This window comes from Scyliorhinus canicula, chromosome 9, assembly GCF_902713615.1.
Source record: "Scyliorhinus canicula chromosome 9, sScyCan1.1, whole genome shotgun sequence".
Lineage (NCBI taxonomy): Eukaryota > Metazoa > Chordata > Chondrichthyes > Carcharhiniformes > Scyliorhinidae > Scyliorhinus > Scyliorhinus canicula.
In genome coordinates, this window is record NC_052154.1 from 5,835,286 (window position 1) to 5,907,374 (window position 72,089).

Below are 72,089 nucleotides of genomic sequence, written 5' to 3' on the forward strand. Positions count from 1 at the left end.
TTCCACTCGAACCTTCCTGTGGAATTTGTATTTGGACAATGGACCTTTTTGCATTAGTTTTGTTAGCTCACATCAAAAACCTCCCCCCATAAAACCATCTCCCCTCTGACACTGCTTGGGTTTCAGTTGTAAACAGGCTTTTATCAAGGCCCCCTCGTCCGCCCCCCCGCTCTCAACCCGTTAAACTGTCACGAGTCAGCAAGCTGAGAATTACCTAAATTAGTTGGAATGCACAGAGCAGTTCAGGCATTTATTGTCTTCCATTGTCTGTGCAACAATTTATTGGCAGGAAGGGGTGAGTGTGGGACACACAGACGGAGGACACGAGGTCCTTAATGGGCAAGACATGGTTCCAGGTTTTAAAAGGGATTGTTAAAGTTTTGGCAGCTGACAGGAAGGCGTTCTGGGGAACACCAATATGCAGAGGGGGCACATTTAATCAGCTCATTCTAAAGGCAGTCGTAATGCTTGTTATTTGTGATCTTGGGGCAGAATGCATGCTTCCACTTGTGCGGGTAATATTTACTCCCATGGTCTTACTCGTGCTATGCCTGTTTGGTGACACACGTCTCTAACTCAGTTGTAGGTTCAAATTCTCACCGTGGACAGGCGGTGTGATGTGACGTGCCTCCCTGGGATAAAACAACAATCTTCCCCCTGAGGTGGGTATGGGATATTCTGAAACAGAGCAGGAGGATTTGCCCCTAGTGTCTGGGGCCAATATTCATCCTCAACCAATCCTGATAAACAGTAAGAAGTCTTACAGCACCAGGTTAAAGTCCAACAGGTTTGTTTCAAACACGAGCTTTCGGAGCGCAGCTCCTTCCTCAGGCGAAGAGGAAGACATGTTGTAAGACTTCTTACTGTGCTCACCCCAGTCCAACGCTGGCATCTCCACATCAATCCTGATAAAAGAAACAGGTTATTTGCTTGTAATCACGATACTGTTGGTGGGAGTTTGGGCAAATTGGCTGCTGCACTTGCCACATTATAACAGTGACTGCACAAGTAAATTATTGACTGGAAAACACTTTGGAATGTTACAAAAGATGCTAGGTCAATGCAAGTCATGGAATAGAATCCATGGAATCACTATAGTGCAGGAGGAGGAAATTCGGCCCATCGAGTCTGCACTGACCTACCGAAAGAGCACCCCATCTACGTTATGCCCCCTCCTTATCCCCGTCACCCCATAACCCCAACAAACCTTTTGGATGCTAAGGGGCAATCATAGAATATAACTTGGTTTATTGTGAAGAAACTTGCTTGGAAAAAAACTTTCTTGGAATTCCTACAGTGCAGAAGGAGGCCCTTTGGCCCATCAAGTCTGCACCGACCCTCTGAAACTACTCCCTACACCATCCCTGTAACCTAACCCAACCTTATGGGCACTCAGGGGCAAATCAGAATGTCCAATCCACCTAACCTGCACATCTTTGGACTGTGGCAGGAAACCAGAGCAGCCGCAGGAAACCCACTGTCTCGGTGGCTGAACCCAAGTATAATGTTACATGTATCCAGGGTAATACGCATGCACGCTAACCAAGGTTTAGATATGAATGCTAATATTGGTCATGTTTTCCTTCAATTAATTGAAGAACATGCAAACTCCACACAGACAATCGCCCGAGGCCGGAATTGAACCCGGGACCTTGGAGCTGTGAGGCAGCAGTGCTAACCACTGAGGTACTGTGCCACCCTTTCTTCTTTTTCAGCAGTTATTTTAATCCTGAATTCTATCTAAGAACACTCCTGGAATATGTGAGCACATAGACATCAGGCAAAGGCAGAACTGGCTATGACATCTCTACCCTTTGTACTGAAGATTATTTTGACTTCTATACCTGAAACCACTCTGATCTGTGAGTCCCAGCACTCCATCACGATTGAGAATGTTTTTATCCTTGGTGACCCAGGGAAGCTTTCAGGAATTGGGAAGGAGGCTCTGTTTGATAAGTCATAGAGGCTGCTTCAATTAATCCCACGTTCTCAGTTTTCAAAAATGTAAATGGATCTCTTAAACTCTGGTCAAACGAATGGTCAAACTACTTGAGTGGACAAAACAACTAGAGGGACCTTGGGGTGCATGTCTATAGATACCAGAAGGCAGCAAGACAGGAAATCAGCTGGTTAAGAAGGCATATTAGCCGACGCATAGAATAAAAAAGCAGGGAGGTTTTGATGGGGCTGCACAAAACGCTCATTGGATTGGATTTATTGTCATGTGTACCGAGGTACAGTGAAATGTATTGTTCTGCGCACAGTCCAGACAGATCGTTAAATAGATAAAAAACATAGGTGGTTCGATGGATGCACTATGTAAATACGTGGACACAGACAGCATACGGATTATGGTGCTACTCAGTAGAGAAGGGGCGCGATCCTTCGGACACACTGCGCCGGAAAAGCATCCTGCCGCGGTGCAGCGAGGCCGGTGAAAGGCGGGAGACCTCGCTCCTGGAATCTACCCGGCTGGCAACGCCTCGCGAGATTCAACGTAATCCCGCAAGACATTGCAAGGGGAATCCTGCCCACAATGGGCGGGATCACATTTTGGCAAATCTACATATTAGAGCGAGGCAGTGAGACTTACTCTAATGGGCAGCACGGTAGCATTGTGGATAGCACAATGGCTTCACAGCTCCAGGGTCCCAGGTTCGATTCCGGCCTCGGGTCACTGTCTGTGCGGAGTCTGCACATCCTCCCCGTGTCTGCGTGGGTTTCCTCCGGGTGCTCCGGTTTCCTCCCACAGTCACAAAGATGTGCAGGTTAGGTGGATTGGCCACGCTAAATTGCCCTTAGTGTCCAAAATTGCCCTTAGTGTTGGGTGGGGTTACTGGGTTATTGGGATAGGGTGGAGGTGTTGACCTTGGGTAGGGTGCTCTTTCCAAGAGCCGGTGCAGACTCGATGGGCCAAATGGCCTCCTTCTGCACTGTAAATTCTATGATAATTCTATGTGCAGATTCCTGAGGTACCTGAGGCTTTGGGATTCGATGTCTTCGCCTTGGGAACTTCAGCCGAGCGCCGTTTGGTACTCTCGCCACAAACGGGAACCAGACGCAACAGCACTTGTGGGGCTCCCCAAAGGGGATTGGAGGCCCCCAACCCCTGTCCTTTGGGTAGGGTGATGCCCTGGCACTGCTGGTGCCTCCTGGTGGCACTCAAGTGGACTTCTGCATGCACATGATCGGGCTTGAGTTGCCCACCGTGGGTGTTGGGGGTGTGAGTAGTGGCCAGGGGACCCTCCCATGTTGTGTTTGGGCTGGAGGGAGGTCGGGATTTTTTGGGGGGGGTCCTCGGAGATTGGGATTCCATTTAAAAACGGTGTCCCGATCTCTCGCTACAATGGACAGTTGCGGCGAAACACGCTCGCAAGGGAATTTTGTTTCCTTTTGGGAAGATCACGCCCAGGGTGTGTGGAGAGATCAGTTCAGTCCATAAGAGGGTCATTCAGGAGTCTGGTAACAGCGGGGAAGAAGTTGTTTTTGAACCTGTTAATGCGTGTTCTCAGACCTTTGTATCTTCTGCCCGATGGAAGAGATTGGAAGAGAGAATAACCTGGGTGTGGGGGGGGGGGGGGGGGTCTGTGACTATGCTGCCCGCTTTCCTAAGGCAGCAGGAGGTGTGGACAGAGTCAATGGATGGGGGGGGGGGCGGGTTTGTGTGATGGACTGGGCTGCGTTCACGACTCTCTGTAGTTTCTTACCGTCTTGGGCCGAGCAGTTGCCATACCAGGCTGTGATGCAGCCAGATAGGATGCTTTCTATGGTCCATCTGTAAAAGGTTGGTAAGAGTCAGTGTGGACATGCCAAATTTCCTTAGTTTTCTGAGGAAGTATAGGTGCTGTTGTGCTTTCTTGGTCGCAGCTTCTACATAGGTGGGCCAGGACAGATTGTTGGTGATGTGCACACCTCGGAATGTGAAGCTGTCAACCATCTCCACCTCGGCACCACTGATGCAGATAGGCGACAGCTGGAGAACTGTGTGCAATTCTGGTCGCCACACTATAGGAAGGATGTGATTGCACTGGAGAGGCTGTAGAGGAGATGTTGCCTGGAGCATTTCAGCTATGAAAAGAGGCTGGTTGGGTTGGGTTGGGGTTGTTTTCCTTAGAGCAGGGAAGGCTGAGGGGGGGGCTTTTTTGAGGTGTACAAAATTATGAGGGACATGGACAGGGCAGATGGGAAGGCATTTTTCCCCATTATGAAGGGGCAAATAACCAGGGGGGCAGAGATTTAAGGTAAGGGGCAGGAGATTTAGAGGGGATTTGAGGAAAAACTTTTTCCCCCATAGGATGGTGGGAATATGGAACTCACTGCCTGGAAGGGCGGTAGAGGCGAGAACCCTCACAATATTTAAGAAGGATTTACATGAGCCCTTGAAGGGCCATGACATGCAAGGCTACGGAGCAAGTGCTGGGAAATAGGATGAGAGTGGATAGGTGCTTGACAGCCACGTAGACATAGTGGGCCGAATGGTCTCTTTTTGTGTTCTAAAGCTGTGTGACTAACACGGAACATGAACGGCTAAGGCGGAAGGTGAAAACTGAATCAAACTCACAGCATTTTGAGTAATTCCTTTCTACACCCGATAATGGGGAAACTGGTAGCATTTCTGTTGACTGAAGCATGGTACAGGAATCTGAGCTCGAGTTGTTCGTAGTTAAGCTCCCATGACTGACATCTAAAGGGACAGTCAGTAAATCATAATTGGACATAAAAATTGTTGTCAATGAGACGTTCTTGCAGTGATCAAACAGCAGGCTGACACTTTCTTATTCAAGCTGAAGGATGAAGTACAGCCACTTGGGGTGATGTACTGAAGGGATGTTAGTGCCTCTGGAACAGTATCTCAGCAGGCGTTCAATACTCTCAACGGAGGTGGGGGATAAAAGATTCATTAAAGCAGAATAAAATTATGCGAATTAATGCTGATTATTTCAGATCAGTGAATTCTAACCCTATTTTTGATTCAGCTGTCTTGATCTCAGTCAGCATAAGTCATTCGCAAAGCCAAAAATACTTTGCAAAGAATGAAGGCCGTCATCAAGGCCTCATTAACTTGATGGCATTGTGTTAACAGGAAGCATTCTTAAGCTTGTCACGGTCCTACACCTTGCGCATTGAAGCTAATTCTATCACTGTGACCCCCACTGGGATCTCAGTATTGAATGTAAAATTTCCAATGGTGTGTTCCACAGAGACTGAAACAATAGTTAGATCCGATTGATTCCCGCTAAAACCCCTGAATGATGAAAATAGATCTTTACCCTATTTATGTCATGAAATATCTATTTTTTTGATTCATCAAAGTGAGAGATGCAAAAAATGGTGAATATCTTCAGCATTTTGCCTCCTTTTAATCGTGCTTAAGACCGTTCAGGTGAGGTCATGGGTTAGAGACAGCGACAAATTGCCTCTATCCAACAAACACTCCCAGGACACTTACAAAATCAGGTTAGATACAGAGTAAAGCTCCCACTGCACTGTCCCCATCAAACACTCCCAGGACAGGTACAGCACGGGGTTAGATACAGAGTAAAGCTCCCTCTACACTGTCCCCATCAAACACTCCCAGGACAGGTACAGCACGGGGTTAGATACAGAGTAAAGCTCCCTCTACACTGTCCCCATCAAACACTCCCAGGACAGGTACAGCACGGGGTTAGATACAGAGTAAAGCTCTCTCTACACTGTCCCCATCAAACACTCCCAGGACAGGTACAGCACGGGGTCAGATACAGAGTAAAGCTCCCTCTACACTGTCCCCATCTAACACTGTCAGGACAGCTACAGCACGGGGTTAGATACAGAATAAAACTCCCTCTGCACTGTCCCCATCAAACACTGCCAGGACAGGTATAGCACAGCGTTAGGTACAGAGTAAAGCTCCCTCGACACTGTCCCTATCAAACACTCCCAGGACAGGTACAGCACGGAGTTAGATACAGAGTAAAACACCCTCTACAGTCTCCCCATCAAACACTCCCAGGACAGGTACAGCACAGCGTTAGATACAGAGTAAAACACTCCCTACATTCTCCCCATCAAACACAATAGGAAGGGTCATAGGACTGCCTATTATTTTTATAAAACACAAAACACATTTGTTAAGCATGTAAAAATTGGATTATAATGCAATTCCCCTTAACTCCCTTTTTAGTTTATCAAAAGCGGATAGATTTAAAGATTACGATGGATTAGAAACATTTTAAGCTACAATGGTCTCATTAACACATAATGTCCCTTTTAAGCACACAAGATGACTGTGATCAATCACACACTCCGCTCTTGACCCAAGTTAATGTCTGTAGATTTCTCCACAGAATCTCCCCCCCCCAGATGATTGCCATATGTGAGTTTCCAAACTTCACTCCCAAAGGCACGCTTTGAAATCGTCTCATAATAATGCACTTTGTTTACTCTTCCTTGAATTCTTCTGAACAATACCTTGAACTCTGTTCACTTAACTCCAGACATCTTGCTCACTTCTCTTCATTTCTCTAGTTTCCTTCACTAGCTTCTCTGCACTTGTTTTGATACCTTTGCAACATGGTTTGGTTTTTTACTCAATCTCTCCTCATATGACAATCCTGCCATCCCTGGAATCAGTCTGGTAAACCTTCGCTGCCCTCCCTCGAGAGCAAGAACATTCTTCCTCAGAGAAGGAGACCAAAACTGCTCACAATACTCCAAGTGTGGCCTCATCATTTGATGACCATGTGATTTTCCAAGATGGCATACCCTCTAATTCTATCTTTTACTCTTGTTCTATGCTTCTAAAACTCCATTCTAACTCTTTGACATTATATTCTGCAGTCGCACCTTCCTTCCCTATGTACAGTATGCATTGTTTGTACAGCATACAAGAAACAATACTTTTCACTGTATACTAACACATGTGCCAATAATAAATCAAAATCAAATCAAAATCACCAAAGTCGATATAATTGCAGCAACGCATCCCTGCTTCTATACTCGAAACCTCTCGCAATGAAGGCCAACATACCATTAGCCGTCTTTACCGCCTGCTGCCCCTGCATGCTTACCTTCAGCGACTGGTGCACAAGGACACCCAGGTCCCGCTGCACACTCCCCTCTCCCATTTTACAACCATTCAGGTAGTAATCTGCCTTCCTGTTTTTGCTTCTAAAGTGAATAACCTCACACTTACCCATATTATACTGCATCTGTCATTGGTTTGACCACTCGCCCAACCTGTCCAGATCTTGCTGTAGGATCCCTGCATCCTCGTCACAATTCGCCCTCCGACTTAACTTGGTATCATCTGTAAACTTTGAGATGTTACATTTTGTTCCCTCATCCAAATCATTAATATATATTGTGAATAGTTGGGGTCCCAGCACCGATCACTGTTGGAGCCCTCTGGTTACCGCCTGCCAATTTGAAAAGGACCCATTAATCCCTATTCTTTGCTTCCTCTCTGCCAGCGTTTTCTATCCACCTCAATACATTACCCCAATCCAATGCGCTGTAATTATGCACGGGACTTTGTCAAATGCCTTCTGAAAGTCTAAATACACCACATCTACTGGCTCCCCCTTGTCGACTATACTGGTTACATCTTCAAAGAATTCCAACAGATTGTCAAGCATGATTTTCCCTTCATAAATCCATGTTGACTCTGACTGATCCTGCCACTGCTTTCTAAATGTTCCGCTATAAAGTCCTCAATAATGGATTCAAGTTTTTTCCCCACTACCAATGTTAGGCTTACTGGTCTATAATTTCCTGCTTTCTCTCTGCCTCCCTTTTTGAATATCGGAGTGATGTGAGCTACCCTCCAATCTGCAGGGACAGTTCCAGAGTCTATAGAATCCCGGAAGATGACCACCAATGCATCCACTATTTCCAGAGCCACCTCCTTAAGCACTCTGGGATGCAGATTCTCAGGCCCTGGGGATTTATCCACCTTCAATCCCATCAATTTTCCCAGCACCATTTCTCTACTAATGTTGATCTCCCTCATTCTTCCCTCTCACTAAACCTTTCATTCTCCAACATTTCTGGTATCAGGTTTGTGTCCTCTTTTGTGAAGACAGAACCAAAGTATGTATTTCTTTGTCCCTTATTATGCAATCCCCTGTTTCTGTCTGTACGGGGCCTATATTTCTCTTTATCAATCTCTTTCTCTTCACATATCTATAGAAACTCTTAGTGTCAGTTTTTATGTTCCCTGCAAGCTTCCTTTCGTACTTCTTAATCAATCCCTTCATCCTTCTTTGCTGAATTCTAAACTTCTCCCTATCCTCAGACCTATTATTTTTCTTGGCCAATCTGTATGCTTCTTCCTTGGATTGGATACTATTTCTAATTTCCTTTGTAAGCCATGGATTGGACCACTTACCCCCTTTGCTTTTGTGCCAGACAGGAATGAACAGTTGCTGTAGTTCCTCCATGCGTTCCTTAAATGTTTGTCATTGTGTATCCACTGTCATCCCTTTAAGTAACCCTCCCCAATCTATCAAGGCCAACTCACGCCTCATATCTTCATAGTTCCCTGTATTAAGATTCAGCACCCTCGTCTCCGAATCAACTACTTCACTTTCCATCTTCATAAAAAATTTGATTATGTTATGGTCGCTCATCCCCAAGGGGTCTCATACAGGCAGATTGGCAATGATTCCCTTCTCATTACACAGTGCCAAGTCTAAGGTGGCCTGCTCTCTAGTTGGTTCCTCCACATATTGGTCAAGAAAACCATCCCGTATACACTCCAGGGATTCCCCCTCTACGGCATTGTGGCTAATTTGATTTGCCCAATCTCTGTGAAGATTAAAATCAGCCATGATCACCGATATTCCCTCATTACATGCATCTCTAATTTTGTGTTTAATGCCACTCTCAACCTCACCAGTGTAGTTTGGGGTTCTATATATGACACCCACTAATGTTTTTTGCCCCTTGGTATTTCTCAACTCTACCCATACAGATTCCACATTGTCAGAGCTAATATCCTTTCCCACTACTGTGATAATTTCCTCTTTCACCAACAGTGCCACGCCACCACCTTTTCTTTTATGCCTGTCCTTCCTAAATACTGAGAACCCTGGGACATTCAGTTCTCATCCCTGTTCACCCTGCAGCCATGTCTCCATAATCCCAATGATATCATACCCATTTATATCTATCTGCGCGATTAGTTCATCCACTTTATTGCAAATGCTCCATGCATTAAGGCACAGAGCCTTTAAGTTTGTCTTTTTCACAATGTTTGTCTTGCTCCCATTATTTTTCTCTATTGCCCTGTTTGAATTTTGCCCTTGGTTTCTCCACCTATCACTTTTCTTAGTCACCTTTCTACCTTTTGTCTTTGTCCCTGCTCCCTCTTTCTCTGACTCTTTGCAGAGGTTCCCATCCCCGTGGCATATTAGTTTAAACCCTCCCCAACTGCTCTAGCAAATAGCCCCCCTAGGACATCAGTTCCAGTCCTGCCCAGGTGTAACCTGTCCAGTTTGTACAGGTCCCACCCCCCCCAGAACCGGTCCCAATGCCCCAGGAATCTGAAATCCTCCCCCTGACACCATCTCTTCAGCCACGTATTCATCCTATATATCCTGTCATTTCTACTCTGACGAGCACATGGCACCAGTAGTAATCCTGAGACTCCGATTTCTTAACTTCCTTCCTAACTTCCTGGATTCTGGGACAGAAGAGAAAGAGCTGCTTTCTCTCTCAGTATAAATCTCCACCTGCAATCAAATTTGCTAAATTAAAACTTAAAAGCTTCTCTAACTTACAAGGCCTCAGTTGCTAAGCAACTCCCACATGCTAATGCCTTTTATTTATTCTTCATGCTGCAGCCTCTCTAAGCACAGTAGAAACACATTTGGAACAAAGCCAATCCCCAAGCATGCAAACACCTTTGTCCGGCATGAATTTTACTGTAGATTTTACCTTTCCAGGCACAGAACATTCCCAGGACAGGTTCAGCTCAGGGTTAGATACAGAGTAAAGCTCCCTCTACATGTCCCCATCAAACACTCCCAGGACAGGTACAGCACGGGGTTAGATACAGAGTAAAGCTCCCTCTGCACTGTCCCCATCAAACACTCCCAGGACAGGTACAGCACGGGGTTAGATACAGAGTAAAGCTCCCTCTTCCCTGTCCCCATCAAACACTCCCAGGACAGGTACAGCACGGGGTTAGATACAGAGTAAAGCTTCCTCTACATTGTCCCCATCAAACACTCCCAGGACAGGTACAGCACGGGGTTAGATACAGAGTAAAGCTCCCTCTACATTATCCCCATCAAACACTCCCATGACAGGTACAGCACGGGGTTAGATACAGAGTAAAGCTCTCTCTACACTGTCCCCCATCAAACACTCCCAGGACAGGGACAGCACAGTGTTAGATACAGAGTAAAGCTCCCTCTACACTATCCCCATCAAACACTCCCAGGACAGGTACAGCATGGGGTTAGATACAGAGTAAAGCTCCCTCTACACTGTCCCGATCAAACACTCCCAGGACAGGTACAGCACGGGGTTAGATACAGAGTAAAGTGTACAACTCTGGTTGTCACACTACCAGAAGGATGTGGAGGATTTGGAAAGGGTACAGAAGAGGTTTAGCAGGATGTTTCCGGGTCTGGAGGTTTAGCTACGACAGGTTGAATAAGCTTGGATTGTTGTCACTGGAATGACGGAGGTTGAGGGGCGACTTTATGGAAGTTTACAAATTTATGAGTGGCATGTACAGTCACGTGTGGTCAGGTCACTGTCATGTGTGGGTTGATCAATGTCACATGTGGGTAGGTCAATGCCACATGTGGGTAAGTTACTGTCACCTGTGAGTAGGCCAATGTCATGTGTGATTAGGCAAGGGCAGCACGGTGGCCTAGTGGTTAGCACAATCGCCTCACGGCGCTGAGGTCCCAGGTTCGATCCCGGCTCTGGGTCACTGTCCGTGTGGAGTTTGCACATTCTCCCCGTGTCTGCGTGGGTTTCACCCCCACAACCCAAAAATGTGCAGAGTAGGTGGATTGGCCACGCTAAATTGCCCTTTAATTGGAAAAAATAATTGGCTAATCTAAATTAAAAAAAAAAAATGTGTGGTTAGGCCATTATCACCTGTGGGTAGGTCACTGTCACATGTGGGAAGGTCACATGTGGGTAGGTCAATGTCACGTGTGGGGGGGCCACATGTGGGTAGGTCACTATCACGTGTGGGTAGGTCACTGTCACGTGTGGGTATTTCAGTGTCACATGTGGGAGGTCACATGTGGGCAGGTCACTAGAACATGTGAGTAGGTCAATGTCACGTGTGGATAGGTCAATGGCCCCTGTGGGTAGGTCATTGTCAGGTGTTGTTAGGTCACTGTCACTTGTGGGTAAGTCACATAATAATCTTCTTTATTGTCACAAGCGGGCTTACATTAACACTGTAATGAAGTTACTGTGAAAATCGCCTAGTTGGCACATTCCGGCGCCTGTTCGGGTACACGGAGGGAGAATTCAGAATGTCCAATTCACCTAACAGCACGTCTTTCAGGAATTGTGGGAGGAAACTGGAGCAACCGGAGGAAACCAACGCAGACACGGGGAGAACGTGCAGACTCCACACAGACAGTGACCCAAGCCGGGAATAGAACCTTGGACCCTGGAGCTGTGAAGCAACAGCGCTACCCACTGTGCTACCGTGCTGCCCCAACATGTGGGTAGGTCACATGTGGGTCAGTCAACGTCACATATGGGGAGGTCACATGTGGACAGATCAATATCATGTGTGGATAGGCCACTGTCACATGGGGGTCGGTGAATGTCACATGTGGTTAGGTCACATGTGGTGTAGGTCACTATCACGTGTGGGTAGGTCACTGTCACATGCGGGTCACATGTGAGTAGGTCACTGTCTCATGTGGGAGGTCAATGTCACATGTGGGTAGGTGACATGTGTGAGGTCAATGTCACGTGTGGGTAGGTCACTGGCACATGTGGGCCACATGTGGTTAGGTCACTATCACATGTGGGCACGCTTGCTGGTCGGGTTAATTTTTGACATGTTCATCTCTGACCCTGACCCCAGCAGGGACTGAAAATCCAGCCACTGATCTCAACACACTATCCCCCGGGGTGCAACTGAAGGGACTGGTGGCCATTGGAAATTTCAGTGGTGGCTCCATTACTAACCATCTCACCTTCGAGTCACACTGGGTCCTGTAGCCACCTAAAATGGACACTGGGCTAACAAAATGGAGAACTGCTAAGACTGCAGGGAAAAGCAGTTTAGCCAAGGCAAGCAGTCTGCAAAGACTGATTAGCATTTTGCAAGCAGCAAAACTAGTTTCTGGCCAGGTGGAAGGTCTCAAACCAAAGGTGTTAATGGCAAAACGCTTTGCATACTAATGAGGCAATCCAGATCTAGGCACACACAATGGCAACATCTAGTTTTGAATAGATACTTTAAGTGGATGTCCAGACAGAGCGGCGCCAGAAGTATCTATCTCAAAAGACCATAGAGACCGCCCCCTCCATCGAGGAGAAGACCCTCATTGGGGGGTTCGAAAGATATCGATTGGGAGTTGATCCAATCGATACCTGAAGGTAAAGCACGCCCCGAAAAGGCACGGACATTGGGGACCCCTATAAAAGATAGACCCCCACACATGGTCCGCTCTGCTGTACTGTTTTACTTGCTCCGGCTCTACTGTTGCTCTGGCTTTGACCTCGACCCAGAACTTCAACTTGTATCCTGACTCCAGCCGTTGAGCACCAGCCGCCGAACCGTAAGTGACCATACGACGCTCGCTACGCGAACCAGGCCCACTAGACCCCCAGCGACCAGCACGCTCTCTGAAGGTTGCAGACCAAGATCGGAACGAAGGTCTCGCTCCCTGACCTTGCCTGTTCCTGTTTAGTTAAGTATTCTGATCGCTTAGTTTAGTTATAGCTTAGTCCCTTAGCGTGTGCATGCGTATTTATTATATTTGTATAATAAATATTGATCGTTTGGAACTTACTAATCGGTGTATCGTTTTATTACTTTGAACCTGACCTTGGAATATTTGTGAGGTGTCTATACGGCATCTGGCGACTCCTGAGCTGAAAATACACATATAGAGCCTAGCAGTGTTAAGCACACGGCCTTTAAACGGAGGCGCGTTAATACACTCCAATAAACGCGTATTACACCCATACACAACAAATATCTCCTGTGCTCCCTATCCTGAAAGTCAACAATTGCTCGCTCAGCCTCCGCAAGCTTTTGGGTGGATAGAGAGTTCCAATTTTGGAACACCTTTTGTGTGATATGGGTCAGATATCAAATCTGAGTCCCAACCTGTTCTCCAACTTCTCCTGCTGAATCTAAGCATAAATTATATTATTTAAATTGTGCAAATTCCCCTCAGCTCCCTTTCTAAGTGCCCCAATGTTGAAAGTGCCTCTGTTAGATAGGTTCTGATTGGTCCTTTGTCAGGTGATCTCTCGCCTGGCTCTTGGGCATGGAATAGTTAAGGAAATCTTCCGTTCACATTTGCTTTTGAGAATAAGCAATCCGAGGATTGTTCCCAACAAACTGATTTGTTGCTATTAATTAACTCTACTTTAGAAGTTAATCAAATTAAAATTAGCTCATTATGAAGAAATGAAGGACAAAATTCATTGCAATGCTTGACAGGACATCTGCTCAACCTTTCCAACTGGTTTTAATATTGTTAGTTCAAGGACATGAGTGTGATTGTTGGAGTGAGACTGGTTCTCAGCACTAATCTCGATGTTTAGCGTACACGCCTCACACCCGGACAGAGTGACAGCTGCGGGGCCCTGAGAGACAGCGCACGATGCAAGATGTAGAAGAAAAAGGATTTGCATTTGAGCAAGACACAAGAAATAGGAGCCGGGAGACGGCCACATTACCGCTCGGGCCTGCTCCGCCATTCAATGAGGTCACGGCAGATCCGCTGCCTCAACTCCACTTTCCTCCTGAACCCCGGGGGGGAGGGGGGTTAGGCGGGGGGGGGGGGGGGGGGGGGCTGGATTCTCCGTCAGCGGGATCCTCCGCTTCGCCGGCAGCGCACTCACGCCCACGGAATTCCCGACGGCGGGGTGGGGGGGGGAGTGGGGAGTTGTCCACAATGGGAAACCCCATTGGCCGGCTGCAAGGGATGGAGGATCCCGCTGGAGTGGGGGGGGGAGGGGGTGGGGGGCGCACCCCACCAGTAAACGGGCGCAGCGGACGGAGAATCCCACCCCATATCTCTTGATTCCCTTAGTGTTGAAAAAATGATCAATCCCAATCTTAAATATGCCCACATTCAGCACCCACCCACTACCCGATGGAGTAGGGAGTTCCAAACATGCTCAAACCTCGGTGAAGAAATTTCTCCTCGTCTCAGTTTTGACATCACCTTTCACAGCCTCAGGATGGCCCAGCGCGCTTTTACAGCCACTTTGGTCATTTTGATGTGCAGGCACCATTAATATGTAAGAAATTGCCGACATTGTGCACAGCCAGCTCCCCGGAACAGCAACGTGATGATCGGTTTTAGACAATAGAGTCATTGAGTTTTACAGCACAGAAAGAGGCCCTTCAGCCCATCATGTCTGTGCCGGCCATCGAGCACCTATCTATTCCAACCCCATTTTCCAGCGCTTGGTCCGTTAGCCTTGTGTGCTGTGGGTTCCAAGTGCTCATCCAACAGCTTTGTAAATGTTGTGAGGGTCCCCGTCTCTCCCACCCTTTCAGGCAGCGAGTTCCAGAGTCCCACCACCCTCTGGATGTAAACATTTTTCCTCAAACCCCGCCTCACTCTCCTGCAATGAATGGGGGTTAAATATCGACCTGGATATACGGGAGAGAGTTCCTCAGTTCTTTCCAAATTAGAGATTTATGGGGCGGGATTCTCTGACCCTGAGGCTAAGTGTTGACGCTGTCGGAAACGCCGTCGCGTTTCACGTCGGCGTCAACGCGGCATCAGGATCAGCAATTCTGGACCCTACAGGGGTCCAGCACGGCACTGGAACGACCCTCGCCTCTCCAGCTGCCGATCCCGGCATCAACTGGGTACCGCGGGATCCGCGCATGCGCAGTGGCTCCCTTCTCCGCGCCGGCCCCGACGCAACATGGCGCAGGGCTACAGGGGCTGGCGCGGAAGGAAGGAGGCCCCCAGGCCAAGGGGCCGGTCTGCTGAACGGTGGGCCCCAATCATGGGTCAGGCCACAACGGAGGTCCCCCCCCCGGGGTCGGATCCTCCCAACCCCCCCCCCCACACACACAGGCCGCCCCCAGACCCTTCCACGGCGAGGTCCCGCCGGCTAGGAGCAGGTCAGAATGGCGCTGATGGGACTCGATATTTTTGTTACGGCCATTCGGCCCAACCTGGGCCGAGAATCGGAGGGGGGGGGCATGTAGAGCGGCCCCCGACAGGTGCCGCGTTGACATCGCCGGCGCCAATCGCGTCCCAGCATCGGGGCAGCGTGATGCAATTTGCGCCGGTCGCGTCGATTCTCCGGCCCGGCCCTGGGCTGAGAGAATCCCGCCCATGATCTTTACATTCATCTGAAAATGCAAATGGCGTCTCGGTTGGATGTTTCTTCTCAGTGAGAGCATCTTAAGCGCAGCACTCCTTCAGCACTGGACATCTTAGCCTGGAATCTGTGCTGAGGTTTTTGGGTTGGGCCTTGAGCCCACAGTTTTCTGATGCTGAGGTGGGAGTGCAATTGAGAGACAGCCAATAGGTTTGGCAAACTATCCCCACCTCCACCCCAGGACTCAGTGATTAAGCACATTGTTCACTGCAATCTGCCAAGGGTGCCAGTAGGGTTACTGGAGTTGGTTTTTCAGTGACCCTGGGCTGACAGAGATCCTGTTCCTGGTGAGTAATTCCTTTTGGGAAGCGTTGGTGTGTGAATTCCGGAGAGGATTGGGATCGGGTTTGGGCTCAGCTAGAATGGTTGATTGTTAATCAACCCTCATTAGCTGGGCTCACACACTGGGAAGAATGTTGGTGGCTGTTGATCAGGCCTCAGAATCTTACAGCACAGGTTGGATGCCATTCAGTCTGTTGTCCTTGCGCAGACTCTGGGAAAGGGCTGACCAATTTAGTCGCACACGCCGACTTCTTCGACCTCTTCGGGGTCGTGTCTCATTGTCTTTTCGAATCTAAGCTCAAAACAGCTTTCAGATTGTGGTTCCCAAATCTCAACAACAACCGTTTCCTCACCTCCTCTCTTCCCAATTATTATTTTTAAATTTAGAATACCTAATTATTTATTCTTCCAATTAAGGGGCAATTTAGCATGGCCAATCCACCTAACCTGCACATCTTTGTGTTGTGGGAGTGAAGCCCATGCAGACATGGGGAGAATGTGCACAGTCCACATGGATAGTGACCCAGGGCCGGGATTCGAACCCGGATCCTCAGCACCACAGTCCCAACGCTAACCACTGCGCCACAAGTCGCCCTTCTTCCCAATTATTTTCTGGGTCCCTGACCTACTTGCTGCAGTGGTATCATGGTTGTGTTGTAATTCATTGGCTGACCACTAGGAGTCTCATTTGTATATAAGTGAATGTTAGAGTCATGTGTTCTCAGACTGACTGGAGAGCTGGAAGAGAGAGGTTGCTTGTATATGATCATACTGTTATTCATCTGTTGTTTTGCATATAGTTGACCTACAGTGAATGTCAATAAATTGTTTCTAGCATTAGCGGCATGTTCTTGGAATAAAAAATCAGGCCATCCAACAAGAACATTACACTTGTCATTTCTCTCTGCTCTATCGAGACCATGCAGACACTGCGACAACGAATGAACTGGCATTGTGCGACAATCACCAGGCAGGAATGTCCCCTTCCAGTCGGGGAACACTTCAGCAGTCAAGGGCATTCAGCCTCTGACCTCCGGGTAAGCGTTCTCCAAGGCGGTCTTCAGGACACGCGACAACGCAGAATCGCCGAGCAAAAACTTATAGCTAAGTTCCGCACGCATGAGTGCGGCCTGAACCGGGACCTGGGATTCATGTCGCATTACATTCACCCCCCACCATCAGGCCTGGACTTGCAAAATCCCACCAACTGTTCTGGCTTGAGACAATTCACACCTCTTTAACCTGGGATTACCCCCTATCTCTGGATCTGTAATGATTTGATTACCCGCAAATGCTCGCATTCCAAGCACTATCTGGCATCTCTGAATTTGTCTCTATAAATGTTTCTGGAACATACATCTCCATTCACCTGAGGAAGGAGCAGCGCTCTGAAAGCTCGTCTTTGAAACAAATCTGTTGGGACTTTAACCTGGTGTTGTAAGACTTCTTACTGTGCTCACCCTGGTCCAACGCCGGCATCTCCACATCACGGCTATCGAAACTTTTCATGATTTTGAATGCCTCGCTTCAACCTCATCTCAACCTCCTCTGCTGTAAAGTGAAACATTCCACCAGTCTCTCCACATGACTCCATCATCCCTGGTACTATCCTAGAGAACATCCCTCCCTAATGCTAAAACCTACTTTGCGATGCCCAGAATTGAACACAATAGTTTGGGCGACAAAACAAGAAACAGAAAGGGCAAAAAACAAATTGGGCGATGTCTTGTACTGACGTGGCAGCAAATAGCCGACAGCATTGAATTGCAAGATGGGAATACTGTCCCTGTCCATCACGATGACTTCACTGAAAATACAGCAGGATCTCTATTTACATCATCATCTTGCGTTTGGATAATGTCTTTAGCACAGTAACATTTCCTAAGTTGCTTCATGGAAGCATAATCAGAAAATAATTGACACATGCGGGTCAACAGAGTCACCTGGATGGTTGACTGAAAGCTTTGGTCAAAAAGGTTGGTGTTAAGAATATCTTAAAGGGGAGAGAAGCAGAGAGATTAGGGAGGAAAATACAGAGCTTGGTGCCTGCTGAGCTTTAGATATTCTCGCCATGTTGAAGACACAATTTAAGTGCAAGTTATTGTTATCTAAATGTTTGGTCCCATCAGATGAGTGACAGCCCCTCACAGCAGCGACAGGGAATTAGTTTGTCTGACTTCACTGCATCCTCGTGAATCTCCAAAATGCCTCCTCATTAGCTTCGTGCTGTAGCTCTCCTTGACATTCAGCAGCCGTTCAACCGTGGTCCAAAATGGTGTCGGCACAAACCCCGAGCGAGTGACCTTTCTCTCCCAATCAAAAGGCAACAAATCTTTCCCCTGCAGTCGAGGCATTTAATTATTTATATCGATGAAACGATCCACTGTGCTCAGACATCTGAGGATGGGCCACGCTGCGGTGTTGAGTCCCTTTCAGATGGAAGCAGCGTGCTGGAGCAGAGCAGTCAGCTGGAATTTGCTGCTAACTCTGCTGCCTGACACATTCTAATTAATGAACACTCGGGAGGATGAACAAAGCGTGGCCTTCTGTGAATGTCTGAACACTGACCCGACAGAGGGACGTGGATGGAGCCGGACGTGTTGCGAGGATCAGTCTGTGCATTGAATACGACTAAAACCGAAATACACACCGTCGCCCAGTCAAGGAAATGAGAACCCCCTGCAGGCATCTTTCCATCTGGATATCTTTGGTGGAATTTTAGGTCCAGTTAGCAGCAGGAAGCATGGCGGGCATTGGAGATTCATTTGGCCTGAGGCCAAAAATCTGTTTCCCGAAGTTGGGAAATCTGTTCTCCGGACTTTGAAGGCAGGTTAAAGATGGATCAATAAGGTCTTTGCCATGATATGCAGACACGCACATAATGAGATACAGACAGGCAGCTAATGAACACAGAGAACAGGACATAACCAATCAGTAGGCAGAACACTTGGGGGTGGTTTCCCACTGTAAAAGGCACAAGACACTCACACTCCGCCTCTCTCCATGAGGGACATCTACAGGGTGAGTCTGGTGTATATATCCGTAACGCATAAGCACGTGGCTAAGAGCTAGTCTGGTTCAGTCAGACAGAGAGATCACACTTAGGTTAGCAGAGAGTCGAACTCACAGAGAACTGTGCTAACTGTGTGACAGGTTCAATAAATCAGATTGAACTAACTTCAAGGTCTGGAGTCTATTTCAGTTGTAGCTGCATCCAGTTGCAACCCGTGTTATCTCAGTGTGCTTAACACGACAGTCTTGGGGCGATGCAGTGGCAGCCTCCCCTCCCTCTGGACCAGACGCTCTGGTTCAAGTCTGACACCAGGACCTGCTGGTCATGGGAGGAGTGTTCACAACATGGTTCAGTGGGCTGATAGCCAGCTCAGAAATCCTTCCCACAGGGAACAATTGTGTGTTCGAAGATAGGCTTAAAAAAAACAATTTCAGGAAGCCGTTTTGCAAGCGTCGGCATGTCGTGCATCCTCACCAAAAGGCCGCTCAGGCGGAATTAAGTTCCCTGCCAGTCAGTAATTCGAAGGCCCAGTTTCTGCATCTGGCATCTTCCACGATGAACGGTGAGTTGCCACTGCATTGTCCGATTTCGGGGAGTGTCCGGAAAGGCCGGTCTGTGTTCAGGGCCGGGAGCTGGTGACAGGGCTAGTTGGGTGGGGGGAGGGACAGAGTAAGGTTTAGCGGGAAAGCGGAGGAGCAGTGGCCGGGCAACAGTGGAAGTGAGAGCGCAGGTTGACCACGCCTGCTCTTTGAGCACGGCGCCCGCACCTTCGAAGCCATGAGGTAACGGTGGGGTTGGCGGCTTCCCGCCCGCCCTCGCCACAAGAATCGGCAAGCTCCTCGTGGATGGGCACTTCATGAGCTGACCAGATCAAGGTTACGCATGGTCAGTGCCCCCCCCCCCCTCACACCGCTCCCCCTCCCCGCCCCAGGGGGAATCACTGGCGTTTCCAAGCCCACCACGTTTCAGAGTGGAAGGTTTCACAGTTGTGTTGGCTTTATGCTGACTAAAATAGTTGGGGCTGAGCGGTACTTGGCTTCAGTTCATCCAGCTCTGAAATATTAGCTTATTTGTTAAAATTCTCAGCCCCGCTGTAATGTTCCCTGTCGGCACGGATAGCAAGTCCTTTCTAGTTGAAATGATCAGAGAACAGGCTGCTTTGCAATTGAACAAATCTATTTATTAATTAACTAAAACACTAAAAGGTTTCTATGATGTCTACTAAGATTACAGTTGGAGACGACGGCTAAATACAAACAACTATGATTAACTATTATTAATTACTGTTGACTGAGGAGTTGCTCGTCTGTGACTGCAGTCTGTTCCTGCTGTCCAGCTTGTGTCTCTCTGTGCTGTCCCAGAGACCTCCTGTCGTCACGCCACCTGTGGTCAAATGCTAGAATACATACAGGCACTAATGTTTACATAGGGTTTGGTTATATTATATTATATTTGATACATGATAATCTTTTAATATAACCTTTATTGATCTTACATAGATAATAGTTCACATATCATCACACCCGTGTTCAAGTCTTTCCACAGCCTCAGCCCTCCCTATCTCTGTCTTCTCCTCCAGTCCCACAGCCCTCGGAGATCTCTGTGCTCCTCCAATTCTAGGCTCTTGAAGCATTCCCATTCATTCCTCCACCATTTGTGGTCATGCCTTCAGCTGCCTGCGTGCTAAACTGTGGAATTCCCCTCCCTGAACCTCTCCTCCTCCGGATGTCTCTCTGCTAAAATCCACTTCGCTGACCAAGTATTGGCTCCTCCTTTGGCCCAATGTCAATTTTTGTTTGGTTAAGCCCCTGTGAGGAGCCTCGGGATGTTTTACTACACTAACGGCGATATATAAATGCAAATTGCAGTCGTTGTTGCAGTAATTTTAGTTACGAAGGCGGGTTGAAGACGCCTTGCTTGTGCTTTGTTGACTGTGTGTGGTTTATTTTTAGTTGCCGTCAGAAAATACACAGACTTTGAGACTTGAACACACAATCCAGGCTGACAACCCCAGGGCAATACTGAGCAAGTGCTGCACTGTCAGGTATGCCGATTGTCAGATCACATGTTTACCCGAGGCCCCATTTTACTTCTCAGGTGTATGATCGACCCCCGGCAGTAGTTGGAAGAGGAGAGTATTCCCCAGCGTCCTGGCCCACTCTTAATTGGCTCATGAAAGGTACCTTAATAAAAATATTAATAATAATCTTTATTGGTGTCACAAGTAGGCTTGCATTAACACTGCAATGAAGTTACTGTGAAAAGCCCCTAGTCGCCACATTCCGACGCCTGTTCAGGTACACGTGTAGTAATGTCTTTGGATATCAAAGCTTTGCAAAGGGCCCTGGGTACTGTAAATTGGGACACTAATGAGGGATTGTGCTGAGGAGGAGAATGATGGACCTGAACAGGGCAGAGAGAGAGGGGAAGCGACAGGAGTAGGGCAGAGAATAGGAACAGGACAGACGGGCAATAGATGGGCACAAGACACAGAGTGAGGAGGTGCGATGAGGCAGGGGAGAGGATACGGGATAGACACAGGGCTGAAAGAGTGGGATATGAGTGTGGAGGTGGGATCAGATCAAGGGACAGTCGGAATTGGATAATAATAATAATCTTTATTGGTGTCACAAGTAGGCTTACATTAACACCGTAATGAAGCTACTGTGAAAAGCCCCTAGTTGCCACATTCCACCGCCTGTTCGGGTACACGGAGGGAGAATTCAGAATGTCCAATTCACCTAACAGCACATCTGTCAGGACTTGTGGGAGGAAACCGGAGCACCCGGAGGAAACCCACGCAGAAACGGGGAGAACGTGCAGACTCTGTGTGGTGAATGTATAATATATAAATCCACACTGTGTATCACTGTGTCCCCGTGGGCTCCATCTGTGAGCCGTTGCACGGCTCTGCCCACAGGGGGAGATGAGGAGCATGTACAGGGCTCCGCCCTTGGTTCCGCCCTTGGCTCCGCCCACAACTGGAAGTATAAAGTGCTGCGGTCTTGCGAGCCTGCCTTCAGTTCAGCTAGTCACAGGCAGGCTCAGTTGTAAGTCAATTAAAGCCACAGTTTACTTCAACTAGTGCCTCTGAGTGAATTGATGGTCGCATCACTCTGCACAGACAGTGACCCAAGCAGGAAATCGAACCTGAGACCCTCCTGTGAAGCAACAGTGCTAACCAATGCAGTGTAACCGTGCCGCCCTACAAGGCGCGTCTTTTTTCCTTTGTGAAATAGTTTGTCAAGGGAAATCCACTGAAGGGGGTCAGGACAGACAGGATGGACCAAATGGCATCCTTCTGGGGCTATAACAATTCTGTGATTCCGTGACATGCTCAGTACGGACGGATCACCCCAGCAACATCTTCAACTTCATTTCTGCGGATAAGTCTGTTTCAAACGGTTTTACACTGACGAGATTTGTGGGCAGGCCTATCGGTGGGAAATAGCATTTTGGTAACTGCGTCAGTTCGGGCAGAGTTGGAAACACTCTTATCTTTGAGTCACAAGGCTTCATGGTTCCAAAAACACACAAATGAGGGTGAGCAGCCGAGTGGTCAGGGAGTGCTGCCCTGTCAGAGGTGCTGTGATTTGAATGAGGTATCTCTTCCAGGGTGGAGGTGAAAGAGTCCATGGCACTATTTTGATAAAGAGTCGGGAGTTTACCCTTGGTGTCCTGGGTGAGAGTTGGAATGAAAAAAATTGAAAATCGCTTATTGTCACAAGTAGTCTTCAATGAAGTTACTGTGAAAAGCCCCTAGTCGCCACATTACGGCGCCTGTTCGGGGAGGCTGGTACGTTATCCGCAACATCACAAAAAAGACCAATTGCAACTGTTCCTGGGATCTTGCTGTGCACAACATATCTGCTGTGTTTAATGTTACACAACAGTGACTATTCAGAAGTACTTAATTGGCTGTGAGGAGCTTTGAAGCATCTGGTGCACATGTGACATGCTATATAAATGGGAACAGATCGAGCAACTCAAGACTAGGCGTCCGTGAGGTGCTCAACCATGATCTCCAGCCTCGTGGCCTGGCATACCCCCCACTCTACTACCCTTTACCACCAAACAAGGGGATCAACTTTGGCTCAATGTAGAACAAAGAAAAGAACAAAGAACAAAGAAAAGTACAGCACAGGAACAGGCCCTTCGGCCCTCCAAGCCTGTGCCGACCATGCTGCCCGATTAAACTAAAATCTTTCACACTTCCTGGGACCGTATCCCTCTATTCCCATCCTATTCATGTATTTGCCAAGATGCCCCTTAAATGTCACTATCGTCCCTGCTTCCACCACCTCCTCCGGCAGCGAGTTCCAGGCACCCACTACCCTCTGTGTAAAAACACTTGCCTCGTACATCTCCTCTAAACCTTGCCCCTCACACCTTCAATCGATGCCCCCTAGTAATTGACCCCTCCACCCTGGGAAAAAGCCTCTGACTATCCACTCTGTCTATGCCCCTCATAATTTTGTAGACCTCTATCAGGTCGCCCCTCAACCTCCGTCGTTCCAGTGAGAACAAACCAAGTTTATTCAACCACTCCTCATAGCTATTGCCCTCCATATCAGGCAACATCCTGGCAAATCTCTTCTGCACCCTCTCTAAAGCCTCCACACCCTTCTGGTAGTGTGGCGACCAGAATTGGACACTATACTCCAAGTGTGGCCTAACTAAGGTTCTATACAGCTGCAACATGGCTTGCCAATTCTCATACTCAATACCCCGGCCAATGAAGGCAAGCATGCCGTATGCCTTCTTGACTACCTTCTCCACCTGTGTTGCCCCTTTCAGTGACACCTTTCAGAGTGCAGGGGGGCATGCCAGGAAGAGCTCTTAAAGTGAGGTGTCAACCTGGTGAAGCCCATAAGACAAAGGTGTTGAAGTAGACCATTCGGCCCATTGAGTTTGCCTTACCATTCAATGAGATCATGACTGATCTGATTCCTTTACTTAACAATCTAGCCTCTACAGCTCTCTGCGGTACAGAATTCCACGGATTCTCTACCGTCTGAGAGAAGAAATTCCTCCTCATCTCTGTCTTAAAATGTGGACCCCTAACTCTGAGATTATGGTCCTAGACTCTCCCACAAGGGGAAACACCCCCTCAGCATCTACCCTGTCAGCCCCCCTGAGAATCCTTTATGTCTCAATAAGGTCGTCTCTCATTCTTCTAAACTCCAATGAGAACAGACCCAACCTACTCAACCTCTCCTCAAAAGGAAATCCCTCCCTACCCGGGATCAACCCCGGGAGGGGCTGGTTTAGCACAGTGGGCTAAACAGCTGGCTTGTAATGCAGAACAAGGCCAGCAGCGCGGGTTCAATTCCCGTTGCAGCCTCCCCGAACAGGCTAGTAGGGGCTTTTCACAGTAACTTCATTGAAGCCTACTTGCGACAATAAGCGATTATTATCAACCTTCTCTGGACTGCCTCCACTGTCAGTCTATCTTTCCCTTAGATAAAGGGACCAAAACTGTTCACGGTATTCCTGGTGTGGTCCAACTCGTGCCTTGTATAGATTTAGTTATTTTCGTAGTCCATGCCCTTTGAAACATTTGCCTTTCCAATTACCTGCTGAACTTGCATGCTAGCTTTTTGTGATTTATGCCTGAGGTCCCGCAAATCCCACTGAGCTGCAGTTTTCTGCATCTTTCTCCATTTAAATCACATTCAGCTCCTTTATTCTCCCTGCCAAAATGCAGAACCTCACGTTTTCCGACATTATATTTCATCTGCCAGGTTTTTGCCCACTCACTTAGCCTGTCTATATCCACTTGTAGACTTTGTGTCAATGATCACTGCTCAAAGTTCTGCATTATTTGTCATCCTCGGACACTGAAGCAGTCCGTGCCTAAATGCAGCAAGACCTGGACAATATCGGGGCTTCGACTGATCAATGGCAAGTAACACTCGTGCCAGGCAATGGCTATCTGAACAACAGAGGATCGAACTATTCCCCTTGAACATTCCATGGCATGAACATCACTGAATCCCCCACTATCGACATCCTGGGAGGTTACTTTCAAGCATAAATTGAACTGGACTAGCCATATGAATGTTGTGGCTTTGGTAGGAGGCTTAGAGGCTTGGACTATTTTCCGAATGGGAAAATACTTCGGAAATGGGGCAGCAGGGTAGCATGGTGGTTAGCATAAATGCTTCACAGCTCCAGGGTCCCAGGTTCGATTCCCGGCTGGGTCACGGTCTGTGTGGAGTCTGCATCCCTCCCCCTGTGTGCGTGGGTTTCCTCCGGGTGCTCCGGTTTCCTCCCACAGTCCAAAGATGTGCGGGTTAGGTGGATTGGCCATGCTAAATTGCCCGTAGTGTCCTAATTAAAGTAAGGTTAAGGGGGGGGGGGTTGTTGGGTTACGGGTATAGGGTGGATACGTGGGTTTGAGTAGGGTGATCATGGCTCGGCACAACATTGAGGGCCGAAGGGCCTGTTCTGTGCTGTACTGTTCTATGTTCTATGTCTAAATCAGAAGCAGAAAGGGACGTAGGAGTCCAAGGGCGCGATTCTCCCAAATTGAGCCCAAGTGTTCGCGCTGTCGTGCGCGAAACGGGCCCGAGGACGACTGATTCTGGATGTCACTGGAGCGGTTCACGCCGCTCCAGCCTCCCTTCCCGACGCCAAATGGGCTCCGCGCCAACCTGCGCATGCACGGGGGACCTCTTGAGCGCGCCGGCCCCGACTCAACATAGTGTCGGTGTTCAGGGGCCGGCCGCGCCAGAATGTGGGCACGGGAGGTGGGGGGAGGGGCGGGGAGAGGCCGGCCCGCCGATCGGTGGACTCCAATTGCGGGCCAGACCCCATCAGAGGCTCCTCCGGGGATGGAGCCCCCCTCTCCACAGGCTATCTGAACAACAGAGTTCAGAGTTCGCACAGAGTTCCCGCCGGCAGCGACCAGGGATGAACGGCGCCGTCGGGACTCTGGATTCTCTTAAGATTAACGTGCAGGTTCAGTCGGCAGTTAGGAAGGCAAATGCAATGTTGGCATTCACGTCGAGAGGGCTAGAATAACTGAGCAGGGATGTACTTCTGAGGCTGTATAAGGTTCTGGCCAGACCCCATTTAGAATATTGTTTTGGGCCCCGTATCTAAGGAAGGATGTGCTGAACTTGGAGAGGGTCCAGAGGAGGTTCACAAGAATGATCCCCGGAATGAAGGACTTGTCATATGAGGAGGAGTTGAGGACTCTGGGTCTGTACTTGTTGGAGTTTAGAAGGATGAAAGTGGGGGGGGGGATCTTATTGAAATTTACAGGATACTGAGAAGTCGAGATAGAGTGGACGTGGAGAGAATGTTTCCACCAGTAGGAAAATCTAGAACCCAAGGGCACAGCCACAGACAAAAGGGACGATCCTTTAAAACTGAGATGAGGAGGAATTTCTTCAGTGAGAGGGTGGTGAATCTATGCAAAAGGCTGTGGAGGCCAAATCACTGGGGCGAAGGCAGGAGAATGGGAATGAGAAAAATATCAGCCATGATTGAATGGCAGAGCAGATTCGATGGGCCGAATGGTTGAATCTGCTCCTCTATCTTACGGTCGAGGTCTACCAGAGCATATCAGAGGCTAAGAATCCTGCAGTGAATAACTCGCCTCCTGACCCTCCTTCGCCCGTCCACCACCTTCAAGGCACAAGTCAGGAGTGTGATGTAATTCTCCCCAAATGCCTGGATGGACACAGCTCCAACAACGTTTAACATCATCCAGGACAAAGCAGCCGGCTTGACTGGCACCCCATCCACAAACATTCACTCCCTCCACCACCGGCACACTGTAACTTCAGTGTGTATCATCTACAAGATGCGGTCACCAAGGATCCTAAGGCAGCACCTTCCAAACCCATGACATTTACAATCTAGAAGTTGGAACACCATTACCTGGAGGTTTCTCCACTCGCCATCCTGACTTGGAATATTTATCGGCCGTTCCTTCACTGTCACTGCGTTACAATCCTGGAATCCCTCCCTAACAGCACAGTGGGTGTACCTACACCACATGGGCTGCAGTGGTTCAAGAAGGCAGCTCACCACCACCTTCTCAGGGGCAATTAGGGATGGGCAATAAATGCTGGCCTAGCCAGCGACACCCACAACCCATGAATGAGAAAAAAGTGAATGTAAGTCTCCCTTTCTTTAGATAGAGGAGGGGTCATTAACTTCAGAGAGAGATCGATGAAAATAAAGTTCCGTGCCAGCACTGACCATATTTGGGATAGGAATTGTATTTAACGTGTTATGTCACAAATCTACAGACCAGAACCATAGTGCGATGCAGACTGATGTGTGGTCCATTAACAATCTGACGGGGATTGGAAGGCTGTATATATAGAAACATCACATTTAATCCTGTTGGCTTCTAATTAACCCAGAACCAAATCGGCTGCTCCGCTTGGCGTAACTGTGAAAGTGCAACACGGTTGAAAGGAGAAATATGTGTCTCAGCTCTCAGAGGCCACACGCACTAATCACTTTGCCAGTGGCACTCAGTGAGTTTCTGGGCATTAAGGAACACAGTTATGTAAAAGTGTCCGTGGAACTGTCAGATCGTTTAAGGAACCCAAGTCGCTCACGAATGCCACTTAGGAATGGAAACCTGCTGCCCGGGCCTCCGTGTGGCTCCCGTCACATCGCGAAATGGGTTGACTCCGAGCTCCCGTCCGACGTTCCCTGAAATTGATTGCCAGGGTACAAGGGCAAAGGGGCCTGGGTGTGATGTGTACAAATCATTCAAGGTGCCAGGGCAGGTAGAGAAAGTGTTTCAAAGGGCACACGGAACCCTGGGGCGGAATTCTATCATTTTCCGACTCCGCGTCAAGCCTGGTGGGAAAAGCGGGGTGCCGCCCGGCGGCCGCGTGCCCGACTTTCCCCGCCATGTTTTTTGACACACGGTCAAAAGGGAACCGGGGGGTTGGTCCTGTGACATCACGCGGGCTTCGAATAAGCACTCCCGGCCCGCAATTCCGACTCCTGAAAGGTCGCCGTGCCCTGTTAAAAGGGTGCCCCGTTGTGAACAAAATACGAATCGAATAAAGGAACCCCTGATCATGGAGCCCCCTGCCCAATGGACAGCGTGCCCCTGATACCTCCCGCATGGAAACCACCCCCGCCACTGTCCAGCTGTGCCTGGGCAGTGCCAAGGTGCAGTCCGGGCATGACCCACTCCACCCGAACCCTAGCCTCACATGTGTGGCACTGGCGGGTTCTGTTCGCCAGGTGCATGTGATGGGGGAGGCCGACGTGAATGGACAGTACAACATCGGGCGGCACTATCAAGCGTAAATGCCTGATCTGCATATTAAAAGTGATGTAAATGGGGATCCCGACACTCGAGACGTCTTTTGAGATTAAACTGACCTTGGCGAGACATCGAGATCTGGGTCTCGCCGGCGCTGGCTGAGCCCCAGATTAGCAAATTTCAATGAGCCATTAGATCATATGGTTGTGCCAGATTCTCCCGCCACCCAGGAACTAACGGCATCTCAACCGTGCGTCGTTTAGTATTGGTTCTTACAAACATGGACCAGGCGTAATGGCACCTGGGTGGGTGGGTGGGTGGGGGGGGGGGGGGGGGGGGGGGGGGAGGGGAGGGGGGAGGGGGGGTACCCCAAGCTATTAGAAACCCTCAGGTAGTCAGGGACGTGACAGGCTGGTACTCCAGCTGACACCTTGGCACTGCCCATGTGGCACCCTGGCAGTGCCTCCTGGGCACGATCAGGGTGCCCGGGTGGCAATGGAAGGATGCCAAGCTGGTGGTGCTGGGGGGCCAGGTTGCCCATGCCAGGGCTCAGGCCAGTGGCCTTTATGTTCGATAATGCACAGAGGGGCAAGATCAAGAACGACAAGATCTTGCGGTGGCGGATCGAGTTGTCCACGTACAACTACGATATCTTGTATCGTCCTGGGAAGCTCAACGCGCCTCCTGATGCCCTGTCCCGCGGTACCTGCGCCAGCGTGCAGATTGACCGCATCCGCACCCTCCATGCGGACCTCTGCCATCCAGGGGTAACCCGCTTCTACCATTTCATCAAGACCCGCAACCTGCCCTACTCCATCGAGGAGGTCAGGACCGTGACGAGTACTCCCACTTCCCTTTTGCCATTCCCTGCCCCGACATGACCACGGCAACCGTCATCAAGGCCCTCCTCTCCATTTTCTCCCTGTTCGGTTACCCCGCATAAATCCACAGCGACCGGGGGTCCTCCTTCATGAGTGACGAGCTGCGTCAATTCGTGCATAGCAGGGGCATCGCCTCTAGCAGGACGACCAGCTATAACCCCCGGGGTAATGGGCAGGTCGAGCGGGAGAACGGCACGGTCTGGAAGACCGTCCTACTGGCCCTACGGTCCAGAAATCTCTCTGTCTCCCACTGGCAAGAGGTCCTCCCAGACGCCCTCCACTTGATTCGGTCTCTCCTCTGTACTACGACGAACCAGACACCTCACGAACGTCTTCTTGTTTTCCCTAGGAAGTTGTCCTCAGGATCCCCGCTCCCGACCTGGCTGGCCACCCCCGGGCCCATCTTGCTCCGGAAGCATGTGCGGGTGCTTAAGTTCTTAAGTGCATTGTGCGTGGTATTGTTGTTCTCTTTTGCACATTCGTCGCGGGCCAGTGGGCAGCCACCAGATATCTCGGTACACCTCGTTCTCTCTAGTCATACTACCAGTTCGACGGCCCCCCTTTTCCTCCTCTCTTCTCTACCCCCGCCCCCCCCCCCCCCCCCCCCCCTCGGCTTCTTTCTCCACAAGGGGTGAATGTGGTGGTATGACTAGGAGGTTTTCGGTACCTCAGAGTAGTGCTGCCATTGGTGCAGAGGACTCGCTGCCCATTGGCTCAGGCAGGTCATGTGTCTCTCTGCCAATTGGCTGATGCCAGTCATGTGACTGCTCGCCGATTGGCCGAGAGGCCGGTAGCCCCTCCTACGAGGCGGGGTATAAGAACCTGTTCCATGCGGCAGTCGGCCATTCTCTGTAAGTCGACTGCCGGGCACACAACTAGCTCATTAAAGCCTGATATTTGGAACTTCATCACGACTCGAGTCCAATTGATGGTACATCAGCCATGTAGGAAACATGGCTGCCAGTTTGCACACAGCACAATCCCATAAGGAGTGACCCGATAATCTGGTTATGGTGGTTTTGGTCGAGGGATTAAAATTGGACGAGGACACGTGGGAGAATAACCTTGTCCTTCTTGGACTGACGCCAGGGGTTCGTTTACAAATATTCCATATTGGCAATGAGCTAAAACTGGGAAAGGAAAAAAATCATAAAATGACGTTTAATTTTGGTCCAACTTACCCTCAGTTCTTTTTTAAAAAGTTTTATTTGTTGAATACACAATTAGTTTTATAGGTCAATTTGAATCTACGATTACTAGCTGACATGAGAAGGTCAGAGGTTATGGGAACAGTGCGGAGCCCCAGGATTAAGAAAGTCGAAACCTCTCGGTTGACGGGCCAATTACTCTTCCATCTCATGAATTGTCTCTGCCATCACATCCTAACCTTGCTGCTCTCCTTTAATCTCGAGCTGACCTCCTGGATGCATCAATGTCTAAAAGAGCCCAGCACTTCCCACAGCCGACCCTCCCCAGCGATCCAAAGAGGGTTGAAGTGGCACAATTCAGTTTGATATTCAGGTGGTTCCGAGGTTCAGTCTCGGCATGCAATAATTAGCAACGTTAAATGACGGAAAATGAGAGACAATCTGCACACATCCGGTATCTGAATCAAATCGTAGAAAGTCCACATCAGGTCTGACAGAAATGCAATGAAAACAGGTTTAATTTTATTCATTCATTCGTGTGCTGTGTGCATTGCAGCAAGGCCATCATTTATTGCCCTTGAGAAGGCGGTGATGAGATAAGTCCTTGAACCACCGCAGTCCGGGCAAGTGTGTGGCGCAAGTGCAGTGCTTTCGGAGAGAGTTGCAGGAATTTGACCCAGTGACATTGAAGGAACAGTGCTATACTTACAAGTCAGGATGGTGAGTGGCTTCATAGATCATAGAATTTACAGTGCAGGAGGAGGCCATTCGGCCCATCGAGTCTGCACCGGCTCCTGGAAAGAGCACCCTACCCAAGGTTAACACCTTGTGGTGAATGTGATTCTGTATATACATGTGTCTGTATTGTAAGTGCAGTTGCACTACCTGTCCTCCAGGGGGAGTAGCTCTGGGAATGCTCGAGTTGTATGGGGCTTCTCCCTTGGCTCTGCCCAGGACTCCTCCCCGGAAGCTGCTGTATAAAGATCAGTGCCACATGATCAGCCGGCCAGTTCACCGAAAGTTCAATGGCTAATAGGCTGGCTCTGTTGTGAGTATATTAAAACCGCTATTCTAATCCTACAAGCACGTGTCCGTAGAATTGTTGGTTCCAACACACCCTATCCCCATAATCCAGTAACCCCACCCAACACTAAGGGCAATTTTGGACACTAAGGGCAATTTATCATGTCCAATCCACCTAACCAGCACATCTTTGGACTGTGGGAGGAAACCAGAGCGCCCGGAGGAAACCCACGCACACACGGGGAGGATGTGCAGACTCCGCACAGACAGTGACCCAAGCCGGAATCGAACCTGGGACCCTGGAGCTGTGAAGCCATTGTGCTATCCACAATGCTAACGTGCTGCCCTTGGAAGGGACTGTGCAGCTGAGGGGTGTCCCACTGATGGGGTTAACAGTTCGACTGCAGTTCAGACGGTGGCACCACAGCATCACTTTTAAGTCAGAACAGAGGGGGTGGTGCAGCACGGTGGCACAGTGGTTAGCACTGGGACTGCGGCGCTGAGACCCTGGCTCGAATCCTGGCTCTGGGTCACTGTCCGTGTGGAGTTTGCACATTCTCCCCATGTCTGCGTGGGTTTCGCCCCCACAACCCAAAGATGTGCAGGTTAGGTGGATTGGCCACGCTAAAATTGCCCCTTAATTGAGAAAAAAAAAGTTTAAAAAATAATTGGATACTCTAAAACTTTTTTTAAAATTCAGAACAGAGGGTCACAATCTCAGAATAAGAGGATGGTCATTTTGGACGGAGATAAGGAGAAATCTCTTCACTCAGAGGATTGTAAAACTTTAAAATTCTGCGTCCCAGGGGACACCGAGTCAGTGAGTCTGTGCAAGATGGAGATCGATAGATGTTTGGATACCAAAGGATTCAAGGATTCGGGGATGGCGTAGGAAAGTGGTCTTGAGGTGGAGGAACAGACAGAATAGTGTCAAGTGGCAAAACAGGTTCAGGCGTTCCAATGGGTCCACTCCAGTTCCTATTTTCAATGTTCTCATATGAACAGCCCTTTCCAAGGCTCCAGGTCCACATCATTCAAACACAACCAGCAAATAAGGAACATAAATGCAATTTAACCCTGAGACATCTGGGCTGGTGTGAGAGGAGATTTTGGACCATAGAACATAGAACATAGAACACTACAGCGCAGTACGGGCCCTTCGGCCCTCGATGTTGCGCCGACCTGTGAAACCATCTGAAGCCTATCTGACCTACACTATTCCATTTTCATCCATATGTCTATCCAGTGACCACTTAAATGCCCTTAAAGTTGGCGAGTCTACTACTGTTGCAGGCAGGGCGTTCCACACCCCTACTACTCTCTGAGTAAAGAAACTGCCTCTGACATCTGTCCTATATCTATCACCCCTCAATTTAAAGCTATGTCCCCTCGTGTTGGTCATCACCATCCGAGGAAAAAGACTCTCACTGTCCACCCTATCTAACCCTCTGACTATCTTATATGTCTCTATTAAGTCACCTCTCAGCCTTCTCCTCTCTAACGAAAACAACCTCAATTCCCTGAGCCTTTCCTCGTAAGACCTTCCCTCCATACCAGGCAACATCCTAGTAAATCTCCTCTGAACCCTTTCCAAAGCTTCCACATCCTTCCTATAATGTGGTGACCAGAACTGCACGCAGTACTCCAGGTGTGGCCGCACCAGAGTTATGTACAGCTGCAGCATGACCCTGTGGTTCCGAAACTCAATCCCCCTGCTTATAAAGGCTAGCACACCATATGCCTTCTTAACAGCCCTATTAACCTGGGTGGCAACTTTCAGGGATTTATGTACCTGGATGCCGAGATCTCTCTGTTCATCTACACTACCAAGAATCTTGCCATTAGCCCAGTACTCTGCATTCCTGTTACTCCTTCCAAAGTGAACCACCTCACACTTTTCCGCATTAAACTCCATCTGCCACCTCTCAGCCCAGCTCTGCAGCTTATCTATGTCCCTCTGTATCCTATAACATCCTTCAGCACTATCCACAACTCCACCGACCTTCGTGTCATCTGCAAATTTACTAACCCATCCTTCTACACCCTCTTCCAGGTCATTTATAAAAATGACAAACAGCAATGGCCCCAAAACAGATCCTTGCAGTACACCACTAGTAACTGAACTCCAGGATGAACATTTGCCATCAACCACCACCCTCTGTCTTCTTTCAGCTAGCCAATTACTGATCCAAACCGCTAAATCACCTTCAATTCCATACTTCCTTATTTTCTGCAATAGCCTACCGTGGGGAACCTTATCAAATGCCTTACTGAAATCCATATACACCACATCAACAGCTTTACCCTGATCCACCTGTTTGGTCACCTTCTCAAAAAACTCAATAAGGTTTGTGAGACATGACCTACCCTTCACAAAACCGTGTTGAGTATCGCTAATCAACTTGTTCTTTTCAAGATGATTATAAACCCTATCTCTTATAACCTTTTCCAACATTTTACCCACAACCGAAGTAAGGCTCACAGGTCTATAATTACCAGGGTTGTCTCTACTCCCCTTCTTGAACAAGGGGACAACATTTGCTATCCTCCAGTCTTCCGACACTATTCCTGTCGACAAAGACGACATAAAGATCAAGGACAAAGGCTCTGCAATCTCCTCCCTGGCTTCCCAGAGAATCCTAGGATAAATCCCATCTGGCCCAGGGGACTTATCTATTTTGACATTTTCTAAAATTGCTAACACCTCCTCCTTTTGAACCTCAATTCCATCTAGCCTGGTCGACTGAACCTGAGTGTTCTCCTCGACAACATTGTCTTTCTCCAGTGTAAACACTGACGAAAAATATCCATTTAATGCTTCCCCTATCTCCTCTGATTCCACACACAACTTTCCACTACTATCATTGATTGGCCCTAATCTTACTCGAGTCATTCTTTTGTTCCTGATATACCTATAGAAAGCCTTAGGGTTTTCCTTGATCCTATCCGCCAACGACTTTTCGTGTCCTCTCCTCGCTCTTCTTAACTCTCCCTTTAGGTCCTTCCTGGCTAACTTGTAACTCTCAAGTGCCCTAACTGAGCCTTCATGTCTCATCCTAACATAAGCCTTCTTCTTCCTCTTGACAAGTGCTTCAACTTCCTTAGTAAACCACGGCTCCCTTGCTCGACAACTTTCTCCCTGCCTGACAGGTACATACTTATCAAGGACACGCAGTAGCTGTTCCTTGAAAAAGCTCCACATTTCGATTGTACCCATCCCCTGCAGTTTCCTTCCCCATCCTATACCTCCTAAATCTTGCCGAATAGCATCATAATTGCCTTTCCCCCAGCTATAATTCTTGCCTTGCGGTATATACCTACCCCTGCCCATTGCTAAAGTAAACATAACCGAGTTGTGATCACTATCACCAAAGTGCTCACCTACATCTAAATCTAACACCTGGCCGGGTTCATTACCCAGTACCAAATCCAATGTGGCCTCGCCCCTTGTTGGTCTGTCTACATACTGTGTCAGAAATCCCTCCTGCACACACTGCACAAAAACTGACCCATCTATAGTACTCGAACTATAGTATTTCCAGTCAATATTTGGAAAGTTAAAGTCCCCCATAACAACTACCCTGTTACTCTCGCTCCTGTCAAGAATCATCTTTGCAATCCTTTCCTCGACATCTCTGGGACTATTCGGAGGTCTATAGACAACTCCCAACAGGGTGACCTCTCCTCTACTGTTCCTAACCTCGGCCCATACTGCCTCAGTAGACGAGTCCTCAAGCGTCCTTTCTACCGCCGTAATACTTTCCTTGATTAACAATGCCACACCCCCCCCTCTTTTACCATCTTCTCTGTTCTTACAGAAACATCTAAATCCTGGAACCTGCAACAACCATTCCTGTCCCTGCTCTACCCATGTCTCCGAAATCGCCACAACATCGAGATCCCAGGTACCAACCCATGCTGCAAGCTCACCCACCTTATTCCGGATGCTCCTGGCGTTGAAGTAGACACACTTCAAACCAGCATCCTGCTTGCCGGTGCCCTCTTTCGAACTTTTAACCCTATCCCTGACCTCACTACTCTCAACATCCTGTACACTGGGACTACAATTTAGGTTCCCATCCCCCTGCTGAATTAGTTTAAACCCCCCCGAAGAGCACTAGCAAATCTCCCCCCCAGGATATTGGTACCCCTCTGGTTCAGGTGAAGACCATCCTGTTTGTAGAGGTCCCACCTACCCCAGAATGAGCCCCAATTATCCAGGAAACCAAAACCCTCCCTCCTGCACCATCCCTGTAGCCATGTGTTCAACTCCTTTCTCTCCTTATTTCTCACTTCGCTAGCACGTGGCACGGGTAACAACCCAGAGATAACAACTCTGTTTGTTCTAGCTCTCAGCTTCCACCCTAGCTCCCTGAATTTCTGTCTCAAATCCCCATCTCTCTTCCTACCTATGTCGTTGGTACCTATGTGGACCACGACTTGGGGCTGCTCCCCCTCCCCCTTAAGGATCCCAAAAACACGATCAGAGACATCACGAACCCTGGCACCTGGGAGGCAACACACCAACCGTGAGTCTCTTTCGTTCCCACAGAACCTCCTGTCTGTTCCTCTAACTATGGAGTCCCCAATGACAAGTGCTCTGTTCCTCTTCTCCCTTCCCGCCTGAGCAACAGGGACAGACTCTGTGCCAGAGACCTGCGCCCTATTGCTTACCCCTGGTAAGTCGTCCCCCGCAACAGTATCCAAAATGGTATACTTGTTATAGAGGGGAACGACCACAGGGGATCCCTGCACTGCCTGCCGGTTCCCTCTCCCTCCCCTGACTGTAACCCATCTACTTTCTTCTTTTACCTGAGGTGTGACTACCTCCCTATAACTCCTCTCAATAACCTCCTCCGCCTCCCGAATGATCCGAAGTTCATCCAGCTCCAGCTCCAGGTCCCTAATGCGGCTCTCGAGGAGCTGGAGTTGGGTGCACTTCCCGCAGATGTAGTCAGAAGGGATACTAGAGGTGACCCTTTCCTCCCACATTCTGCAGGAGGAACATTCAACTGCCCTAGCCTCCATTCCCACTGGACTAACTTCCCAACAACTGAAAAATAAAAAAATAAAAAGCTTGTTAGTTTAGCAATCCAACGGACAGAGCTTTTTTTTGGTTAGAGGAGGAGGATGGGTGGGAGACACTACGTAAGTAGTGTTTCGGGTAAAGCTGTCACTCGAGAACAGCCCCTTCACAAACCACCTTCAACTTACGCTGACCGCACTGCACGTATGCAAAGACCAACCTGGTTTAGATCGATGTGACCAATGTCATTGGAGGTGAGTTTAGGTGATCCCTCTCTGCCATGGGTAGGAAGGCATGAGGAAAATGTGTCTGGATTTATTGACGTAAAAAAGGACTTGCACTCCTATGGCACCTACCATGACCTCAGGGTTTCCCAAAGCACTTTGCAGCCAATGATGTGCTTTTTGAAGTTGTTGCAATGTAGGAAGTATGGCCGCCAGTTTGTACACAGCAAGATCCCACACGAAGCAAAGTAAGATCGTGACCCGATAATGTTTTTAGTGGTTTTGGTTGAGGGATAAAAATGGGCTGAGGAAACGTGGGAGAATAACCCAGTTCTTCTTGGACGAATGCCATGGGATTTCCGACAAACATTTCATACTGGTAACGAGCTAAAGCTGGATAAAATGACCTTTTATGTTGATCCAACTTGCCCTCTGTTCTTTTTTTTTAGTTAAATTTTATTGGTCAGCGTGAATCTACTTCCTGCCCAGTGCCGGAATTGGACTCGGGTCCCTGGCGCTGTGAAGAAGCGGTGCTAACCACTGTGCCACCACGCCCTTAACTCAACAATCCTCTTGCTCCTCAAGCTCATCATGGGGCTGTTTAGTACAGGGCTAAATCACTGGCTTTGAAAGCAGGCCAGCAGCACGGTTCAATTCCCGTACCAGCCTCCCCGAACAGGCACTGGAATGTGACGACTAGGGGCTTTTCACAGTAATTTCATTTGAAGCTTACTTTTGACAATAAGAGATTTTCATTTTCAATGCTGTTTTAGCGGAGCTTCAGTCGATGGATCTTTTACCCTTGAGTCAGAAGGCCATGGGTCCAAGTTCCATTCCAGAATCCTGAACACAAAACTGAGGCAAAACCCTCCAGTGCAGGATGGCAGAGGGTGCTGGATTGTCAGAGGTGCAGCCTTTCAAATAAGCTCAATGACACTGCCTCCCATGACCTCTCGTGTGGATGTAATAATATCCTATGTCAACTGTTTTGAAATAGAGAAGGGTAGTTTTCCTGGTGTTCTGAGGCCACGTTCTTCCCTTAACTAACGGCACAAAAACAGAATACCTGCCCGCTATCATACCTGCTCTTTGTGGTCGCTTGCTGGGTGCTTAATGGCCGTCGCTTTACCCACAATCCAACATTTAACCCACTTCAAAAACAATTCTTTTGAACCACTTTCGAATACCCTGAGCTTGTGACGATATAGAAATGTAAAGTCTTTCACCGCACTCAAGTTTTCAACTATGGGTATAAACCCCGATTGCGGATTTCGGCGAAGAATGTGATGATGCAAAGCATATAATCATTTTCCAATGTCCATAAATCCTACCCCTGTAAAGGAACCAATCAGGAAATGGCACACTGGCTAACTCTCAAGCTGCAATTGTAATTTTTCCATCTTTTTTTTTGTCATGTTCTGTCTGTCTTACATTTCACAGGTCCCCTTAATGGTGCCTTGTGACCGCGTTTTAATATATTTAAATCTAATTTGCAGTCTATTTAAATCTCGAGGTGCAATGTGAGCATGCTTGATAGAACAAGAGCCAACCTGGGACAGGACCAGATTAGATGTGTAACTCAGCACAGATACAAAGTGCGTTGGCAGTGGTAAAATGAACAGAAGTTAGCACACAGTGTGTCTTGGGAGAAACGTCACTGAAAGTGCTTGTGATGCAGGGCACACAGTAGACTATCAGCTGAAAATCAGTGCCTGATATCTCTACGTTAAAACTATGATACGTCGCAGTGGAAGGAAGGGCCCCTCCTCCTCCAACAACTTAAACTTGCCTCTTCGGGTGGGAGCGTCGGAACCAGGGTGATGCAAGATTTGATTCCATGCCAACATTACCAATGTCAGCAGTGGATCAGTGCTAGCCCGCATTCCCCTGAGTTAGGGGGTTGGGTGTTCGAACACAAAACCCAGGCTGCCACTCTCTGTATTGGGGAAGGGCTACCATGTCACAGGACGAGAATTTGGGCATCCCTGAGCGCTGCTTGACCAGTGCCAGATCAGTGAGCAGATTTTTGAATGACCTCAAGTTCACAGATGATAGAACGTGCGAGGCCAGCCAAGGAGGACTTTAGAATCGTCAGGTCTGGAGCGAGCGAAGTCATGGAGTAGGGTGACAGCCGCAGATGACTGAAACAGGGACAAAACTGAGTGATGTTGAGGAGGTGCAAATTGGCAGAATTTGTGATGCGCAGACCTGTGATCGGAAGTTTGTCTTGGGATGAAATATGACACTAAGGTTGTGAATAGTCCGGGTGGAAATTTCCAAAGATTCATTAAGATTCTTGAAGTGAAGAAATTTCACCTAATCTCAGGCCTGAATAGCTGACCCTTTATCCTGAGACTGATTCCTGTTTCCTAGGCTCCCTAACCCGGGGAACATTTTATTCCATGTTTCAATTAAATCGCCTCACCTTTCTAAACTCCAGGGACTGGAGGTCGAGTCTATTCAATCTCTCTGTATCGGAAGACCATTCATCCCAGGGATCTATGTAGTGGACCTTTGTTACACCCTCTCAAGGGCAAATCGGCTTATCCTCAGGTAAAGAGACCAAAAGTGCACACAGTACATAGATACATAGAAGATAGGAGCAGGAGGAGGCCTTTTGGCCCTTCGAGCCTGCTCCACCATTTATCACGATCATGGCTGATCATCCAACTCAATAGCCTAATCCTGCTTCCGCCCCATAACCTTTGATCCCATTCTCCCCAAGTGCTATATCCAGCCGCCTCTTGAATATATTCAATGTTTAGCATCAACTACTTCCTGTGGTAATGACTTCCACAGGCTCACCGCTCTTTGGGTGAAGAAATGTCTTCTCATCTCTGTCCAAAATGGTTTACCCTGAATCCTCAGACTGTGACCCCTGGTTCTGGACACACCCATCCTTGGGAACATCTTCCCTGCATCTACCCTGTCCAGTCCTGTTAGAATTTTATAAGTCTCTATGAGATCCCCCCTCATTCTTCTGAACTCCAGCGAGAATAATCCCAGCCGAGTCAATCTCTCCTCATATGACAGTCCCGCCATCCCTGGAATCAGTCTGGTAAACCTTCGCTGCGCTCCCTCGAGAGCAAGAACATCCTTCCTCAGAGAAGGAGACCAAAACTGCACACAATACTCCCAAGTGTGGCCTCACCAAGGCCCTGTACAATTGCAGCAACACATCCCTGCTCCTATACTCGAAACCTCTCGCAATGAAGGCCAACATACCATTAGCCTTCTTTACCGCCTGCTGCACCTGCATGCTTACCTTCAGCGAATGGTGCACAAGGACACCCAGGTCCCGCTGCACGCTCCCCTCTCCCAATTTACAGCCATTCGGGTAGTAATCTGCCTTCCTGTTTTTGCTTCCAAAATGAATAACCTCACACTTATCCAAATTATACTGCATCTGCCATTGGTTTGCCCACTCGCCCAACCTGTCCAGATCTTGCTGTAGGATCCCTGCATCCTCGTCACATTCACCCTCCCACCTAATTTGGTATCATCTGCAAACTTTGGGACGTTACATTTTGTTCCCGCATCCAAATCATTCATATATATTGTCCTTCAGGTGTGGCCCATGTTGGGTGACCAATGGAGAGAGTGTGGCGGCGGAATAGATGGAAGCGGGAGGTGATGTGACAAAATCTCCATGAATAGGGGCAACTGGAGCTGGCACCTTGCTTGTGCATCAGTGTTAATCAGGACCCTGGCAGCCCTGGGGCGTTTTCTGAATGGTGGGTGTAAGGGAACGCTGGTGCTCGGAGAGAGCAGACCAGTAGCTGGTGGGAAGAGACACGAGCGATAAATAAAAAGGCTTCCCTTGTTGGGTGGGGGGGGGGGGGGGGGGGGGGGGGGGGGGCAGCTGGGGACACTCCCAAAATATCATCCAGGTGACTGTTCAGTTTTGCCCGGCGTGTATCAGCTCTGCACCCTCTCTCTCTGACAGAGGTAGTTGTGCGTTCTGAGGTCCAAAGACCTCGAGCCTGACCTTTAGGCCCACACTTTAGGCCCACATTTCGCTCCACAATATGCATTCATGTAGCACCTGTCACATAATGAAACATCCCAAGGTGCTGCCCGAGAGCCTGTAGCGAGGCACAATTGAACACAGGGCCACATCAGGAGGCAGCATGACAGGTGACCGAAGGCTAATCATTGAGGTAGCTTTTAAAGATGGTCCAAAATCAGAGACAGTTGGAGTGGGTTTCGGGAGGAACTTTCAGATGTTCAGGCAGCTGAAGGACGTCTGATCGTCCTCCGCTTCGTCAGATTGCCACTCCAACAGCCTGTTATCATAGAATCGACAGAGGGCAGCACGGTGGCGCAGTGGTTAGCAGTGGTGCCTCATGGCGCCGAGGTCCCAGATTCGATCCCGGCTCTGGGTCACTGTCCGTGTGGCGTTTGCATATTCTCCCCGTGTCTGCGTGGGTTTCACCTCCACAACCCAAAGATGTGCAGGATAGGTGGATTGGCCACGCTAAATTGCCCCTTAATTCGGAAAATGAATTGGATACTCTAAATTTTTTTAAAAATCATATAATGTACAGTAATGTACAGGAGGCCATTTTGCCCATCGAGTCTGCACCTACCCATGGAAAGATCACCCTTCCTAAGCCCTATCCCAGTAACCCCACCTTTTTTGGACACTAAGAGCAATTTAGCATAACCAATCCACCTAACCCACACATCTTTGGACTGTGGGAAGAAATCGGAGCACCCGGAGGAAACGCACGCAGACCCGGGGAGAACGTGCAGACTCCGCACAGACAGTGACCCAAACCGGGAATCGAACCCGGGACCCTGGAGCTGTGAAGCAGCAGTGCTAACCACTGTGCTGGCGTGCTGCCCTGTTGTCCCATATCTCCAGTCTTTTTACAATTGCTGAACAAAAGGGGTGCAATGGAACTGGAAAAAAAAAGACACACCCACAACTGCTTCATTCATAAAAGAGAGACAGAAAGACTTGCATTGAAATAGTGCCTTTAACAAACAACAGGAGTCCCAAAGCGCTTTGCAGCCAATAAGGTAGTTTTTGATGTGTCGCCACGATTGTCATGTTGAAAACATTAATGTTGAAGCCAATTTGTACACAGCAAGATCCCACAGACAGCACAGTGATGACGATTAGATCATCTTTTTTTTGGTTGATTGAGGGATAAATATTGGCCCCAGGATACGGGGGTGGGGGGGGGGGGGGGGGGGGGGTGGGGGGGGGGGGGGGGGGGTGGCGCGGGTGTAACTCTCCCACTCTGCTTTGCACCAGAGTCATGGGAGCGTTTGCATTTAGTCACATAGGCACATACCCTTACCCAACCAAAAAATAAACAATTGAAAGCTAAAATACTGCCGGTGCTGGAAATCTGAATTATGAACAAAGTGTACCATGGAGGGAGAAATTGAGTAAAGGTCCAGCTGGATTTTTAGTCCCTGCTGGGGGTGGGAACAAAGGAGATCACAGAATTATATCGCTGTCGTCTCGCGGTACCTGGCCCTCTCCAACCCCGGACCAATTGTGTGGCGGCGGGAAGGGAGAGTGACAGAGCTATGTTCACAGACAGCGGGTTACACATTGAGCCACAAAAGGCTTATTGAGGCCTGTTCATAGAGGCCGACTGGAAATCTTCACCTGGCCTCCAGGTGGCCGGATGCAGCCAGGGTTACTTTAGCGAGCAACAGATTGGAGAGGGGAGTCCTTCAGGTAACCTCTCTCTTTGACTGGGTTCGTCAGGAGCCACGGGGCACCCAGCGGGTCCGCCCCCTCCCCACCATTGAAAAAGTTTGAAAAAGCTGCGTTTTTGCAGCACCCTCTCCTTCACTCACCTGTCAGGCCATCCTGGTGCTGCCTCCCGTTGACCCTTCAGGTTGTACAGCCTGCCCGCCACCCTCAATTGGATGACGAGAAATTGGCCACTTTTGAGAAACTCACAGGAGAGTGACCGTCACCCAGTCAGTTCAGGCAGGCGTTTAAGCCCCTTTGAACCCCGATGACTGCAGGATCCCAGAGGCTGCAGGAAAACCCTGCTCCCGATCTCTCAGTCTTCAATACTCTTCTCGAGCCTCCTGCCCAAACCCAAGTCAGGATTCAAACCACATTTTGTTTCCCAGCTCTTAGCTCACTACGTGTTTGCTCTTCGAAAGAGCTGGCACATTTTCAGTGGACTGAATGGCCTCATTATCTGCTGTTCTGTGTTTCCACAGGCATTAGGGGCAGGTTGTGGAAGCAGATACATTAACGGGGTTCAAAAGGCATCGTGACAAACACATGGATAGGATATAGAGGGTATAGAGGGATACGGCACAAGGAAGTGCTGAGGGTTTTGTCCAAGGTTGGTGTCATGACCAGTACAGACTTGGAGGGCCGGAGGGCACGTTCCTGTGCTTTATTGTTCTTTGTTCTTTACAGCTTCCAAGTACGCAGATGCCACAAAACACAGAAATGTAGGAAACAATGAGGATGGTCAGAGGATGGTAAAGTGGACAGGCTTTAAATTTAATTTGAAAATGTGTGAATAAAGTGATATACTTTGTTGGAAAGTGAAGGAATATAACTAAATGGTACAGTGCCATTCACAAGGAGGCGGTGGAACAGAAAGACCTGGCAGTGTATGTACACAAATCATAGCAACTGGCAGGGAAAGGTGAGAAAACTGTTTTAAAAAAGCAGATGGGATGCGTGACTTTATTAACAGAGAGAGAGAGAGTGTAAAAGCAAACAGGTTAGAGGAAACCTTTGCAAATCACTGGCGCATTTCGTGAAATACTTGACAACATACTTTAGGAAGGATGCCAAGGCCCTTGGAGAGGGTTCAGAGGAGAGTTATTGGAATGCTGCTGTAGATGAGGGAGTCCAGTTCTGTGCAGACCCCGGAGAATTCGGAGCGGTTCTCCTCGGAGCAACTAAGGTTGCGGGACGTTTAAGAGGGACACTCAAAATCGTGAACGGCTTCATAAGAGCAAATAAGGAGAAACTGTTTCCCAGGCGTCTGTGGCAAGAGGACACAGATTTTTAAAAATTGGACAAGATAGCTAGAGAGGCCTGTGGTTAGCACTGCTGCCATACATGCACTGGGGACCCAGGTTCGATTCCGACCTTTGGTGACTGTTTGGAGTTTGCACGTCTCCCCATGTCTGTATGAGTTTCCTCCCACAGTCCAAAGGTGTGCGGGTTAGGTGGATTAGCCATGTTAAATTACTCCTTAGTGACCAAAGATTGTGGGGGGGGGGGGGGGGGGGGGAGTTACGGGGATAGGACAGGTGATGTGACCATCAATTCACTCGAGACACGATTGGAAGTAAACTGTGGTTTTAATAGACTAACAACTGAGCCTGCCTGCGACCAGAGGAACTGAGGGCAGGCTCACAAGGCTGCAGCACTTTATACTTCTAGTAGTGGGAGGGGCCATGGGCGGAGCCGAGGGTGGAGCCCTGTACAAGCTCCTCATCTCCCCCTGTGGGCAGAGCCGCGCAACGGCTCACAGACAGGGCCCCCAAGGACACAATACTGGACAGTGTGAATTACATGAAGTACATTCACCATAACGGGGGAGTGGGCCTAGGTAGCGTGCTCTATCAGAGGGTCTGTGCAGACCTGATGGGCTGAATGGCCTCCCTCTGCTCTGCAGGGGTTCTACAATTCTATGATGACATGACGAGAAAAAAAATATTCATTGACTTGTTACTGCACCACCTAAAATGTTGATAAAGCAGGTTCAATTGTAACCTATAGATAGGATAGAAACCTTAAAAAGAATACAGCAGTTAAGAAGACCATTCAGCCCATCGTGACTTTGCTAACCCTTTGATAGACTGAATCAATTAGGCCCACCAGCCCAGCATCCCTCCATAGTCTTGCTAGTTCTCGCCTTTCAAGTATTTCCCCTTTGAAACTAACTGTTAAATTTGCTTCCAGGCAACACGTTCCAGAGCACCACAACATGTTGAGTATTTTTTTCTTCTCACATTGCCTCTGGTTCCTTTGCTAATTACCTTAATAAATGCTTGATGAGGGAACGTGTGGCATAGCGAGAGAGGACAGGAGACGTCAGCGGACTGACTGGGTCATTCCTTCGAGGGGCCGGCGCTGGAATGATGGGCTGAAGGGCCTCCGTCTGTGGTGGGCAATTTTCCTGCTTTTATATATCAGATTTACAATCCGCTGACCGAGCTCTGCCCCTTCGATTGCATTTGTATTTTAGAACAAACAATCAGGCTGTATTTATATAATTCATTGAAGCAGTCGGTAAGACTAGGATTTCATGTTCAGCTACGATCATTAGCAAGAAGTCTTTGCTTCCCACAGGTGAGACAGCCGATGCCCTGTAGTTAGGCACAGATTGATACTCTGACATACTAACACTATATGTGAATGACTTGCACAGTTTATACGAGTGTGCGCAACAGTCAGCTTTTAATGATGTTTTTGCTAGCAGAAATACAGCAAGCATATAAACATTATGCATATATAAACATTTGGGGCAGCACGGTAGCATGGTGGTTAGCATAAATGCTTCACAGCTCCAGGGTCCCAGGTTCGATTCCCGGCTGGGTCACTGTCTGTGCGGAGTCTGCACGTCCTCCCCGTGTGTGCGTGGGTTTCCTCTGGGTGCTCCGGTTTCCTCCCACAGTCCAAAGATGTGCGGGTTAGGTGGATTGGCCATGCTAAATTGCCCGTAGTGTCCTGAAAAGTAAGGTTGGGGGGGGGGGGGGGGGTTGTTGGGATACGGGTATAGGGTGGATACGTGGGTTTGAGTAGGGTGATCATTGCTCGGCACAACATTGAGGGCCGAAGGGCCTGTTCTGTGCTATACTGTTCTATGTTCTATTAGTCCAGACTATATAAAAAAAAGACCTGTCCGGGATTGATTCAGTTTATTCAACAGCATGATAAATCAGCACATTGCTCAATTGCGAGCTCCTATTGTCAGTGATTGAAACCAGGGCATCAGTTAGTTAAACGTTTTGACAGAGCTGAGCGTCAGGTATAACTCTCCCACCTCGCTACTTGGAAACCTACAGATTCATATCATACTCCAGAAATACGTGTGCATGCCTAATTGATATTTCACTGCAGTACTGAAGGAGTGCTGCACTGTCAGAGGGTCAGTGCTGAGGGAGTGCTGCACTGTCAGAGGGTCAGTACTGAGGGAGTGCCGCACTGTCAGAGGGTCAGTACTGAGGGAGTGCCGTACTGTCAGAGGGTCAGTACTGAGGGAGTGCCGCACTGTCAGAGGGTCAGTACTGAGGGAGTGCCGCGCTGTCAGAGGGTCAGTTCTGAGGGAGTGTTGCATTGTCAGAGGGTCAGTACTGAGGGAGTGCTGCACTGTCAGAGGGTCAGTACTGAGGGAGTGCGGCACTGTCAGAGGGTCAGTACTGAGGGTGTGCTGCACTGTCAGAGGGTCAGTACTGAGGGAGTGCCGCACTGTCAGAGGGTCAGTACTGAGGGAGTGCTGCACTGTCAGAAGGTCAGAACTGAGGCAGCGCTGCATTATCAGAGAGGGTCAGTACTGAGGGAGTGCTGTACTGTCAGAGGGTCAGTACTGAGGGAGCGCCGCACTGTCAGAGGGTCAGTACTGAGGGAGTGCTGCACTGTCAGAGGGTCAGTACTGAGGGTGCCCTGCACTGTCAGAGGGTCAGTACTGAGGGTGCACTGCACTGTCAGAGGGTCAGTGCTGAGGGAGTGCCGCACTGTCAGAAGGTCAGTACTGAGGGAGCGCTACACTGTCAGAGGGTCAGTACTGAGGGAATGCGGCACTGTCAGAAGGTCAGTACTGAGGGAGCGCTGCACTGTCAGAGGGTCAGTACTGAGGGAGTGCTGCACTGTCAGGGGGGCAGTACTGAGGGAGTGCTGCACTGTCAGAGGGTCAGTACGGAGGGAGTGCTGCACTGTCAGAGGGTCAGTACTGAGGGAGTGCTGCACTATCAGAGGGTCAGTACTGAGGGAGGGCCGCACTGTCATAGGGTCAGTACTAAGGGAGTGCTGCACTGTCAGAGGGTAAGTACTGAGGGTGCCCTGCACTGACAGAGGGTCAGTACTGAGGGTGCACTGCACTGTCAGAGGGTCAGTACTGAGGGAGTGCGGCACTGTCAGAAGGTCAGTACTGAGCGAGCGCTGCACTGTCAGAGGGTCAGTACTGAGGGAGTGCTGCACAGTCAGAGGGTCAGTACTGAGGGAGTGCTGCACTGTCAGAGGGTCAGTACTGAGGGAATGTTGCACTGTCAGAGGGTAAGTACTGAGGGTGCCCTGCACTGACAGAGGGTCAGTACTGAGGGTGCACTGCACTGTCAGAGGGTCAGTACTGAGGGAGTGCGGCACTGTCAGAAGGTCAGTACTGAGCGAGCGCTGCACTGTCAGAGGGTCAGTACTGAGGGAGTGCTGCACTGTCAGGGGGGCAGTACTGAGGGAGTGCTGCACAGTCAGAGGGTCAGTACTGAGGGAGTGCTGCACTGTCAGAGGGTCAGTACTGAGGGAGTGCTGCACTGTCAGAGGGTCAGTACTGAGGGAGTGCTGCACTGTCAGAGGGTCAGTACTGAGGGTGTGCTGCACTGTCAGATGGTCAGTACTGAGTGAGTGCTGCACTGTCAGATTGTCAGTACTGAGGGAGTGCTGCACTGTCAGAGGTTCAGTACTGAGGGAGTGCGGCACTGTCAGAGGGTCAGTACTGAGGGTGTGCTGCACTGACAGAGGGTCAGTACTGAGGGAGTGCTGCACTCTCAGAAGGTCAGAACTGAGGTAGCGCTGCATTATCAGAGAGGGTCAGTACTGAGGGAGCGCTACACTGTCAGAGGGTCAGTACTGAGGGAGTGCAGCACTGTCAGAAGGTCAGTACTGAGCGAGCGCTGCACTGTCAGAGGGTCAGTACTGAGGGAGTGCTGCACTGTCAGGGGGGCAGTACTGAGGGAGTGCTGCACTGTCAGAGGGTCAGTACTGAGGGAGTGCTGCACAGTCAGGGGGTCAGTACTGAGGGAGTGCTGCACTGTCAGAGGGTCAGTACTGAGGGAGCGCTGCACTGTCAGAGGGTCAGTACTGAGGGAGTGCTGCACTGTCAGAGGGTCAGTACTGAGTGAGTGCTGCACTGTCAGATGGTCAGTACTGAGGGAGTGCTGCACTGTCAGAGAGTCAGTACTGCGGGAGTGCGGCACTGTCAGAAGGTCAGAACTGCATTATCAGAGAGGGTCAGTACTGATGGAGTGCTGTACTATTAGAGGGTCAGTACTGAGGGTGCACTGCACTGTCAGAGGGTCTGTACTGAGGGAGTGCTGCACTGTCAGATGGTCAGTACTGAGGGAGTGCTGCACTGTCAGAGAGTCAGTACTGCGGGAGTGCGGCACTGTCAGAAGGTCAGAACTGCATTATCAGAGAGGGTCAGTACTGATGGAGTGCTGTACTATTAGAGGGTCAGTACTGAGGGTGCACTGCACTGTCAGAGGGTCTGTACTGAGGGAGTGCCGCACTGTGAGAAGGTCAGTACTGAGGGAGCGCCGCACTGTCAGAGGGTCAGTACTGAGGGTGTGCTGCACTGTCAGGGGGTCAGTACTGAGGGAGTGCTGCACTGTCAGAGGGTCAGTACTGAGGGAGTGCGGCACTGTCAGAGGGTCAGTACTGAGTGAGTGCTGCACAGTCAGAGGGTCAGTACTGAGGGAGGGCTGCACTGTCAGAGCATCAGTACTGAGGCAGTGCCGCACTGTCAGAGGGTCAGTACTGAGGGAGTGCGACACTGTCAGAGGGTCAGTACTGAGTGAGTGCTGCACAGTCAGAAGGTCAGTACAGAGGGAGTGCTGCACTGTCAGAGCGTCAGTACTGAGGGAGTGCAGCACTGTCAGAAGGTCAGAACTGAGGCAGCACTGCATTATTAGAGAGGGTCAGTACTGAGGGAGTGCTGTACTGTCAGAGGGTCAGTACTGAGGGAGTGTGGCACTGTCAGAAGGTCAGTACTGAGGGAGCGCTCCACTGTCAGAGGGTCAGTACTGAGGGAGTGCCGTACTGTCAGAGGATCAGTACTGAGGGAGTGCTGCACTGTCAGAGAGTCAGTACTGAGGGAGTGCAGCACTGTCAGAAGGTCAGAACTGAGGCAGCACTGCATTATTAGAGAGGGTCAGTACTGAGGGAGTGCTGTACTGTCAGAGGGTCAGTACTGAGGGAGTGCGGCACTGTCAGAAGGTCAGTACTGAGGGAGCGCTCCACTGTCAGAGGGTCAGTACTGAGGGAGTGCCGTACTGTCAGAGGATCAGTACTGAGGGAGTGCTGCACTGTCAGAGAGTCAGTACTGAGGGAGTGCCGCACTGTCAGAGGGTCAGTACTGAGGGAGTGCTGCACTGTCAGAGCGTCAGTACTGAGGGAGTGCTGCACTGTCAGAGGGTCAGTACTGAGGTAGTGCCGCACTGTCAGAAGGTCAGTACTGAGGGAGCGCTGCATTGTCAGAGGGTCAGTCTGAGGGAGCGCTGCACAGTCAGAGAGTCAGTAATGAGGGAGTGCTGTACTGTCAGAGGGTCAGTACTGAGGGAGTGCTGCACTGTCAGAGGGTCAGTACTGAGGGAGTGCCGCACTGTCAGAGGGTCAGTACTGAGGGAGTGCCGCACTGTCAGACGGTCTGTACTGAGGGAGTGCCGCACTGTCAGAGGGTCAGTACTGAGGGAGTGCCGCACTGTCAGAGGGTCAGTACTGAGGGAATGCTGCACTGTCAGAGGGTCAGACTGAGGGAGTGCTGCACTGTCAGAGGGTCTGTTTTGTATCTTTGTGTTTGCTTCAAAGAAAACATTTACAGAGGTGCCCGCACTCTGGACTCTTACAAGCATGGTGAGAACTTTGATTTGGGATGTTGCTCATATAATCTAAGATGGAGAACTGAAGCCCGTGCAAACACTCACTGCTGATGTCATTATATATCAGGCGATGCTTCACCAGCAGGGATGTATTCTCTGACACATTACACCCATCCTCCTTTACTTCTTTATGAAATGACAACTGCTTAACATTTTTACAACAGACCCACTTATGTATTATCTCCACACATAGATTTACAGCTCAATAAGATAGTCTCTCAGGTGGACGCCTATTCCTGTTAGGTTACATTCGACGTTCTGTACCTGGCTACTCGGGACTTTGGATATATCCTCATTTCCATCAAGAGATTGTACTTCCTGTGAACTTATTTCAGTGTCCATCTCGATAGGTATTGGGAAGTCCAGAGAAACAGAATCTGAACTTGTCTCTGTCTTTGGCCTCTGTTAGAATAAAGAACAAAGAAAGATACAGCACAGGAACAGGCCCTTCGGCCCTCCAAGCCTGTGCTGACCATGCTGCCCATTTAAACTAAAATCTTCTACACTTCCTGGGTCCGTATCCCTCTATTCCCATCCTATTCATGTATTTGTCAAGATGCCCCTTAAATGTCACTATCGTCCCTGCTTCCACCACCTCCTCCAGCAGCGAGTTCCAGACACCCACTACCCTCTGTGTAAAAAAACTTGCCTCGCGCATCTCCTCTAAGCCTTGCCCCTCGCACCTTAAACCTATCCCCCTGGTAATTGACCCCTCTACCCTGGGAAAAAGCCTCTGACTATCCAGTCTGTCTATGCCCTTCATAATATAAGATAGGAAGGAACCTTTTGTCTCATTTGAGGGGGTCAATAACCAGGGGGAACAAATTTAACATAATGAGCATGAGATTTAGTGGTGATTTAAGTCAAAGCTTTTTCATCCAGAGGGTGGTGGGAATCTGGAATTGACTGCCTGAAAGTGTGGTGGAGGCAGGAACCCTCACAACATTTAAGAAGTATTGAGATGAACACTTGAATGGCCACATCATACAAGGCTGCTGGAAAATGGGGTTAGAATAGATAGGTGCTTGATGGCTACATTGACACAATGAGCCGAAGGGCCTTTTTCTCTGCAGTAAACCTTTATGACTCGCTTGCATCCTCCCACTAGCATGGGGCTTGAACCTTGATACCGCCAATGGGGACAGGATCATCGATCTCTAATTCTGCTTTTTCACAACATGAGATTCTCCGCATGATCCCGGATCTCACTGCCGTGACAAAGCAGTGCAGACAGTCCTTCATTAATCCTTGCCTTTCCAAGTGGAGATTGATGCTGTCCCTCAGAAATGTTTCCAATAATTTCCCTCCCGCCGATATTGGACTCACTGGCCAGCAATGACCTAGATTTCCCTCCCTCCCTTTTTGAATAATGATACATGAACTGTCCTCCAGTTCTCTAAGCTATCATTCCTCCCTCACCGCAGTTATTGACTCCATGATCAATGATGCAACGTCACCTCCACTTTTACAATCCCTCCCTCCCCGAATGTTCTACACCTCGGACTATTCAACATCCCCTCCCTCAACTATGGCTCTGTGACAGCAATATTATCAAACTCTTATATATCACACTGCATACTCCATGCACCTTTAGTTCATCTGCCTGCCCTGTATTAATATAAATCATAGAATTTACAGTGCAGAAGGAGGCCATTCAGCCCATCGAGTCTGCACCGGCCCTTGGAAAGAGCACCCCACTTAAGCCCACACCTCCACCCTATCCCCATAACCCCACCTAACATTTTTGGACACTGAGGGCAATTCAGCACGGCAAACCCACCTAACCTGCACATCTTTGGACTGCGGGAGGAAACCGGAGCACCTAGAGGAAATCCACGCAGATACTTGGAGAATGTGCAGACTCCGCACACACAGTGACCCAAGCCAGAATCGCACCTGGGACACTGGATCGGTGAAGCAACTGTGATAACCACTGTGCTGCCATCCAGTTTTGTGAACTCCCTTGTGCTTCACCCAATTGTTCTGGGACCTGCTTGTGGTCAACAAACAAGCAGAACATAGCCAGGTAGCCAAGAATCAGGGGAAAGCAGCCAAAGCATGAGAGGGAGAGATAGACTGTGGGGGGGGGGGGGGGGGGGGATAGCTCCATCTAAGAAGAAGGAAAGGCGAACCATGGGGGGGAGGGGGGGAGAGACAGGGAACAATAGAGGAGAGCCAGGGAGATAGGTAGGGGGGGGGGGGGTGGGGGGGGGGGGGGGGGGGGAGGCAGGGAAACGTTAACTAACTTGACATCCACAGGAACAGAGAAAAAGGAGAATACAGGTGGAGGATGGGAGGGTCGGCACGAGAAGACAACGGCGGCGAAATCCGTCCGGGAGAAGCAAGGGGCAACATCGGCACCAGACCCATTCAAGGATCGCCCTCCGGCATTGTCTCTCCGGCACAAACAGATGCTTACATATATATATATATATATATATATATGTATATCATATCCTGTGTACATAATGGCAAATATACTTTGTTCAAAAATCCAATAAAAAACATTTATAAAAACAAAATTTGATCTGTTTCCAGACTAACTTATTTTTTTCTTCTATATTTGACTGTGTATCAGCCCCTACTCTACCACCACTCTGTAACCCATCACACTGCCAAATTAGTTTAACCTCCCCCCCACAACAGCACGAGCAAACCTCCCTGAAGAATGTCCCTCTTATATCGGTTCAGGTAAAACCCGTCTGACTTGTACAGGTCCCATCTTCCCCAGAAATGGACCCAGATACACACTCATCTTCTTTATCCTCCTATTTCTATACTCACTAGCACATGGCACCGGGGCTAATGCTGAAACTACATCCTTTGAATTCCTGCTTTCAATCTGCTGCCTAGCTCCCTAAATTCCGACTGCTGGATCTCATCCCTTCTTCTATCTATATCGTTGGTGTCAACGTGAACCACAACCTCACACTGTTCACCATGATCCGTCAGAATGCCCTGCAGCCGTTCAGTGATATCCTTGCCCCGGCACGCTCTGAGAGGCAAAATTCCTCATCTCTGTATTCATTAATGCAATAATCATATCAAAGCTCCAAAACCTAGGACTTGGCTCCTCACTCTGCAACTGGATCCTCAACTTTCTGACCCACAGCCCACAATCAGTAAGAATAAACAGCAACACCTCCTCCACAATAGTCCTCAATACCAGGGCCCCGCAAGGCTGCATACTTAGCCCCCTATTCTACTCCCTGTACACACACGACTGCATGGCAACATTTGGTTCCAACTTCATCTACAAGTTTGTTGACGATACGACTATAGTGGGTCGGATCTCGAATAACGATGAGTCAGAATACAGGAGGGAGATAGAGAACCTAGTGGAGTGGTGTAGCGACAACAATCTCTCCCTCAATGCCAGCAAAAGTAAAGAGCTGGTCATCGACTTCAGGAAACAAAGTACTGTACACACCCCTGTCAGCATCAACGGGGCTGAGGTGGAGATGGTTAGTTTTAAATTCCTAGAGATACACATCTCCAAAAATCTGTCCTGGTCCACCCACGCCGACACTACCACCAAGAAAGCACAACTGTGCCTATACTTCCTCAGGAAACTAAGGAAATTCGGCATGTCCACATTAACTGTTACCAATTTTCACAGATGCACCATAGAAAGCATCCTATCAGACCGCATCATAGCCTGGTATGGCAACTGCTCAGCCCAAGACCGTAAGAAACTCCAGAGAGTCGGGAACACCACCCAGTCCATCACACGAACCTGCCTCCCATCCATGGACTCCATCTACACCTCCCGCTGCCTGGGGAAAGCGGGCAGCATAATCAAAGACCCACCCGGCTTACTCACTCTTCCATCTTCTTCCCTTGGGCAGGAGATACAGAAGTCTGAGAACACGCACGAACAGACTCAAAAACAGTTTCTTCCCCGCTGTCACCAGACTCCTAAACGACCCGCTTATGGACTGACCTCATTAACACTACACCCTGTATGCTTCATCCAATGCCAGTGTTTATGGAGTTACATTGTGTACCTCGTGGTGCCCTATTATGTATTTTATTTTCTTTTGTTTTATTTTCATGTACTTAATGATCTGTTGAGCTGCTCGCAGTAAAATACTTTTCACTGTGCCTTGCTGCACGTGACAATAAACAAAATCGAAATCCAAATAATTTGTTGACCCCCTTACTCCGGCCTTCTGGTCCTAGACTCTCCCACAAGGGGAAATACCCTCTCAGCATCGACCCTGTCAGCCCCCTGAGAATCCGATATGTCTCAATAAGGTCACCTCTCATTCCTCTAAACCCCCAATGTGTACAGGCCCAATCTACTCAATCTGTCCTCATCAGAAAAGCCCTCCACACCCGGGATCAACCGAGTGAACCTTCTCTGGACAGCCTCCAATACCAGAATATATTTTCTTAGATAAGGGGACCAAAACTGTGCCTTGTGTAGTTTTAGCAAGTCTTCCCTATTTTTATACTCCATTCCCTTTGAAATTCAAACCAACCATCTTTTTGCCTTCTTTATTACCTGCGAACGTACATGCTAGCTTTTTGTGATTTATGCACACGATTCCCCCAAATCCCTCTGTGCTGCAGCTTTCTGCAGTCTTTCTCCACTGAAATAATATTCAGCTCCTTTATTCTTCCTACCAAAGTGCATAACTTCACATTTTCCTACATTATATTCAATCAGCCAAGTTTTTGCCCATTCACTTATCCTGTCTATATTGGATTGGATTTGTTTATTGTCACGTGTACCGAGGTACAGTGAAAAGTATTTTTCTGTAAGCAGCTCAACAGATCATTCAGTACATGGAAGAAAAGGGAATTAAACAGAATTCAAGAAAATACATGAGAATACATAATAGGGCAACACAAGATATACAATGTAACTACATAAGCATTGGCATTGGTTGAAACATACAGGGTGTAGTGTTAATGAGGTCAGTCAATAAGAGGGTATCCCTATGTAGACTCTGTGTGTCATCATCACCATTTGCCTTCCCATCTATTTTTATGTGATCTGCAAACTTGACAATAGTACATTCACTTCCCTCGTCAAAGTCATTAATATATATATAACCTGTTTACAGGTTACCATCCTTAAAAAGGCCCCACTTATCCCAACTGTGTGTCTTCCCTCAGTTACCTAATCCTTTATCCATCTAATAGACTGCCCCCCCCAACCCCATGGGCTCTTATCTTATTAAGTTGCATTTTGTGCGCTACCCTATCGAGTGCTTTTTGGAAATCCAAGTATATTACATCTACTGGTTCCCCTTTAACTATCCTGCTCATTACCATTTAAAAGAATTCTAATAAATTGGTCAGGCATAATTTCCCCTTCATGAAGCCATGCTGACTCTGCTTAATTATATTGTGTATTTCTAAATCCTCTGCTATTACACCCTTTATAATGGACTCTAACATTATCCCAATTTCTGAAGTTTAGCTAATTGGAGTAGTTAGCTATATTTTTTCCCTCCTTTTTGAATGAAGGTGTTACATTGGTAGTTTTCCATCCTCAGCTTCTTTTCCAGAATTGAAGGATTCTTGGAAGATAACTACCAATGCATCCACTATCCCTGGAGCTCCTCCCTTTAATATCCTAGGTTGCGACCTATCAGGTCCAGGGGACTTATCGGCCTTTAGCGAAAACGAAATGAAAATAGCTTATTGTCACAAATAGACCTCAAATGAAGTTACTGTGAAAAGCCCCTAGTCGCCACATTCCGGCGCCTGTTCGGGGAGGCTGGTACGGGAATTGAACCCGCGCTGCTGGCCTGCCTTGGTCTGCTTTAAAAGCCAGCTATTTAGCCCTGTGCTAAACCAGCCCCTATTCGTTTCCCGAGTACTTTTGCTCTATTGATAATTATTGTCTTTATTTCTCCCTCCCTTGTTCCTCTTGATTATTTAGTATTTTTGGAATGTTATTTTTGGGACAACCCCACCTGCAAATCCCCCTCTAACCCACGCGCCATCCTGACTTGAAAAGGTATCACCATTCCTTCCCTGTCATTGGGTCAAACTCCCTCCCTAACAGCACTGTGGGTGTACCTACACCACATGGACTGCAGCGGTTCAAGAAGGTGACTTGCCAACACCTTCTCAAGGGCAATTTGAGTCGGGCAATGAATATTGGTCCAGCCAGCGAAGCCCACGTCCTGTGAAAGAATTTTAAAAAAGAACATTCTTTCTGTCCATCCTTGACTATTTGAAGATTGCTGAACCACGGTTTATGCTGTGCTTTTACTATTTGGCACCCTGTTTTGCTGGCAGCTTTCAGAGGCGTGGGCTCTCTCCCCCTACATTTATGTGAGGGGTTTGAATCCCCCGTGAAATATTCAGGCCACCCCCTCCAAAAAACTGACACTGAGCGGAAAGGGAACGGTATGGGTGTCAATTAGAAATTTCAGAATTGACTCTGTTACATTTTTGTAAGGCAAGTTGATTAAGGGATTAAAAAGTAGATGGAGCAATGAGACAGATTAGCCGTGGTTAAATTGAATGACAGGACAGACTCAAGAGTGGCCGATTGGCCTTCAACGGAGTGGCTTGCTGGGACAGGGCTAAATCGCTGGCTTTGAAAGCAGACCAAGCAGGCTAGCAGCACGGTTCGATTCCCGTAACAGCCTCCCCGAACAGGCGCCGGAATGTGGCGACTAGGGGCTTTTCACAGTAACTTCATTTGAAGCCTACTCGTGACAATAAGCGATTTTCATTTCATTTCATTTGACATGTAGGCCAGTCCAGATAACGGTGGCAGGTTTCCTTCCCTTAGGGGCATTAATGAACACAATGTGATCTTACAACCCGAATGAAAGTTGTCATGGTCACCAATACTGAGACTAGCTTTCGACTGCCAGATTGAATTTAAATTCCACCAGCTGCTTTGGTGGGATTTGAGCCCATGACCCCAGAACATTCGCCGAGGCCTCCAGGCTAGCCGGGAGGCTGTGGGGCAGTGGTATCGTCAATGGACTAATAAACCAGGGGCCCAGAGTAATACTCTGGGGACCCGGGTTCAAATCCCGCCATTGCAGGTGGTGACATTTGAATTCAATTAAAAAACCTGGAATTAAAAGTCTAATATTGACAATTGTCGCAAAAGCCTATCTGGTTCACTAATGTCCTTTAGGAAGGAAATCTGCCGCCCTTACCTGGTCTGGCCTACATGTGACTTGAAACCCACTCACCCCAGACTCTTTTTTTAAATATAAATTTAGAGTAACCAATTCATTTTTTCTAATTAAGGGGCAATTTAGCGTGGCCAATCCACCTACCCTGCACATTTTTGGGTTGTGGGGGGAGAAACCTACACAGACACGGAGAGAATGTGCAAACTCCACACGGACAGTGACCCAGGGCCGGGATCGAACCTGGGACCTCGGCGCCATGAGGCAGCAGGGCTAACCCACTGCACCACCGTCTGCCCTCAATACACTTGACTCTTAACTGCCCCCTCAAGGGCGCAGCCCGTGATGGCAACGTCACATGAACGAAAAAAAAAAACAACTGGTCTAGTGACATCACAATTGTGCCATTGTCTTCTCCTGTGCACCTACTACTCAAAGAAGATTTGCATCCGAATGAATCAGCTGGGAAAATTATTGTCTGGAACACATTTGCCTGTAATTAACAATAAAAAAGTGTGACGAAAAGACATGATGTGACAGATAGGAAGTATGCACACGCATAGCATTTTAACATAACACTCGTCAAGCGCATGCATCATTGAGTACGAGAGGTTGAGTGATGTTATTCCCGATAATAACAGCAACACCATAGGAAGACTGGATAATACACTGTGGCTGGTCCTGATGTTAGTTGGTGAGAAATAAGGAAATATTTGTTTAAAAAAGTAATAAAAAATAAATTAAATTGCCGAGAAGATTTGCAGAAATTTAAGTCTTTTAGTTATTTGAAAAAAGAAATGGAAACATACATTAAAAACATTCCCGTTCAATGCATTTATATTATGTTGTATAACATTTTATATTGATTTTACGATGTTTTATAATACAGGTAAAGTATTTAATTTAACTAAGATAGCTTTTTTTATTGTGGGCGCTATTACACAAAGGCATTGAATGGCGAATTAAACACCAGAAATAAACTGACAGCACAATTGAAATGTCCTCGGAATCTGTTACATGATGTTAAGAGAAATTCTTAAAATACATTGTGCAAACTTAATTTCAGAGCTTTGGAATACGTGGAACAGTTAATGAAAAAATTGGAGAATTTATTTTGAAAGCTGAAAAGAATGAAGGTATGGGGGGGGGGGGCAACGTAGTGTCATGTGAGAGTACCTTTAAGAAATGGGTGTGTAAGAAATGTACCTTTAAGAACTAGGTGTTTATCAGTGATGTCAGAGTGTGGGTAGATCTGGGCTGTCTGTCAGCTTTTTACTTTAGTTTTAGGCTTCTTGCTGCTGGGTGTGTTTAAGTTTCGTTTTCAGAGTGGATAGCTGCAGTCACAGCCAGAAGGGGTATTAGTCTCTCTCTCTGTAATCTAAAAACTGTAAATCGATCCTTTGGTGATTTAAAACTAATAACTGCCCTCAGTAGTGACTTTAACCTGATGTGCTTCTGTTTAAAGGTTTTTTTAAAAGTATTATGGATGTTAAAAGGACAGCTTAAGGATTACTTAGGGTTGTATTCTTTGGGGGTTGTACTTGAATTAATGGTTGCTAAGATATTTACTGTGTGTTTTAAAAAGGTTAACTTGAGTTCATAGAATAAACATTGTTTTGCTTTAAAACATACTTTTCCATTTCTGCTGTACCACACCTGTAGAGTGGGCCGTGTGCTCCCCATACCACAGTCTACAAAAAGTTGTGGGTAAGGTTCAAGTCCCACTCCGGGGATGTGAAAATGTAACCTCGAGCTTATGTAATCGAGAGGAAATCTATACCGCAGAGAGCTGTAGAAACTGGGTTGTTAAGCATGTTCAAGGCTGTGATAGACAGATTTTTAATCAGCAAAGGAATCCAGGGTTAGGGTGATAAGGCGGGAAGGTGGAGTTGAGGACTGCGATATCAGATCAGTCATTGACTGGCGGAGCCGACTAGATGGGCTAAATGGCCGACTTCTGCTCCTGCGCCTTATTAACGTATGGCCTTAGAGGATCGACGGCAGTGTTAAGAGTGGTGTATCTTGGACCAGATATTAAGATGAGCCAGTACCTTTGTGTTGAGGTGGACATGGTTTCTGTTTGAAGAAGAGCAAGGGGACATTCCGAGTCAACATTCAACCAAGGCAAATTAACGAGTGATTCCTCTTGCTTGCTTTCTGTGGGAGAGTGCTGTGCAGTGAAATAGCTGTTGTGTTCACCCACGCAACCGCAGTAAGTACATTTCAAAAATAAATTCATTGGCCGCCCTCATGTATACCAAAGGAAATAAAATGAACTACAGGAATGCACGTTCTTTCTTTCTGCCAACGGTTACAAGCCTTTGATATTTGAGTGGTTTTGACTCAAAGATAATGAAAAGGAAAGGGCAAAGTTACAGCACAGTCAGCAATTCGTGGTCCAGTCGAGGCTATAAATGGAGGTGAACGGAGCAGCAACATATTGTAGTTTGTAGTGAAGTAGAAACTGTCTCTCTCTCTCTGGGCATGCAAAATGGCCAGTGTGCGGTGTTCAGGAAAGTAAGAATCTCCTTTCGTTTCGACTATCTCTTCCCACAGCCACACAAAATTACATGAGCAATGAAATTAGGCAGGAAAGGCACCATTCCATAAGCGAGATAGAGAATGAATAGACTATGAGACAGCGCAATGCTGTCCTTCATAAAACTCATAAATAATATGTAAATGATTGAGAATTTAATGAACCCGACCTGACAACATATGATCTATGGACTCCAATACAAAATGCACAGTGTGTTGGACTTTTCATTTCTATTCTGTAAATTAAGGAGTCTTGCATTTTGCAATGTATTGTAATTATCTGTTTATTGAAATATCCATAATAGAGCAATCCTTTTATTGTTTTATACTTTTTTTAATGATTGTCTGTAACTATGTTATGAATCATGATGGCTCGGATTAGAATCCATAGAATCCCTATAGTGTAGAAGGAGGCCATTCGTCCCATCAAGTCTGCATCAACCCTCTGAAAGAGCAGCCTACCGAGGTCCACTCCCCCACCCTATCCCCGTAACGCTGCCTAACCTGCACATCCTTGGACACTGAGGGGCAATTCTAGCACAGCCAGTCCACCTCACGCACACATCTTTGGACTGAGTGGGGGGGGATACTGGAGCATCCGGCAGGTTAGTTGGATTGGCCATGCTAAATTGCCACTTCGTGTCCAAAAGGTTAGGGGTTACTGGGTTACGGGAATAGGGTGGAGGCGTGGGCGTAAGTTGAGAGGTCTTTCCAAGGGTCGGCGCAGACTCGATTGACCCGAATGGCCTCCTTCTGCACTGAAGGGATTCTATTCTATGAACAATCCCTGGCCATCCCAAAGCACCTGCCAGGTGTGAAATGAAATTGGTTTTTTGCTGTATCGCCAGTCTTGCCTGGCGCAGCTGAATGATAAAACAGGGCGCCAACAACTAATCCGTGATTAAACCTGTCAATAGGCTCAGTGACCTCATTGGGAGCTTGTGAGGCTCTAGGAAAGGAGGTGGGTTGGTGAAACCTGGCTGAAGGGGGGTCAAATCATTTACTTCTCAGAAATATTCCCGAGAACAACGAGGGTCTTTCACTTCTCATTGAAATTTGGGAAGGATGCAAGCTTCCTTTGCCTGTTTTGCTTTCGGCACTGCATTTGGACAGCCTATATTCGGCTAGTCCAACCCGCAGTCGAAGGGCCACATTGCCGCCTGTGATGGGCGACGATGGTTAAAAATGTCGGTGATATGGGTCAGTCAGTTTGAAGCTTTCTGCAGGGGACCCCTCCCCCAATTATGCAATGTTCCTCTCCCACATTTCGTGCTGATAGGCTCATTATTCAGTCTGTGGGGGATGTAAATAAATGCATTCAAAGCAACAAGTGCATTCTAATCATTCAAGTGTGTGGTTTCTCTATCTCTCTTTGATAGATCAAAGCTCCAGATGGTTTTTACAAGCTGTCAATCACAGACCACTACTAGAAAGCTATGAATGGCTTGCAGCTACTAGAGCTGTGGGTACCAGACCCAGGCACAGCCGCACTCCTCCGAGGAATGGACACGTGAAGCTGCGAGGCAAGTGTTACAGCTGTAATTCTTCTCATTACTCCTGGTGGGACTGCTCTCCAGCTTCCAGACTGGGGTCTCTTCTCTGGTGGGGTGGGGCAGTATGGGGGGGGGGGGGAATCTGTGTGTGGGGGGGGGGGTCTCTTTGGGCAGAGCAATGGGGAGTCCATCTATTATAGGGGTCCCTCGGAGGGGCTTGCCAATCACAGGGGGCCATGTGGGGGGTCTCCCTAATACAGGGTTCTCTGGGGGGTTCAGGGGTGGGGGTGGGGGGGTGAGGAGGGGGTGGGGGGGGGGGGTGAGGGGCCGATTCATGGTTGCCAGGGGTGGCCGGCCACGGGACCTCATTATCAGGCTGCCCACTCAAGGTGGTGACACAATTGGACGAACTGACAGAGAAATTTCAGCTAGCCGGGGGGAACGAGCTACGGTACCTGCAGCTCAAAAACTTCTTACGAAAGGAGACAAGGACGTACCCACAACCGCCACGACAGACACTACTGGAAGACCTACTGGACGCAAGTATCCTAGAGAAAGGGAACTGTAGCGACATGTATGACCGACTGGTAAAAAGGGCCGACACCGTACTGGACGCAACAAGAATGAAATGGGTGGATGACCTGGGGATGGAGATAGGGTGGGGACTCTGGAGCGAAGCACTGCATAGGGTCAACTCCACCGCCACGTGCGCAAGGCTCAGCCTGACGCAACTAAAAGTGGTACATAGAGACCACTTAACAAGAACCTGTATGAGTAGGTTCTTCCCGGAGGTGGAGGACAGATGTGAACGGTGCCAAAGAGGCCCGGCCAACCACGCCCACATGTTCTGGTCTTGCCCCAGACTTGTGGAGTACTGGACAGCCTTCTTCGAGGCTATGTCCAAAGTGGTGGGGGTGAAGGTGGAGCCATGTCCGATAGTGGCGGTCTTCGGGGTTTCAGACCAGCCAGATCTATTCCTAGGGAGGAGGGCGGACGCCCTTGCCTTTGCCTCCCTGATCGCCCGCCGTAGAATCCTGTTAGCAGCACCGCCCAGAGCTGCAGACTGGCTGGCCGACCTCTCGGAATCTCTCCAAATGGAGAAAATCAAATTCGCCATCCGAGGGTCAGACGACGGCTTCCACAGAACGTGGGAGCCATTCACGCAATTGTTCCGGGACCTGTTTGTGGTCAACGAGCAAGAGGAAGAATAGTCGGGTGGCCATGAATCAGGGGAAAATGGTCGGGAGTCGGGGAAGGTAGCCGGGAAGGGGGGGGGGGGGGGGAGAGAGAGAGATGGACTGGGAGGGGGGGTGGAGAACGGCTAAACCTGAGGAAGAGGTGCGAACCACGGGGGGGGGGGGGGGAGACAGCTAAACCTGGGGAGACGGAGGCGAACCATGGGGGGGGGGGGGGGGAGGGGAGAGGAGGGCCGGCGGGGGGCAGGGAAGCGAGAGCCGGAGGGAGGACACGGGATGCCAAAACGTGCATGACATCTCCAGGAGCGGGGAACGAGGAAACTGGAGATGGAGGACGGGAGGAGTGGCAGAAGCGGGGGCGAGCGTGTGGCGGCAGCGAGACCCGTCCGGGAAGGGCGGGCGACAGCAACACACAGCACAGCCAAATATCGCACACTGTGATTTTCTCCCCGGCACCCAAAGGTGTGTGTGCCCCCCCAGTCCCCGCCCCCCCGCAGGCAGTCGCCTACCTATGTGGTGTGGGTAATTTTGCCAGATGTACAGAGATGCCGCTGTCGAGCTGGTGCACAATACCCCACCAGTTATTCCATTGCATATTTTATTATATTTTTTTTAATGTTGTGGTGTGCCCTTCTCCTCTAAATGTGTGTGTATATATATATGTGTTTCTTATTCTGTGTATATAACGGTAATTATACCTTGTTCAAAAAAAACCAATAAAAACATTTATTTTTAAAAAATGGCGACACACTAATGAAATGAAAATCGCTTATTGTCACAAATAGGCTTCAATGAAGTTACTGTGAAAAGCCCCTAGTTGACACATTCCGGCGCCTGTTCAGGGAGGCTGGTAACGGGATTCCCTGGGAATTCCTTATATTCCACACCATGCATTTATTTGCGTGGCAAGGATTAAGGAATTGCATCCGGCTTGGGATCGTAAAACTAGTGCAATTCAGCTCCGGCTAATCCAGCCTAATGTGTGTGAAGATGTGCTTAAAACAAATCCTCCTTTAGTATTAAATGCCTCCATACAATCTACCTATTTAAAGTGGGCCATCTCCTCTGACATTCTCCCAGATTTATATGTGGTGCCCCATAATCCTTTATTTTATTCTTTCACCAGATCTAGGCATCACTGGCAAGGCCACATTTGTTGCCCATCCCTAATTGCCCTTGAGAAGGTGGAGGTGAGCTGCCTTCTTGAACTACTTCATTCCATGTTGTGTAGGTACACCCACAGTGCTGTGAGGGAGGGAGTTCCAGGATTTTGACCCAGTGACAGTGAAGGAACGGCCGATATATTTCCGCGTCAGGATGGTGAGTGACTTGGAGGGGAACCTTCAGGTGATGATGTTCCCAGGTATCTGCTGCCCTTGTCCTTCTAGATGGTAGAGGTCATGGGTTTTGGAGGTGTTGTCGAAGGATCCTTGGTGAGATGTTGCAATGCATCCAAAAAGCTGGTTGGTATAATCTTTATTCAGAGATTTTATTGACTCAGTTCAGTCTCATACCTCTCCGCTCTTCTCAGTGTCCTAGTTGTCCCCTATTTATATTCTTTTAACAAAGCAACAAAACAATCAATAAATTAAACAAAAGCAAGAGAGAGGGAGACATCAAAAGAAGCTTAACTAACTAAAGCACAATGTGATTACTGGGAGTGATGGTGCACCCCAGCCCCTCTGGCATCCACTAGTTGCAGAAGGCCTTTTCTCTATTAATATCTTCTCAAACTACTTAATTAAACATTGCCCTTCATATGTATATTTTAACAAAATAAAAAATGCTGTAATTTTTCTTTGTTCTTTGTTCCTTTAATACAATTAAAACACTATTAGCATCTAGTACACACTGATACCACTGCGAGGGGCAACACGGTAGCACAGCGGTTAGCGCTGTTGCTTCACAGCGCATGGAACACGGGTTTGATTCCCAGCTTGGGTGACTGTCTGCGTAAAACCTGCACGTTCTCCCCGTGGCTGCGTGGGTTTCCTCCGGGCGCTCCGGTTTCCTCCCACAAGTCCCAAAAGACATGCTGTTAGGTGAATTGGACATTCTGAATTCTCCCTCGGTGTACCCGAACAGGCGCCAGAATGTGACGACTAGGGGCTTTTCACAGTAACTTCATTGCAGCGTTAATGTAAGCCGACTTGTGACAATAAAGATTATTATTATTAGACAGGAGTTAATGTTTAAGGTGGTGGATGGGGTGCCAGTCAAATGGGGCTGTTTTGTCCTGGATGGTGTTGAGCTTCTTGAGTGTTGTTGGAGCTGCACTCATACAGGCAAGTGGAGAGTATTCCATCACACTCCTGACTTGTGCCTTGTAGATGGTGGACAGGCTTTTGGGGGGGGGGGGGGGGGGGGGGGGTAAGGAGGTGAGTTAATCACCGCAGTATCTTCAGAAGACCTTCTCTTGTAGCCACAGTATTTATATGTCTGGGTCCTGTTCAGTTTCTGGTCAATGGTAACACCCAGGATGTTGATAGTGGGGCTCAGCGATGGTAATGCCATTGAATGTCAAGGGGCGATTGTGAGATCCTCTCTTGTCGGCCATGGTCATTGCCTGGCACTTGTGTGGCACGCATGTTATTTATGTCACCTGTGGCCCAGTTGGCGATTCATTTGCCTGAGTCTCTCAGAATCTTTCACACAAAATCTAACTGACACGCCAGTGCAGTCCTGAGAGAGTGCTGCACTATTGGAGGTGCTTTCGGACGTGACGTTAAACCAAAACTCCGCCTGCCCTCTCCGGTACAAGTAAATGCTCCCACAGCGATTTTGTTTGGAAGAGCATGGGAGTTCTGCCTAGTGTACAGGCAGATATTTATTTCTCAACCAAGATAAAGATTATCTGATCATTATCTCGGATTGCAACACAGTAACTACAGTTCAAGAGTGCTTCTTGACTGGAAAGCGCATTGTTGTGGAAGGTAGTATATAAATATAAGTTCTTTCTTTGTTCTCTTTGCTACCTTTCTCCCAAATTCATGAATTGGACCCAGTGCCCCATAGAAATTTCAGATTTCTGCACCCGCAGAACTTTGACGCCATAGAAATTACTGTGAACATTGTCCCGTGAAAATAAATGTTGTAAACGGATTGTTATAACTACTATCTGTCTTACACATAGACACACAGATACATGTGCACACGCACACATACATGCACACACACACACACACACCCACATGCGCATTGTAAAGGCTCTTCCTCAGAAAATATCAGCCATGATTGAATGGCGGTGCAGACTTGATGGGCTGAGTGGCCTAATTCTGCTCCTATGTCTTACGGTCTAATGGTCTTCCTGTTTATTCCCTTATTTTCCCTTTCTTTTATTTTAGCCGTTACATTTTTGATCCATGGGTGATTTATGGACATGTGTCTTTACGCAGCCTGTATTTTTAATTCTAAGCAGAAAGAAATATTGGACTGCGCCTTTAATTCAGGCAGAGGATTTCAGCAGCAGGCGAGACCACTGTGTTAGTCTATTGTGGTTGAAACCAGAGCTGTGGACAGTCCGGCATCAATGACAGAGATTGGCTGGGACTCAGTGTGATTGATTTGACTGGTGGACAATGAATTGGCCCAAAAGGCTGTCTTCCGCCCAGTCACAGGTGGAGATTGGATCTGATCCCACTGGAATGTTTTCAGAGTCAGGAGGCCTCAGTTTGGTTTAACTTTTCTTTCTGGCAATCTGATGGAGGGATCTAACTGGCTCCCTCCAAAAACATGCAACTAATGCCCTTCAGAAGGCCGCTGTGTGGGCTGACTCTCTCTCCGGCAAGTCTGGGTGCCGTTCCCTTGAGACTGCAGAGGCTTGGAATCAAAACATGTGCTGGAAGCAAGGTTTGATGTGAAATAAAGTGTCTGTCCAGGAAGCCTGCTGCCTGTGAGTTCTGCATTTTCCTGCACTACCGGATTATGAATGAATGACTCTGCGAATGACTCTCTGACTGCAAACCAGAGACTTTGATCAGTAAGTGTGCGGTTAGGAAAGTGCACACCATTTGAATCAAGGACAATTATCTTTTGACCTGCGGCCTATTATTTTCACCCCTTTTCACCCCTCTGTGTTTATCTGTCTTGTGTGCGCGGGTAGAGGGCGGGGCAGTTAAATGGGGTAGTAGGTTAGCTCGCTGTTAGCCAGTTGTATTTACTGCATATTCCATCGTAGTTCTTGTTATAAATAGACAGTAATTGTGTTTAAATTTACAAACCAGTGACTGTAATTATTGGACAGCGAAGACTTTGGATATTTGTATAAGAATTATTGATTAATTCACTTGTGTTGTGACTCTGGGGCAAGTGGGTCTAGAATTGACCGCACACTTGCCCAGGGTGTCGTAACAGCGTACACATGTGCACGTATTCACACACGTACATATACATACAAATACACACACATGTGCACACACACACACATACACATATGCACACATACATGCACGCGCACACATCCTCACACACATACACGCAGGTGTTTGACAATGTGCCGCATGAAAGACTGATCCAGAAGATGAGCTTGCAGGGGGTTGGGGGTAGAATACGAGGCTGGATTGAGGATTGGTCAACTGACAGAAAGCAGAGGGTCGGGATAAATGGGTCCTTCTCTGGCTGGTGAATAGTAACTAGCGGGATGCCACAGGAGTCAGTCCTTGGAACTCAACAGTGTACAATTTATACAAATGATATGCAAGCAGGAACAGAGTGTAACGTAGCAAAATTTGCGGACAATGCTAAAATAGGCGGGAAAGCAGGCAGTGAAGAGGAGATACAGATTTTACAGATGGATATAGATAGGCTAGGAGATTGGGCCAACATTTGGCAGATGGAGTTTAACGTGGATAAGTGTGAGGTTATCCATTTTGGTTGAAAAAATAGAAAAGCAAATTATTATCTAAATGGAAAGCGGATTCAAAATGCGTCTGGGCAGAGGGATCTGGTTGTCTTAGTTCATGAATCATCCGAAATTTGGTATGCAGGTCCAAAATATAATAAGAAAGACAAATGGAATGTTCGTGTTTATTGCAAAAAGACTGGAGTATAAAGGTAGAGAAGTGTTGTTGCAATTGTATAGGGTGTTGGTGAGACCACATCTGGAGTATTGTGTCCAGTTTTGGTCTCCTTATTTGAGGAAGGATGTGGTGGAGTTGGGGGCAGTTCAGAGAAGATTCACCAGATTGATTCCGGGGATGAAAGAAATGAAAAATGAAATGAAAATTGCTTATTGTCACGAGTAGGCTTCAATGAAGTTACTGTGCAAAGCCCCTAGTCGCCACATTCCGGCGCCTGTTCGGGGAGGCTGTTACGGGAATCGAACCATGCTGCTGGCCTGCCTTGGTCTGCTTTCAAAGCCAGCGATTTAGCCCAGTGTGCTGAGAGATTAAAGTTTGGGCCTATACTCGCTGGAGTTTAGAAGGATGAGAGGGGAACTGATCGAGGTATATAAAATATTAAAAGAGATTGATAAAGTAAACATAGACCAAATGTTCCCCCTTGTGGGACAATCTAGAATGAGAGGTCACTAATATAGGTTGAAAGGCGGTAGATTTAAAACTGAGATGAGGAGGAACTACTTCCCGCAGAGGGTGGTCATAGAATCTACTGTTCAGAAGAAGGCCATTCAGCCTATCAAATCTGCAGCGTCCCTTGGAAAGAGCTCGCTGCCCAAGTCCATGCCTTCACCCCATCCCCATAACCCAGGAACACCACCTAACCTTTTGGACACTAAGGGGTAATTTAGCATGGCCAATCCACCTAACCTGCACTTCTTTGAACAGTGGGAGGAAACCGGAACAGGCAGAGGAAACCCACGCAGACACAGGGAGAAAGTGCAAACTCCACACAGACAATCACCTAAGGCTGGAATTGAACCTGGGACCCTGGAGCTGTGAGTGCTAACCACTGTGCCTCCCTGCCGCCCGCAGTTGTGGAACTCGCTGTCCCACAGTGCGGTGGAATCTGAGTCATTAAATGGGTTTCAAGAAGGAGATAGATATATTTCTGATTAACAAAAACGGATATGGGGAGGAGGATTAGAGACCAGGAAGAGATCGGCTATGATCTGATTGAATGGCAGTGCAGGCTCACGGGGTCGAATTGCCGACTTCTGCTCCTAATTCCAATTTAATGATAAGAATAACTTATTGTCACGAGTAGGCTTCAATGAAGTTACTGTGAAAAGCCCCTTGTCGCCACATTCCGGCGCCTGTTCGGGGAGGCTGGGACGGGAATTGAACCCGCCCTGCTGGCCTAGTTCTGCATTACAAGCCAGCTGTTTAGCCCACTGTGCTAAACCAGCCCCTGTATACTCACACACACACACACACACACACACACACACACAATGCCATTGAATGGATCCACATATGGAAAATCAATTCTAACTTCATTTTTCGGCATGATTTCTTGAACCTTAGCTGGTGAACAGTTCTTCAAGGAACAATGATAATTGTTCCCTCTGACCTGACAGCTCAATCCTTCCTTGAGGAGTCAGCCTCGTTAGATTCAGCCCCATCCTACGGAATACAGTTGATCAGATGCCGAATAAAGACAATTTGGACAGCGGCAGCAGGAAAGAAAATCAATGAATGCTCGGGTACAGCTCGTTCCCACAATAATATCGGATGTGTGTCTCCTGCGGTTTATTTAGTCGAGAACTGAGCTGCAACTGGTTTCCCATCAACTAAACCGTCAGATTGATTTCAGTCAGCGCATGTTTGAAGGGGCCCCCCCTGGAGCCATTGTTACTCATAGAATTAGCAACGGCATAATTGCGTCTCTCTTCCGTCAGGAATTTGTAATGCATTTCGCAGTACAAAATTGAGCCACTTATTTGACATTTTAGGGTAACTGCAGAAAGAAATCTGGTCGCAAAGCACTGTTATGGGGTAAATAAATCAAAAGAAATGACGCTGTGTTTTATGACTTAAGGAAGCCCCAAAGTGCTTCACAGGCAGTGCAGTTTTTAGACGTGCAATAACTGTTACAATCCAGGAAATGCAACAACCAATTTGCATGCAGCAAGCTCTTACAAAGTGATGTGACAAATGACGAGATCATCTGTTTGAATGATGTTGGCTGAGTGATAAACATTGGGCCAGGACACGGGAGAAATGTGTCGCTTTTCTTTGAATAGTTAAATCAGACCTTTTAGGTCCACCTCAAAGGGCAGGTGGGGCCCTGGTTTTAATCCTTATCTGAAAGCCAGCACTTAAGACAGGGAAACACTCCCTCAGGGTTTCATAGATTTCATAGAATTTACAGTGCAGAAGGAGGCCATTCGGCCCATCGAGTCTGCACCGGCTCTTGGAAAGAGCACCCTACTCAAGCCCACACCTCCACCCTATCCCCACAACCCAGTAACCCCACCTAACACTAAGGGCAATTTGGACCCTAAGGGCAATTTATCACGGCCAATCTACCTAACCTGCACATCTTTGGACTGTGGGAGGAAACCGGAGCACCCGGAGGAAACCCACGCACACACGGGGAGAACGTGCAGACTCCACACAGACAGTGACCCTGGATTCGAACCTGGAACCCTGGAGCTGTGAAGCATTTGTGCTAACCACTATGCTACTGCGTTGCACTGGGGTTCCATTAGACCGTAAGAAATAGGAGCAGTGATAGATCATATTATTGTACATTTTGTAACTTTGAACACTGCGGAAATTTCACTGGCTTCAACGTGTGTAACACATCTGATTCACAGTGGTTTGAAATGCCTACTCCATGGTTTACACCATACTCCAGTTGCTTTAACAAATGCACATACGTTCTGAGCCCATGCTCAGGTTTAGCCAATCAAACACGGTAAGCATCAATCGTTAACAGACTCAAGTAATCAAACACTGAACAATCGAATGCTAGACACATGGCCCTTCGAACCTATTCCACTATTCAATAAGACCATGGTAATGTGAGCAGTTTTGGGCCCCATATCTAAGGAAGGATGTGCTGGCTTTGGAAAGGGTCCAGAGGAGGTTCACAAGAATGATCCCTGGAAAGAAGAACTTGTCATATGAGGAACGTTTGAGGACTCTGGGTCTGTGCTCGTTGGAGTTTAGAAGGATGAGAGGGGATCGTATTGAAATGTACAAGATACTGCGCGGCCTGGATAGAGTAGACGTGGAGAGGATGTTTCCACTTGTAAGAAAAACTAGAAGCAGAGGACACCATCTCAGATTAAAGGGACGATCCTTTAAAACAGAGATGAGGAGGAATTTCTTCAGCCAGAGGGTGGTGAATCTGTGGAACTCTTTGCTGCAGAAGGCTGTGGAGGCCAATTCACTGAGGGTCTTTAAGGCAGAGATAGAGAGGTTCTTGATTAATAAGGGGATCGGGGTTATGGGGAGAAGGCAGGAGAATGGGGATGAGAAAAATATCAGCCATGATTGAATGGTGGAGCAGACTCGATGGGCCAAGTGGCCTAATTCTGCTCCTATGTCTTATGGTCTTATGGTTGAACTTGTGCATCAACTCCCTATTTACAAATCCCATGAAAATCTGTGGACCTCAGCTATGAATATGCTCATCAGCTGAGCATCCACAGCCCCTCTGGGATAGAGAATTACAAAGATTCATGTGACATTATCGAAATGTGTAGCATGTGAAGAGTTCATGTCATGTTACAATTAGCCACTAGATGGAGCTAGCCACTGTACTATAGAAGGTACTGACTCTTAGGCTTCTGGGAGAGAGTAGAATAGAGGAGAGGAGACTGGAGTGAAGTGCGTAGTAGAGCTAGAGAGGATAGAATATAGTTATAGTTAGAGTATAGAGTTTAATATAATCTATTTGTTTACTATAGGAATAAGTGTCTAACTTTAATTTAAGTAGTGTAAATCAATTTAGCTTTGTTGATGAACACAGCTTCAAGTGTCTTTCCATCCAGAGTTCAGTCTCGCAAAGATCACCACAATCTGCTGAGTGAAGAAATTTCTCCTCATCTCAGTCCTGAATGTCAAACCCCATAATCCCAAGACCCAGTTGCTGAGTCTCCAGCCGCAGCACACAGCATCGAGCCTGTCAAGGTCTCTCAATATTGTATCTATTTCAAGGACTTGAAATAGATACATTCTTCTCACACCCTTGAACATGAGTCCAACCTACTCAATTTCTCCTCAGAGGTCAACCCTCTAGTAAACCCTCATTGTGCGCACTAGATTATGCACGCAAGCCTCTGGAGTTCAGTTTGAAGCCATGACCTTCGACCACGAAAGACGATTCACTGAGCCGTGACTGCAAGGAGGGGTGAGGGGATGCCGAGTGCTCATGCTTACAGGAGCCAGCCACCCTAACTTGAAGGAGAATCAGTGGGCGCCATTTCTGACAGTGTCCCATCTCACTCAGACGTCCACTTAATGGATGGAGATTAGAGCTGCTAATATCAGCTGCACTCATACAAATGTAAGCCGTCCAGAATCACATGATGTGATTCCTCTGCCCTATAGGAATCTGTGCTTCAGGTGCTATTATTTTCTGCAGAAAAATCTTGACATGAATGATGGATTGGCTGCTGTTGAAGTAATTATTACCACATAATGCTGCCATATGTGAGCATATGGACAAAGCTGTTTTAAACACACCACCATCTGTTCATCAACATTGGACACTGCGTCTTCAAAGTAACATTTTCCAATCATCTTTTCAAGAATAACGCCTGATTTTTTTTTCTCCCAGCCCCAGCGCGCGCGCCATTTACTCACTTCCTCTCTTGACTCTCGCTGAAGTTCAGCTCCACCCACACTGGCTGCTGTCAGTCAGGTTGCCTGAGCCATCACTCTCCATGCAAGGTTCACAAGGCAGCTGGACCTTGGGGATTTAAGGGGTTTTGTTATCCAGTCCTATCCAGCGGTCTGACACTCGGCCTCACACTGATATACTCGCACACTCACTCGCTCACATTCACACGCACTCAAACTCTTTTGAGTGGCAAGTTGTTGGATTCACGAGGTGGCGACATGGCAGCGAGGAAAACTGAGCACCTCAGACCTCAGCAAACAGGGCAGGCGACTGTGTAGCACTTGTTCTAGGCCAGGGTTATAAAGTATTTTACGGAGTTCACCTGACCTATAAATTTTTATGTTGAATTTGGCTAGGGTGAGCACAAGAACCTACCCTACAGGTGTGATTCAACAGTCTCCCGAGACACTTTAATAAAAATAAGCTTTATTCTAAGAACTTAGTTAACATTTGTATATATAAACAAACAGCAAGAGTTTTTCTCAATTACAAACATACCGATACCCCACAGCTACAGTAATCTATGTATAATACTTAATGAATTCCCCCTTAACTGTTCCAATTCAAAAACAAAATCCCATAAACCAAGATCCAATTTTCAAGGGCATGGCCCAGCACTCTGCATTCTCACTTGAAGAAGACTGGCTTTCCCTGAGATTCTGACCCCGTCTCACCAGCAGATTTAACTCCTCTCGGAAAGCAAACTATATCTTTTAAGTTACCAAAACAGCAGGTAGCTAAAATCAATGTTTTTTTTCCTTGGAAAAATTCTTTAACAT